This window comes from Ambystoma mexicanum, chromosome 6q (genome assembly GCF_040938575.1).
Source record: "Ambystoma mexicanum isolate Mex_15411 chromosome 6q, UKY_AmexF1_1, whole genome shotgun sequence".
In the NCBI taxonomy this organism is placed as follows: Eukaryota; Metazoa; Chordata; class Amphibia; order Caudata; family Ambystomatidae; genus Ambystoma; species Ambystoma mexicanum.
The window spans coordinates 204,675,049-204,747,137 of record NC_090937.1 but is presented as its reverse complement, the minus strand read 5'-3'; positions in this window follow the sequence as shown (position 1 = coordinate 204,747,137).

Sequence of the window (72,089 nt, the reverse complement as noted above, 5' to 3'; positions counted from 1 at the left end):
GATGTTGGGGTAGGGTATGGGAGGGAGAAGGGATGTGTGGGGGGGTGGGGTTGTGCAATAAATCATAATGATTGTCCATGTCCATGCTAAGCAGGCATGATATGTGGTATTAGTAGCTAGAGAGGCATTTTGGTGCAGTCAGTCTAGTTATTCCTCAGTTTGGTATGACTTTCTTTAACTGGGCATTTCTGATAAAGCAGTCCTGCTAAGTGTAATTACCTGGCTAGAATGGCATTTGGGTTCTGCCAGTCTAGCCGTTTCTTACTGCGGCACTGTATATTTTTATGGGCATCTGTGATAAAATTATATGATATGATAAGTCATATATAACGCACCTGTACACAAGTGTTTTTAGGCACTACAAGACAAGAGAAGGAAAACAGAGGGAGGACAAGACAAATGATCTTACTAAGCCTTGTGTCATTCAGATCGTGCAAGTGTGAGAACGAGAAGTGCAAGGGGAAAGGGAGGGGGGAAGTGCAAGGGAGAGGGGAGGGGAAACAGGGCAGCAATGCTCTGACTAAGTGCCACCAGGGCAGTGTGGCTCTGGGTAGTGCAAGGAGAACAAGGGACTGTAGGGTTACAGTTACAGCACCTAACTGCCTGGTAGTCCTGGAGGCAGTGCAAGGGTGACTGATCAAGAGCCTGGACTCAGTGAGACAGAGGGTAGCCAAGCAACCAGTTGGTACAGCGGACAGATAGGTCAGGTTGGATCAGCAGGGGAGTGAGAGATAAAGCAGTGGAGAAGAGGAACGTTATGAGCTGCTTCTGTAACTTCAGGTGGTCCGGCTCAAGTTTGGGAGGGTCAGGGAGGCCATTTTAGAGGGAGGCACCTGCAGGGGAGAAGGATCTACCCCGCCCCACTCTCTGCCTGTAGAAGCATGTAACCCTTAGGGCTCGAGAAGGAGAGAAGGAAGGTATTTCGAAGAGAGCGTTGGATGTAGAGCAGATCCCATCCCCAGAAAGCCTTCTGGACAATGAAAAGGGTCTTTAACTTGATCCTTGCAGCCACCGAGAGCCAGTGGAGAGATTTCATGGCTGGAGAGATACAGTCCCTGGGCTTGAGGCCAAGGATAAGTCTCGCAGTCCGGCTATGGATTAGTTGCAGAGGGCGGAGACTAGAGGAAGGCAGATTGAGAAAGTGGCTGTTGCAGTAGTCCAGTATAGAGAGAACCAGAGCTCTGGAGACAGTGAGCTTCTGGGGGAAAGTGAGAAATGGAAGAGTCCCTTTGAGGAGGTGCAGCTGGTAGTGGGACTTCTTGGCGACGTCCAAGATGTGAGGAGAGAAAGAAAGAGTGGAGTTGAAGATGACACCAGGAATGAGCGAGAGAGGAAAGTAGGCTGAGAGGAGCCTGAAGGAAAGCTGAGTGTCATCCGCATAACACTGTAAGTTAGAGGAGAAGGTAGACATCAGGTGGCTCAAAGGGGCCAAGTAGAGATTGAAAAACCAGGGTGAGAGGATAGAGCCCTGGAGAATGCCACATGTAGACAAAGGTGGTGGAGTGAAAGGGAGGTCCAAGAGGAAGGAGGTCAGCCACTCCAGGGCCTGATCCATGATGCTCAGGTTCTCACAAAGTCAATTGATGAGGATGGTGTGGCTGGCCATGTCAAAAGCAGAGGAAAGTTCCAGGACAGAAGGAATGCTGTAATCAAGGTTAGAGATCAGATCTTCACAGGTGTTCAGGTGAGCAGTTTCTGTGCCTCTGGATGCTCTTAAACCAGACTGATGGTCATGGAGAAAACCAACAGATTCAGTGTGGAGAGTAAGCTGGCAGTTGGCCATCTTTTCCAAGAGTTTGGGAGAGGGGAAAGTTCCAGTGGCAAAAGAATGATTACAGAAATCGGCCAAGGCTGGATCAAGGCTGTCAATGTGATCCTTGATGGCTCTGGAGGAGCAGGTGAGCACCTGTTTCAATGACACTTCCATAGATGGGACTTGTCTAGAACCCTTCTCAGGTGTTAGAGAGAAAGAGGAGAAAGGAGGAGGAGAGGGAGAGATGGCCAAAGGGGGATGAGAGAGGGAGAGGGAGAGGAAGAGGAGATAGTGGACAGGATGTCCTGAGTTTTAGCAGAGAAGCGAGAGGACAAAGCCATAGAGAGGGCCTGTTGAGGGAACAGGAGAGGTAGAAACTGCAACAGGATTGGCCAGTTCCTTGCAGATTTTAAAGAGTTTGGCTGTGCTGTTAGAGGCCGCAAAGGCACAGGCTTGAATGTGTGCTCTCTTCTTGATGAGTGTTATTGCTTCGACTGGCATTTTGGTGCAACCAGTCTAGGTATGTCTTAATGTGGCCTGGCACGCTTTACTGTAATGTTATTATGTGTCTACACTGGTCTACATTGTGCAGCCAGTTGGACATGTTTTCATTGTGGCATGGCATTTTTAATAGTAAAGCATTAATGTTCATGTTCACTGTTGGTGACTTGCATGTATTGGATTGGTGTTACCCTACACAACAAGAGCAAACACTATGGCTTTTTATCCAATTTTTCTCAGAAAGTGTGCTGTATATTGCATTAAAACACATATTTATATCTTTCTCCTAGTGCAGTGTGTGGCATACCCCTTCAGCAACATGTTTGTGAATATTGTGCAAGCGTGATAATCTAGGGCGGCCCATAGTGTTGCGCGACTTGTGATTTGTTGCTGAGTAAGGGGGGGCCCTCAGCATGGCTCGCAGGGGGGCCCCCAGATTTTGTGTTACGCCACTGCAAATACGTTGAATAACAACGGGTGCTTGCTATCTTCCAATGGCTTCAGTGTGATCTCCACTGCTTGCACATTTCCATTGCTGTCCTTTGTTACAATTGCAGTGGAGCATAAATCCTGCTTTATCCCCACAACCAGCCCGCCCTATGGTCGTCCTTTTGGGCCTTTTTCTGCCAAGACTTGATGTAGATGATGGCCATCAATATATATTGGGGAAGTCAACCAGGTTCCCTGTAGCATGGAGAGGTAGTGTGTCCAAAAATATGGAGTAACAGCCCTTTCTGGACAGCACATAGGAACGGCCACTAGTGTTAGAACTTGCCAACTTAATCAATCATTTGGTTTCTGCGCTTTGTATGTGAAGGCAACTTTTTCAGCACTTCCACCCTGGTGCATTCTCTATTGGATTAAGAGAGGAAATGGTGGCCATTCTTTGCTCCTTGGAACTCTCCTCTGCTCCCCATTTCATCTCTCCCAACAAGCTGTTATGGGGATAGCATTTACTTCTCTGTCCGACACCTAAGCTAGGGTGCCGGATATTCTAGTGCGAGCAAATAAATGAGGCCTTTCCATCCAAGAAGCAGTGAATGGGTGTAAGATTGCCTGTTCCCTCGTCTAAGGGTTCCACAAAATCGAAATTGCTACTATTTAATACTCTCATGGTGGGGATTTTAAAGAGCAATTTTTAAAACTTTGAGCGATTTATGGTCTTTTTTTCATGGTTGTATTATTCTGGACTGATTGTAAATACTTTCGAGTCCACAGGTTCCCCTTCCTGTACCCTCCTGTTTTGGATCTGTTTCTTTGACTGTAGACACACTTGAAGGCCTTCTGGTTTTCCCTTATTTTTTAATCAAGTTGCGGGAAGGGAAATGATTGCTGGGTTGTCTTGGGTAATGCAGTAGTGCCTCCTCCCAGAAGCATTCACAATTTCTGCACCATTCTCTTTCACTCGCCATCTTGTTAGGCTAACAGCATTCTTTTGCAACCTCTTTTTTCGACGATTTCCCCTCCTTTACATTTGTTGGGACTTTTGCAACAATGTTGGTGCAACAGTGGAATTTAGCGGCTCAATTAACGGCTTGTTTGAGGAGGAGTGTGTTGTGGGCACCAGCTTTCCTGCATTCTTACATTTCACCTGGCGCCTCTCCTTCCGTGTTGGAAAGTCTTTTGGAATGGTCACATTCTCCTCCGCCTCTGCTGGCCGGCTGGTTTTCATAAGTCCATCATTAATTAATGCATTCGCAGCCTCTTCCAATTCGATTTGTAGACCATTGCTTTTGCTGCTTACTGCTTTCTGTTCTAATAAGGCGGTTAAAAGCTGTATAGAACTCCCCTGCTGTTGCACATGCTCATGGACCCGTCCACATAGCTTCAGAGGGTGTTTACCCCCAATTGCAGCACTCCAATGCTTGTGTTTGCATTTGTACTTGCACTGCTGACATTGCTAGATTCTGAATGACTTGAATTAGTAGCAGCCCCATGTGTACTTCCTCGTCATGCTCGGGGTACAAGATTGGGGATGCTGACATTCTTTGGGATTTTTCTTGCACGTGGGGGGCGGGGCAAAGGAAGAGAGGGGGAGAGTGAAGGCGGGGGCGGGGGGTAGTTTGAAGATCTAAAGCAGGCTTGTCACTGAGGCAAATATTCACCGTTTGTCCCCGTATAGCACCCTATAGAGAGTAGCAGAGTTCCAACAACGAATTGCTGTCTATATCAAAGAGTGACGATTCGAGCTTTCTTGAAGCACCGCCCCCTTTGCAGCATTTACCAATTCCTCCGTTTTATTTAAATCTCCCCCTGTATTTCCATTTGCTCCAAGTAAAAAGAAAGCAGTTATTTTGCCACGCAATGAATTTTCAGACTGGGCTGCATCCTCAGGTCTCCTTCCCTCTAATTCTGTTGACGCTTGTGTTCCCAGGTAAATTAACTCTGGTCTTATATGTGCCAACTGTTTTCTATATGACTTAGCTTTTCTAAGGTTATACGTTTTTGACCAGTTAAGTTTTATACCAGGCATTCTGGAAAATGTAGTCTTTATGTTGCACTATAATTCAACGTGGACACCCTAACGAGGAACTATACAAACTGTGTCATTAGGTGAAGGTAATTGCTTACCTTTATCAATTAGGGTGTCAGAAGCTGCTATGTAGGAACCTTTTGAAAGAAGATTTTGGTGCAGGGGATGTATGTCCCTCCAACCACTGTTGGACCACAACAAACCAGTAGCTCACTGCGATGGCTTAAAGCAGAAATACCCACTCTGCCTCCTGCTCTCCGCTCTCAATTAAAGTTAAAATGAAGTAAATTGACTTCTGCCCTGAAGGAGTACCAGGATTATGTGATGAATCCGATGAACTCATCACAGTTTTCCAGGTGGTGACCTCCTCCCATGTGGTCAGGGGACGGCAGTTGCTACCTGACCCTGGGAGCGGCTGTATGAGGGATGATCATATGGAGGGAGACAACCTCCGGGGAGATATCCTGACTCAATTGGGTGAGACGCAATATTCCCCTTTCCCCTTTCAGAATGAATCACCCATTTACAACATTCTAATGGCCCATTGTGGTGTCTTCCCTCTTTTCCCCCATGGAGAGTAGGTGAAAGCTTTGGTCACATCCCAAAAGCCAACTCTCAACTAATCAGCCTTGTAAAATTATGAAATCATGTATACAGTATTCTCAGGAAGGGACTAATGTTCCCACAATCCCCACAACACTAGGATGAGGAAGAGATGAGGAGTAATGATGATCACTTCCCACTGTCAGAAGTGTAGTCCACCCCTAAATCCTATTGCCCAGAGCGAATATAAAAAGGAGCAAAGACTCATAAAGTGTGAGACAGGTCTCTTGAGGACGTGGCTGCAGGAATCTTGTGCTGGAGAATGATGGGATGAAAATTGCTGTGCCAAGAGAAGAACGGGGGATCCCTTGCCTCCTAACTACCCGTGGGGAGCTGGAAAGCACTGTGGAGGTGTCAAAGAAGCTAGTGTACCCCCTCCAGGAGGAAGAGGAACCCCTGGGCATCAGCAGAGTTCCCCAGCCCTGAAGAAACTGCAGTATCCCTCACTCAGGGGGAGACCAGGGAATGTTTATTGCCTTACCCAGCTGGGGTGAGACCCATTTAAGTTGATGTTAGCAAGACTAAAGACCATTGCTGGCTAGAGAGGGCTTTGCCTCTCTTTTTCAGAGGCAGAGGCTGCTCAGGGGAAGATGTGGCATCTCCCTTGGAGGTGTGCGGAAGTTGGAGGCATGAGCCGGTGTGGCAGCGCCAAAGGACTCACAAGCAAAGTGGCAAAGAATCAGTGCGATAACAAGAAGGGATGCAGAAATGCCAGGAACCATGAAACTATTCCTGGGCATTCACTAACTGGAGGAAGCAGTGTTAGCCTCACCCGGACTTGGAGGCCACCATTCGTGCCGAGCGGAACCGCGGGAGAATGCAAAGAGATGTCACAGCAGTCCAGATTGGATGGCAAGCAGCAGAGCTGTGCCGCATATGCACGATTTGGACCGAAGACACCACACAGAGTGGGTGAGTCAGCTCAAGCAAAGTGGGGACCCCAGGGTATTTTGGCTACCGCGCCAAACACAATTTGAACTATGTAATGCCACAGAGACAGAAGCGATAAAAAGATTGTTTGTGAGTCAAATGCAACCCCTAACCAAATATGAGTGCATGGAATGCTGATATGGGGAAAACTGAAAGTGTACATGGAAAGCACTAAAAATACTGAATCGAGGAAAAGATGTACAATTGTGAATGCAAAGTGAGGCTCTTACACATATATGGCAATAAGAAGTCCTGGCAGGTGAGTAAACCAGGCAGCTATAAGTATATGAGAAGTCCTGGAAGGAAAATATACCAGGCAAATTGCAAACCTACAGTGAAGTCCCAAGAAAGGACAGTGTTTGATTGAACAAAGAAGGGATTTTATTTTAAAGAAGGAAACCTCAAGGCTGACCAGCTTTGTACCTAAGAGGATTGTTGTGGACCAAGGACGTGTTTTTGTTTGAATCTAGTCAGCCGTAGATGGGGGTCGGCCCTTCTGGGGAAGCCCTGGATCTCGCGGCAGTACGGGGGACATCAAGGAATATCACATCGGATGGTCATCAAATGAAGGCGCCTATTCCCTGACACAATATCCAAAACCTCAAATAATGGACACACCCCACTAGGGAATGAGACCAGGAGATAGACTGCAAGTAGAGCAAAGTTTTACATAAGATAAAATGTGCATGCAAAGAACTCTGCTGCCTGGAGAGCACTCTGCCAAACATTACAAGGGCAGCACATTATAAGATGGCGATACGTCATTGATGACTACAAGTGCAAAATGCTACGATACAATTGGCTCATTAGTACATTATAAATGTTTAGGCAATGACCACGATGGATTGGGTGTCACTCCCGCAGCATGTGGGTCAGCTGGGCTCATCTCCGTGGGGTGAAGGTTGTGTTAGAAAAGTTATACACTCCCTGACTGGCTAATCGACAATAACTGGACCTGAGAGCATGAGACAAATGACAACCATAAAAGTCTGAAAGGAATGAGGGTGGTTCTCAGAGTTCAATAACAAGTATAGGGAGGCATTCTACCCTCTGAACCCTGGTACCCATAAACCCCCAGTCACTGACCCAGGTGTACATCTTGGGGGTTTTTATGCCTTATGATGCTGATAGATGCATGTTAGTTTTAGGAAGAATATATTGGTGTATGGGATTAGGGCTATGGTGGGTGTTCTCCTCTGGTCACTGTGAGGGGTCAGACGTGTATCTGTATCAAAGAGCAGAGGGGCATGGGCTCAGCAGGTTATGGCAGAGCGGGGTGGGGTCGAAGGAGCTTGGGCAGGTTAGTGGAGACAGATGTTCACAAGGGCAGGGGCCTGCTCTGGTCTCACACAGTGCAGTGAGCTCATCTTCCTTCTGGGCGATACTAATTATTGCAACAAAAAATGGCTGTACTTCAGTGAGAACAGAGTTTGTGCAGAGATGGCAGGAGGCAGTGGGGTGGGGGCCCGGGCTGGCAGTGTGAGGCACAGGGCAGAGGGAGAGACAGTTTTTTTAAAGATCATTTTTGGGCCCAGTAAGAAATGGTGCCTGGTGTGTTACAAAGATGGAGTCTTTGGGCTTCAATAAGGCTGGGTTACATGATTCTTTCGTTAGTTATGACAGGGTAATAATGCAGTTCACGCATAGGTGGGAAGTGGGATATCCCCCCCCTCCAGCATAGGCAAGATCCATCCATGCGGGCATGGTGAGAGGGGCGGAAGAACAACCACCTCTTCCCTAACACCAGGCAAAGGGAACCACCCCCTGGAACCAAGGTCCTGTTACCTTGGATAACTTTTATGCTTGAGCTATTATATTTTCTTTAATGAACACTTTTTGCAAATACCACGTTAAAGACATTTCCCTTCTCATCTTATTATTTAGTTTGTAGTGTGAGGATTAGGATAGAACGTTTGGACACAAGGACCTCTCTTGATTTCTGACATGCTGACAAAGACAGATCCTTAGTTTGGGGTTTGAGTTAGGGAAATTCCTCTTAGAGCTGGGTCAGAGAGGCATTTTCCCAAACCATTTATGTTAATAAAAGTCTATAACAAAAAACATGACAACGTTGTGTCCGGCTTTCATTTCTGACCACTCACAATGAGTAGAAGCTAAAGTCTCCACTCAATCCTCAAACTTCTAAAAATCAAGAGCCAATGCAATCATAAAGGTAAAACAGGCACAGTTAACAGATGTACCTTCTTCATCCTTTGTGGTAACGTGGGCCGAGGGAAGGTTATACTCTCAAGTGGGTTATGAATGTCGTTCAGTAGCAACCCAAACAGCGAAGTGTAACAGTCCAAAAAAAGGAATGTGCCATCAAGGTTGTATACAAATATATAATTTAATCAAACATACCATGCACAATAAAGACTAACTACAAAACAATGCAACAACCCACCCATGTAGAAACAACACAGAATATGCAAATAGAGAATAGATGCAGCACTCTGGGTATGAAGAAAGGGGGACAAAAGCCAATTAAAAGATACAGGGCCTCATTACATCTCAGGCGTTAAGGGTTAACGCCGTCGTTAACCCTTAACGCCTGATTCTGATTTTAACGGCTGCTTTTAGCAGCCGTTAAAATCCATGGCGCTAACCTGCCATGATGCTAATTACGCCACCGTAATTTACGGTGGCGTAATTAGCGCCTTCCCCACTCCCATTATGCCCTATGGGGCAAAAATGGGAATGGGGAAGGGAAAATGGGAAATGGGGATTTACCGCCCCACTCACCTTGGAAACGTAGTTTAAACCATGGTGGTAATGTTGGCGCAATTAGCGCCTGGGTTGTAATGACCCCCACAATGTTCAAAAAGGTTTTTTTCTGAGGTTGCAAAAGGGATTAAAATGATCTTGCCAATCACTAGGAAAAAATGATGGACCAGAGGCAGGGGCAGATAATACCTTTGAAAATGTCTTGGTGGTTTTACAAAGTTGAACCAGGATTCTCTGCTTCTTATGTGGGTTCTTTTTTGGTTTCAGAATGCGGCAGTCGTGATGGTCCAGCAGCAAGCTGCCATTGAGTGAGGATTAATGAAATGTATCTGCGGTCTCGAAGCATATAGTCAAGTTGAGTGGATCGGGCAGTCACCATGTTTGATCAGTGGTTGAGGTTAGACAGTCATTGAGCTGGTACCAGGATATGCAGCCAAGTCTACTTCATGTGGAGGTTTGGAGGTCGCTGTTTCGGGGACACCATGGCCAGGTTGATCGATTTACAAGAGAGGCAACGAAGAAGCTGTTGCTTCAAAGATTGACTCAATGAATGTAAGGTGGATCAAGCGAGACAATGACATGCTTTCGCTGGCATAGTGTGATGCCAAAAGGAGTCGAACAGCAAACAGCGGTTCAGAGAGCGATGAACGCAGAAGGCAGCTTCGAAGGTTCCTGGAGGTTAGCTCGACATCGAACACACTTGAATCATGGCTTGCAGTTGGTAGGCATCGAATTTACAGAGATCTGGTTGTTCGGGTGTTCAGGTTGATGTGACTTTCACTCCAAGGTCGCAAGAGCCAAGGTTAGTCCTTTTTTTGGGCTCCAATACACGGGGCAGGCTGTCACACACAATCAGGGCTCCTGCAAGAGAAGGAGCTTCCAGGCAACATGATGACTGGCAGAGATGTGGTCTTGATCCAGAAGCAGAGTTCAGGCCCAATGTTTCCTGGGGATGGTTAGGGGACAGAGCTCACCTCTGCCTTGCAACTCCTGCATTCAACTCACAACTGGAGGACTTTAGAAAGGACTGCTCTCTTAGAAGGGTCCAGCGAAATCTTCATTTAGGGTTGGATTCCAGAGATGATTCAAAAAGTGGTGAGAAACCCCTTCTTTTAAAATTAGAAGCTCACAGGTGATTGGACTAAAGCTAGTCTGCTTGAAGGGTCCAATCCATGCTCTTGAAATGAGTGGACTTTGCCCATTTTGCATCACACACAATGCTCTTTGTGCTACAGGAAGTGGAGGGATCAGGGAAGAGAGAGAGAGACCGGAAGAGAGAAACAAGATGGCAGAATCTTCCTCATACTCTACAGATGTCTCCTTTAATATACTAATCCTGCCCCCTTCTCTTCTCAATACAATCTAATGGGCTCATGTGAGATCTAGCCCTTTGTGAATTGGTATTCCTGTTCCCAGTCCAACTTCCTGTGGGGTGGCTGTCCCTGGGGAAAGGGTGTCTCCTGCCATTACAAAGGAATAAAGAGATGCAGGGCCTCATTACAAACCTGGCGTTGGACCATTGTGCTATTGGCACCATGGTCCATGCCGGATCCGCCATGGTGGATGGCGGATATACCACCCCATTCCAAGGTTGGTGGGGCGGTAAATCCCCATTCACCATGGCCCCTTCCCCATTCCCATTTTTGGCCCATAGGGCTCAATGGTAATGGGGAAGGCGCTAATTACTGCACCATAAATTACGGTGCCGTAATTAGCACCAAGGTCCCTTAGCGGGATGGACTTTAACGCCTGCAAAAAGCAGGCGTTAAAGTGTGAATCTGGCGTTAAGGGTTTAACGGCGCCGCAGCCTTTTACGGTGCCGTTAACCCCTTAACGCCAGGGTTGTATTGAGGCCCGCAATCTCCCATGGCTACAGTCCTGTCACTGGGCAGGGGAGCCTTGTTGGGGACAAATACACATAACCCTTCATAGCTGAACTGGGCCCACAGGGTTGACACATGTGTGATATCAATTTAATGTGGCTGGGATAACTATGAGGGATGCTGGCTATCATACCCTAAGTCATGTATGGCTAATATTTACAGTCTACTGTGCCACCAGTACAGGATCCACTAAGTTATGCAGTTTTTTTTTTTTTTAACAGGGGTGCATATTTAAAATGCATCCCCTGTTCTGCAGAGACTTGGCTGTTACAGCAGCCATTAAGAGGGCACCTGTGACCTCTGAACCTGCTCTTTGCCACTGGTAAAGCAGGTGCTGAAAATCAGGATTCTGATGTTGCGGGGCACAAGTGCACATTATGCTTTTGGCATGGAACTTATGGAAGGAGAATCTGATCAGCAGATTTCACTTTCAGAGATGGAGTTACATGCATCATTGGATTAATTCATAAAAATAAAAAAGCCAGAGCTTCTACTCCCGTGCAAGATAGAAATTCCTCATGAATGCACACAATGTGTTTATGGGCCACACCACACTCAGTGCCTCGTTTTCAATAACTGAACATTTAAATTCTGCTCCACTCAAGGTTCGAGACATAAATGCCACATCCATCTCAACCCCACATTGTTTTTGAAGCCGTACTGCCCCTATTTCCATTTGACTAGCATCCATCATAATCCACATAGCACAGTGCATTCCAAACTCATTGATAGTAGTAGAACTCACTACAGCTCTCATGATACCTTTAATTTCTTTCCCACACTATTCACCACACTCTTCAGTCCATTGAAATTCCACCCCTTTCTCAGAAAGCACTGCATATTCTTGAACCTTTCAGCAAACTGTTAGTCAAACCTTACATAGTACTTAACTACTCCTAAGAAAGATATCACTCCCTGCCAGTCTCTGGGATTGTTAAGTCCCATAATAGCTTCTCCCAAGTCCTTTTTGGAATCGACCGCCACTGCGCAAAGCTTGTGACCCAAATATTAAATGGATGACAATCTGACCCAATGCATCTCCCAGCACATGGTTAGTACTGCTTCCTTAATGATCACATACACACTCAGCACTCAATGATTGTGTGTGCTGTCTTTCACTTCCCTCATTCACAAGAATGTCATCTTGAAAGCACATAAAACCCCTGCTATCCATGAAGAGAGCATGCTTAACCCTCTGGAAAAAAAAGCTGCTGCAGAGACTAGATTAAACTGCTTTGTTTTACTGTGATAGATATCCTCTGGCGTTATACATGTTGAATATTCTCTCTAATTGGGGAGAAAAATTATTTTGTCAATGCCGAGGTAAGGTCAAGGACAAGGATGCTGAACACTCTGCCCCTCCACTATCTCTCCTATGTTCTGCAAGGACAACCACACAATGGTTCAGTGTCCTGAAATCTACACACAGACTGATCTGCCCATCGACCCTAGGTGCGACCACTAAGGGCATCACCCATCTCTTCAGGCTCTATGATCCCTTGCTCCTGCAGCCTGTGCAGTTCAGCCATCACCTCCTCCCGTAAACATATGGGAATCCTCAAATCTTACACTGCCGAGATTTCCTCAGAATTGAGTCTGATCTTGTGTTAATATCCTTTTAGACATCCTATTTCCTCAAGGAAATCCCCCTTCACATCTGGCTTTCTTACCCTTACTTTTATCAATCACTGAAGCCATGCCTGGAACAATTGATCCAGCACAATCCCCATCTCACTCTTTCATACCAGGCCATTAGGAACCCGCTGGCTCTTGACACATACACATTTGCAATAGCACAGCTCCCTTTGTTCTCCAGTTTAGCTTGGAACTCCCCCACAATATCTATTTCCACCCTTCTTAGGCTTTGGTTGGAACTCCTGGCCTTTGGAGCTTTACCTTTGAACCTCTAAACAGTAGTTCTCATGCTGTGCAGTCAAGAATGTTATAGTTCGAACCAGAGTCTATAAGCACAGCAACATCATCTCCATTGACATGATTTCTTACAAAGCTTCCTCTTTATCACTTAAACATGCCCCACTTACATTACAGAAAAGCTCACTCCTTTACTCTGCGGCCACTACTCTTCATCTCACCTATGTCTCCCTTTACTTTCCAGTTCTTTGTGAAATGTTTTTACAACAGCGGGCAAAGTGCCCTTTCTGCCCACATTTTCTGAATTCAGCATGTAGACCCGAGCAAATAATGGAATTAGTTATTTGAAAGGTGTTCCCACATATAAAACATGATACTCCTTTTACTTGCTACACATTTCATAGCCCCATGCCTGCAGCCCTTTCTATTGTCCTTCTCCTCCCTTGAATGCAACTCCTTCAGTGGCTGGTTGGCTTCTCCTATCTCTTTTGTCCTCCTCTTTGACCATCATACATGCCATGCTACCCTTCTTACTGTCCTTCCTGTCCAACCTGTTCATGGACTGAATCATGTGTTCAACCCTTTCTGCTACATCTAGTACCTCATCCAAACTGAAGTCACCCATTTCCCCAAATCTCTTCCCATATGAAATGTTCTGTAACCCTCAACATGAACTGTTCTCTCACAAATTAGACTTGTTGACAAGCTCCCTCAGCCCAGCAACCAAATCTTCACTGGATACTACATCAGGGTGCTCTCGCATATCAAAGTAATAACCTTCTAGAATGGGGACAGTCTTCTTCTCAAGTAGACATCCACTGTTTTAAGGATGATCTTATAAGAAATGCATTACAAGTTCACTTCTTCCTCCTGTTAATAACCTTCTTCCTGCTGTCAGCTCTGGAAGAGATGTTGGTGCTCTCCTTCCCTCAAACCCTAGACAATGCATCAGAGGCACCCTCTTACTTTCTACTTTCTATGCATCCCACCAAATGGAGGTTCCCGTTGACTTGGAAGAATTTGTGGTGGCAGATTACTCATCTTTCCTCTGCAGTTTATGTCCCACCTGCTTCACTTGCATGTTCTGTTTTTAATTGTCCCCAAAAACTGTCCTAGATTTCCTCTATGATATTCTTTCTCTGGTACACTGTAAGACTGATGCAGTTGTTGCTACTGGTTAGCCTTTCCTCTTTTTTCACTATGGTTGTCAAGTTTAAGACACTTCCTGCTTAGTTCCTTCTCCTTGTCTACTGTCTGTCAGGACAGTGTCATCTCCATTCCACTATTCGCAAGAACTACTCCAGCACACTCAGCTTCTAACGAACAGTGTTTGGCTGTGTTTCTTTGGTTGTCATATTTCCACCAATCTGTTCAAAGCCATTTACTGAGGAAGAGAAGCCCTCAGATTATGTTCCGTGCTCATCTCCTGTAAAGTTTTCTTTTTGTGCAGCACTTGCACATGGATTGGGGAAACTGTTGTAACAGTTCCTCTGTGCGCTGACCCCAGACTGCTTGGGTATCTCCGGGATGTTGCTGCAGTGCCCGGCTCACTGTACCACTGTGTGTACTCCCAGCCTGCTACCTCAGGGAAAGGACCTCCGATGGTTTGATTCAGTGGTCTTCACAGAAACTCTTCCCGATATCCAAATGCTCCCCGGGGACCTGGCGGCTTGTCACCAGTGTTGTAGTCAAGATTATACCAGGACAGGCAGGTATTTTTTTTAATGACTTTTGTCAATATAAAGTATAATCATCAATAATGTTTTTCGTCCAAAAGGCCATGAAAGTATTTGAAACACAAAATAGCACATGCAAACATTCAACAGTTTTGGCGAATAAATCACAAAATAAATTGTATTCAACACAACCTCCCATCAAGGGGGAATCACAGTTACCTTTGGCCCAAAATCCCCAAACCCAATCACAATCCCACCAGTGGCAGTTTCCATCACTCTTACATATTTCTTACTCCCCTATTCTGTTGCAACTCCTCTGGGGCCATCTCCCCAATTTCAACACATTTGCCCTGGATAACACAGAATTATGGGGCCTAACTACAGTCTAATAATTTATTTTGAGATCAAAAGGGGGGCTGATTCGAATTCAGCAGTGAATTGGTGGAGCACTTTTCATATTGATACGCAGGATATCACACACTATGCCACGGTCCCAGAAATCTACACGGATGAAATCATAATCATCCTCCCGCTCCTAGTACAGTCTGGTGCAGTTTGAGATACTCTCCCGGGATAAAAAAATAGCCACGGACAGTGCACAACGAATGCAGACATTTATTTCTCAGCGCATCCCTGGATTCTTGTTGGTTACTGTGAGTTTTGGGAACTTGATGCAAGTACACCTTGTCTCTTATTAGTACCTGTCCAGAGTATTTTCTCCGGGCACTGAGGCGAGACACATGTATGGTATTGTTTTGTGCCAAAGGGTCAGCCCCAACTCATGGCTTGTTGATTAGTGCTTTGATTCTGGGGGCCTGGGCAGTTTCCCTGAGCATATGCTTCTCGGGCCTTTGTGCCTCTTTACTCAGTGTTGGTAAAGCCAATCCAGGGGACTCAATCTTGTGTGGGTCCAAAAGCACCTGCTGAGTCATAGCTTCCACAGTCCCATTGAGTTCACTACCTGCCCAGAATGTCCCAATCGCCATCCCATTCAAGTTCATATCGCTTTTAGCAATGACCGGGTTAGGCAATGAAAGCACCCCCAGAGGGCAGTTAGTACCCATACCGCTCCAGCCACCTTCTTTTCCCGTTAATGACCCCTACAAGGTTACCCCTCTCTCCTGGGCCTGAATAAGGACCAATAATAGCCTTTTTACTTCACAAAGTTCTAACAGGACAGTTCGACAAGCACAAGAATTACATAAGCCTTCATCAGCTGGATCATTGCTGGGCAATGTAGATTAATCTAATATCATTGGGGTGCATGAATGGCTGGGGGCTGTGTACAGAATATTTTCAAGGATGTTTTGGGGATAATTCCTGCTTTGGCCAAAATCTATGAGTTTGGGAATTGATCTTGGAGCATAGCACTTTTTGGTCTTGACAATTTGTGGAATATCAGAGAAAAGATACTCATTCATTTTGGGGTGCATGTTCCGTAGGTCCGATAGATCCAGCAAGTTCATATTTAGGCTCTGTCTCCTTGTGAAAAGAATCATGGTATCTTTATCCTTTGGAGTCTTTTGGTCGTTTAAGTCAGTTGGGCCACCATACCTGGGTGATAAATAATCCCTCCCCCAAAATGATATCCAAATTGAGGTAGTTATACAGGTGGTGACACAGGTCAGAACTAGAATCCCTGGTTCTACTCCGTTCACTGGTTCGGTCTCGGGTACCAGCTATGTCCTTAGTTGATTTCCCCCCAAGAGTTCTGTGATTCACAGGATTCATGGCCAAGAATTGGTTAATTTCCTTAATCAAGGAATAGCCTTGATTCCACGTGATTTTCATAGAGCCCGGAAGATGTTTCTTTCTGGTACACCGCTCGTGGGCCACCATCAACTTGTGCTTAACTATCAGTATCTTCTTCTTGTGGACTGCTTAGTCTTCCCCTATGATAGTGCTGCTGCATGGGAATTAAAGTTAGCAATCATTCTGCACGGGTTGGGACTTCTCACCTGTAAATCCGTTTCTCCTGGTACAGCTTCCATTATTAGGCACAAACCCAAACTTGAGTAAAATAGCCTCCTCCTTGGGCCGCTGAACTCCCTTTGGGATGCCAAACTCCTGCACCCTTTCCCCCGCAGGCTTCACCCTGTGGGGGGAGGCCGGGATAGCTATGGAGTAGTGGGGCGTTGTCCAGGATAAGTTTCTGCTTGTGGTAGGTGGAGAACACCAAGCTCCCACACCCGTTTTCCCCCATGGGCAATGTATAGTATGTGGGTTACAGGCCCCCAGGAGCTGTTGGCATCCTCCTTCCTATGCTTCAACCACTTTTCACATCCCAATTCTGGAATCCACAACCTTTCAGAAGTAAACACTCCTGGCATTCCACCCCAGACACCCATCATGCAACAGACTGAATTTTGCCATGGGAAAGTCCTCTCACAACACCGGAATTTGTTTAATGGCCATAATGGATCTTGACATTCGCACAGCGCAAATCTTGAAAGCACGTGAGTTGCATGAGCTGTGTCAAGACAGGGGACGCTTGTTTACTATTATCTACTGTTAGAGTGTCATATTTGTGGGTAGCTGTGACACACACACAGTTTGTCAGTCTTTGCATTCAAAGTTTTTACTTTTGTTTTCAATGCACATTTTACCATGCACTTTGTGCTAGGGCTGCACTGTTGGTTCTCTGTGCTGCACATTGCCACACTGACAAATGCAGCCTTATGTCCTCTTTGAAGTTTGAATTCAACACCATACCTGCAATATTGTTAAGCGTTGATAAAGTATCTTCCACAACGACAGAAATGACCCCGAATATTTTGATGTGAAAGGACTGATTGGAGAACATATGTCTTCTGATAGTGGTCAAAGCAGTGGAATATCCTTTATTATTATTATATTGGAAATATCTGGTTGTTTTTGCTTTATTTGACAAGGGAAATGGCCCAGGGGTGGGTAGTGCACTTGCTGTATTGAAATACTCTGTATTGGTTTTAGGCAGACGTGACAAACAAGTCATTCTATTACTGACACTGAATATCCATGTATGTGAAAAATAATTACATATGTAGGTCCGCCAACACCATAAATTCCAATTTAACAAAAGCTTTATCAAGGCAATATAATATTTCACTTCATAAATTCTGAAACTTGACATTTGTTGTGGAATTAACAACTGACCAAAGATAGTTGCATAATATGTGTGACCAACATGTGAGTAGTATTAAATCATATACACAATGGAGAAACATACACTAGTAGTGCAAATAATAACAGGTATTCAAATAGACGAATCAATTAGAAGAATTAGTCAAATGGGAACAAATAATGAGAACATAAATAAAAAGAAGCATTAGTAAATAAAAACACATATCTAAAGTGTTAGCAGTCACTAAAAGTGTACATACATGCCTAGACAGCACCCTGAGACATCATATAGAGGTGCATCTAATTCTCATTATATACACTCAAGTTATCGCTAAAGTAGTTCAGTATGCAGTTAGATTCGACTAGTTGACATCATTATATATATATTTGTTTTAATAAAGTTCAAGCTAATCAAACCAGGTTGAAAGGTCATTGTGTTAAACCAGTTTGAACAAATGTTTATGCCACTGGTTCTGAAAGCTCAATGGCACATATTTGGAAGTGTGTGCAGATCATGAGAAATGTCTGTTTGTAATGAGATGAAGCCACCTACTTAACGTTGTGTACAACAGTAGGGTGGGCAGAGAAGGCTGTTGGCTTTCTAGCTATTGGGTACTGGACCCAGACGGTGTATATGCAACATCCCCAGACCACCCCAACTGTGTCCCTGTGCTAAGGCATGGGCCAGTCTCTTCATGTAGATAAGGGTCTAATTAGACATTGGCTGTTATGCCATTTGGGGACATATAGACTGCCCCATGACTAAGAAACCCCATGCCAAGGACCGAATAGCTTTGTAGCTTGTCCGTAGCAGGTGGGTTTGGAATGTGAGAAATGGCACTCACGGAGGGTCACCCATGAATACCATGCTGCCTTTCTCTTTCTCTATTTTGACAGCGATCGCTCAACTGGGATCGTAGTGCTCGACAGTCATGCAGAGCTAATGCACTGTTATTTACAGCAGTATGCATAAGGACACCTTGTTTAAAGGTTAGTGCACTCACGTGTTTCTTTCCTTTGTCTTGCTTGTCAGTTTCTCCTCCCTCCACCTCTACTGTGGCCTTGGGTGCTAACAATAGGGGAGCAAGTAACTACTCCCCTAAGGGGAGACTTACCAAACTGGGAGATTGACATGGTGTGTATTATTCCCCTGACAAGATGGAGATTTCCATCTTTCACCTGCTATATGACCAATAGAGAATTAAACAATGGGTGGTCCATCTGTCCTCATTGGCAATCCATACAGAATTAAGAATGGCAACAATTGACCATCTCCCTCTAGATAATGTGGTAGCACTGCCAGTAGTTTTGCATTCATGAATAACATGGAATAATGTGTTTTTCATAGCCAATTGATTTGAAGTTATCATCCCTGTGGTAATTATGGTGTATTTTCTTTTTGCCCATAGCTTCCCTCCTAGACTGATCCCGTTCTTTTGGCACCACTACGAGGTGGCAAAGTATTTATACTCCCATCTGTCGTACATTTGTGCCTTCAATGTGGTCAGTACTTGTTTGACTGATCCAGTTGATGGAAATTGAAGACTGTGCTGATGAAAGTGGCTACACTGACATCCTTGCCACTGAAACTGGTCGATGGTAGTTGCTACATACAAGAGGCATAAGTTTGGACTAACTTGTAGTTTGAGCATACCTTTTATTCTAAATCCCACACCCCGCCAAATTACACTACTGACAGATGGAGAGTGGGACTTTAGTGTCTTCTTTTTCAAATGTTTATCTTTTAACATTGTTTGTCTTTGTGCCATTGTGTTTCCTTAAAACCACAGTTCCCCAGGGTCAACGAGACAATGTGTAGGTTAATAAAATAGGAAATACCCTACCAGATGTCTATACCATTGACTCCTGGCACACTGTTTTAAAACTACTCTTCTATTCCATATATGCATGCGCAAAGTAGAGGAGAGTGGTGAAGGACCAACCAGGCTGAAAGCATTACAACATCTAGAAGTTGTTAGTTTCGCTCTTATCTTATCCCTGTTAGATAAGCGGCAGATCATCTCAACCTATTTTAGGCTTCGGGTTGAGGTAGGGATATTCAGACATTCGCTCTATCCTTTCTGTCCCTCGTCACAGCCTTGTATCTCTTTCTTGGAAATCGAATATTGGTCCTCTCCACTTAGGTTTTAGTATCTGGATCCTAATTGGCTATAACGCAATTACGAGACAGTTGGGTTTTGCCTAGGTTTTGTGTTAAAATGTGTATAAAGTAAGGGCAATATCCTGTTTACTTTACCTTTTGCCCCCCCTGTTTGGTCAAAACCAGTCACTGAAATATTCACCCCCTTCCAATCCTGCTGATTTTGTGAACATGCAGAAGCACTAAATCGATAGTCAAGGTGGTCTCACAACCCCAACTCCTGCCCTACCCCTACTATGGACCAACAGAGGGAAAGGAGATGGCATATGACTCTAGAACAAACTCCTTTCCTTACGATGAATAGTTCCAGAGAGCCATTCAATCTGCCTAGTCAGACCAAGTACTTTCCATTCAGAGGAACAATGTTACAGCCCTTCACAATCCCTGACAAGCTGGGAAATGCATTCCTTTGTAGTGTGCTACCATAGTGGGGTAGGATTTGGCCCGTAGTAGGGGTAGGGATGGAGCTGGGGTTGCAAGGCCCTCTTTTGAAATCTCTTTGGGGGCTCTGCATGTTTGCATTTCAATTGTGACTCATACTCACATTGCCTGCAGGAGTCCAACAGATTCAAAGTCAAATCTGAACAATGGGAAAATAAATCAAGAGGAACGGGCAAACCAATAAGTAAACACACATTCTCTCCACATGGCAAGGGTTACGAACTGGAGGATGGTTAAATGTAACACAACATTTCCTAGGCTTGCCATAAGGATTTCCCTTTATAGATTCACATGATTGGAAAAAATAGGGACCCATAACTCTATCAGGAATTAATAGCAGGTCTTTCAATGGAGCTAGAGGGATCCACACCTGCCCATAGCCCTTTATCAATCTCAGGCTAGCTCCCTTTCAAGCCACATGACCCTGAGAACATGGCTCAACCAAAGAGCAACCCAGCCCATTCAGCACAAATGTATCACTATCTCAAGGATCCACCCAAGGGGGGGGAGAGACCAGCCATTTAAAAGCAGGCAGACAAGCCACTCTGCCACTCTGAAACATAAGTGCAGGGTGGCTGAGAGGAAGCAGAGGGCTTGTACGCATCCACTGACAAACTGGCCTGCTGCCTGCTCTTAAGGCAATACAGACTCTCTATCTGTCCAAGAAGAGAGCCCACATCCAAGCCTGTGTCTCTGCAGCCTCTAACAACATGGCCAAATTCATTAAAATCTGCAAGGAGCTGGACATTCATTCTGCAGTCTCCACCTCTCCTGTTCCCTCCGAGGCACTATGTACGGCTCTGGCTTCTCCCTTCACCAGCAAAACTCAGGACATACTGTCCTCACTCTCCTATTCATCCCGCTGTATCTCTCTCAGCCTCCCTTTGGTCTCCTCTTCCTTTCTCCTCTTTCTTGCTAACAACATCCAACGATGTTTCTAGACAAGTCCAATCTATAAAGTGTCATCCAAACAAGTGCTTCCCTGCTCCTCCAGAACCATCAAGGACCACATTGACACCCTTGCTCTAGCGTTGGCCAATTTCTGCAATCACTCCTTTGCCATTGGATTTTTCTGCTCTCCTCTCAAGCACTCCTTGTGCACCACCTCCTTAATATGCCTTCTGCCGATCCTACCTGCCGGCAAACATTTGCCCTACCTCTATCACTCTTTTCAATGGCAAACTCCTGGAAAAGATGCCCATCTCCCAGCTTACTCCTCACACTGAATCTGTTGGTTGCCTCCGTGATCATCAGGCTGGCTTCAGAGCAGCCAGAGGCACAGAAACTGCTCTCATGATCACCAGTGAAGATCTGCTCTTTAATCTTGACTCCAGCCTTCCTTGTGTCCTCATCGTCCTTGAACTTTCCTCTGCTTTGGACACAGTCAATCACGCCATCCTGATCAATCGACTCTGTGAGAACCTGGGCATCACAGATCAGGCCCTGGAGTGGTTGACCTCTTCCTTCTGGACCGACCCTCCTAGGTCCAAATTGGGCCCTTTCTCTCCACCACCTCCCTCTCCATATGTGGTGTTCCCCAGGGCTCTATCCGCTCACCCTGGCTTTTTAATGTTTATTTGGCCCCTTTGGCCTGCCTGATCTCTACCTTCTCTTCTAACTTTCAGTGTTATGCAGATGACACTCAGCTCTCTATCAGGCTCCCCTCAGCTGCCTCTCCTCTCGTGCTCATTCCTAACTATTTAGCCAGGATTCATGATCTGTGCGCTTCCAACAATCTCTGCCTTAATGCCAGTAAGACGGAGATCTTTCTCATAGGGGACCCAGCTGCCATTTTCCCTCTCTCACTCTGGCCACCCTCCTTGGACCCTCTTCCACCACCTTCCTGTGAGGTAAAAAACCTTGGTGTCATCTTTCACTCCACTCTCTCCCCCTCTCCTCACATCACAGACCTTCCCAAGAAGGCCCACTTCCAGCTACACCTCCTCAGCATGATTCTTCCTTTTTTCACCTTCCCCCTAAAGCTCACTGTCTACAGAGCCCTGGTTCTCTCTAGGCTGGACTATTGCAACAGAGTTTTCCTCAATCCGCCTTCCTCTATGCTCCGCCTTCTGCAACTAATCCAGAAAAGGACCTCAAGCCCAGGGACCATATCTCTCTAGCCCAGATATCTCTCCACTGGCTCCTGGTGGCTGCAAGGATCAAGTTCAAGACCCTCTGCATCGTCCACAAGGCTTTCTGGGGCAGGAGCCTGCACTACATCCAACCCTCTTCCAAAATAACATCCTTATTGAGCCCTTTGCTCAGCTACCTCCAACTCTCTGAGGGTCAGCCACATCTCCAGGAAGAGAGTGGGGGGTAGATCTCTCTTCTCGGCCAGTGCCTGCCTCTGGAATGGCCTCCTTGCCCCTATCAAACTTGAGCTGGTCCACCTGAAGTTCCAAAAGCAGCTTAATACCTTCCTTTTCTCCTCTGCTTTCTCTCTCTCCCTCCCCTAATGTCCTACCTGTCTGCCACGCCAATTGGTTGCTTGGTACCCCCAGAGTCTTATAGTGTGACAGGATCCTCCATCATCAGTCTCCCCTGCACTGCCTCTAGGCCTATCACACACTTAGGGGCTGTAACTGTAACCCCACAGCCCCCTGCTTCCTTGCACTTACCCAGAGCTGCACTGTCCTGACTGCACTTACTCCGAGCAATTGCACTTCCCTCTCATTCACCCTGGCACTTCCCACTCTCCCTCCCCCTGCACATTGCGTATCACACTTGCACAATCTGAATGGCAGAAGGCCTAGTAAGATCATTTGTCTTGTCCTCCTGTAAGAATGTTTTGTATTTTCCCTTGTTCCCTCCTTTGCCGTGAAACACTTTGAAACACATTGTGTATAGGCGCAATATAAATAAACCATCATATCATATAATATCATATCCTTCTGTCTTCATTCCCTTGTCTTGACACGTCTAGAAACACTTGATTACATGTGTGTTATAAATTACATATAATATCATATCAATCCTTTGAAAGCTGAAAGGAGGAGAACAACAGACATTGGAAGACTCCTATTGTGGAGACCTGAAGTGCTAAGCGCTTGGAGATTGTGGCTTGGAAGGAGATACTACATAATGAGGTGTGATAATCATGGGGAAATTATAGTAGTAAGGAGGTAGATTTGTCTGGGCTAAAGGAGGGGATATTTGTTGATGAAGGGACATATCTTATTTGGGAGATAAAATAAATACATATTATTGGCACAAGGGAGATAAGAGTTACAATCTTGGATAGGGAGGATGAATACATTGAGTTGGAGCAGAAAGAGAGAAATATCATCTTGGGCAGGGCATAGAGAAATAACATCTATAAAAGAAGTAGAAGGGAACAATCTGTCTGGAATTCTTCAGTAAGGAGAAGGTGGCAAGTCAAAAGCAAAGAAGAGTGTATGGTTTTGAGAAGGTGAAAGTAGGCTTGAAGTAAGAAAAGGGCAGTGGAGAGAAGGAGAGATGCCAGCAGGGGACAGAAAGGGAGAACAATTTGCAAGACACGTGTGTAGAGCCTGACCCCTGCAAGAGGGAGGCAGAAAAACTAACTAGCCTCACATACAGAGAGATCAGTGATGTTCTGGAGGGCCATGTTGATCCAGAGGAGAGTGTAGAGGTGATAAGAAGTTTGAGTTGACAACACTACATTGTTGGATAGAGAGGAGAGTAGGAGAAGGGACCTGGAGAGAGCAGCACAAGGAAGGGTGGCTGAAAGGTGAGAGTATGGCCACATTCCTTTGCCAAGACCCACCAGAGTGCACTACACCTTCTTGCATATTCCAACTGTATAATCCAGCTGTTTGGAAACACCTGCCACTCTTCCAGAAGAGAATTCAAACAAGAAGACCTAACAGGCAGGATACAAGATGACACCAGCAAAATCAATCTGCCCGGGAGCAATGTATCTTTAGCCTATTAACCCTGAAGATCCAGGAGTGTGTCAGAGTACAGTATGACCCTTTCCTTTGAAACCCCCAAGAGGACAGGAAATGCCTTCCTTGAAGAGTGAATGTTTTCTGAATACTTGGTTTCCCCTCAGGAAGACCTTTAAACTTTGTGTTTGCACCTGACACTGGACTGTTCGATTTCTATAGAATTTTGGAGAACTTAATTGGTCAAACTCTTTGCAGAAAGTGGGGACAACTACTCAATTGCTCTTTTGAGACCAGGGATGATGTCCTTGTGTTAGCCCCTGATGCAAGGATCAATTATACTGCTTCCTATTTTGTTGAGTTTGGTAAGCATCATAAAACATGTTATTAGTACTCATGTAATAACACACATATGCATATATACTGTGTTTCTGGGACTCAGTTCTGAAATCATGAAGAAAGGCAATTATTCCAGTGTTTAATCACACCACCTTGCACTGACCATGCATGTGTACTGTATTTGGGGAGTTGAAACCCTAATACTCCCCTATGAGATAAGAAGTGATGTGGTAAATTGTCCAGACATGTGTGCCCCTTGATGGGAGTTCTAGCACATGGACTACCCATTGTGGAGACCATTTTAAGTAGTAGATTGACAAGACAAGTGGGTCGCTTCATGGCAGTGTTATTCATGCAACTCTCCAACATGTGTGACAATGGAAGTGGTTTTATGAACAGACTAGCGCACTGCTTGATTAGAGTTGTGAACCAAGACTGCCCATTGTGTTTGCTAAAATAAGTGGTTCATTAACCTGACAAGGGAATTGTATAGGAGGTGCCAACCTCATCCCCCTCAACTGAGTACAGATAAAATGATAGGCAGATCAAATGGTTCTATGATTGCAGAAATCAGGATTATAGTGCCTTTGTTTAAGGTAGAAAGTGCACATGGCACTGCACATATTTGGGTTAGAATGATCCAGTAGGTGAATGGTGCTTTAAATATCACACACATACCATGAGTATATAGACATATAATGAATAAGGGATACAAAGTGAGAGATGCTTAAATAAATAATAGTTCCCTGAAGGATTAATACAGTTTCAGACAGAGATATATTTCAAAATGGATGACTAAAGTACAAAATTGTGTCTAGTTTTAATACAGGTGTGGAAAACCATGACTCATGCTGACAAGCAACAGAGGCTGATACCTTAGAGAATCTTTGACTGCATCTTGCAGTGAGATAATTGGGGTTGTTAGCCAAAAATGGAACTTGGCAGGAAAAGCAGTCAAAGTTAATGATGAAACTTTGATACATTTATATGTGTTGTTAATAAGAAGGGCATACTGTGCTTTATGTAGACCAATTTGCAGGACCAGCTGCAGTATTTGGCATCATATAATAGATGTTATTCATTTCTCCATGGTATAAGCAACTAACTAACTTGGTAGGACCTCGGAAAGTAGATAAAGAGTTGACAGTGATGTGATACTGATGTTTTTGGCAGAAATTGAGAAATGTCATAAATGTGTCAAGCCAGGTCTAAAATAAGCTTATCAGTTTTGTGCGTCAGAGAAAAGTATGGGTTCCAGCTATTCTAAAGTGGGCGTGGTGTACACCAGATAAGCCACCGAATCATGTCAAAGTGAGTTTTTTTCCCTGACTAAGAGGACCTATCAAAAGCATACTCTGACAAAAGTAGTCATTTGCATAAGGATGTTGCATCATGCAAACAGCCTGTATAAGCAAGTTGAAGCCAAAATGTTGCTTAGTGCTTTACTATAGCGTGTCTTGTAACTACAACTATTAAAGTCTGCTGAGAAAATCTCCCAGGCACCTGGTTTTATCCTGTCTCTGCCTCTGTCTCGGAGAAGTGGTCAGAGATGCCAGATGCCTGATGAAATGGGTAGAGGACCTCCACTACAACACTACTTGTAGTATGTAGATGTTCCTATGTGTGTGCCAAAGGAAGTACTACACTGACGAGACAAGTACACTGCTAAAGGAAGTTGTAGTCCTGAGAATCCACAACATGTAAACTGAAGGAAGTCATTAATTCATTAAATGTCAGGAGGTATCACGTTTTGCTATTTGAATGAACCCCAAAATAGCTATCCACTACTACCTTTATCAGCTTTTTTGTTGCCTTCATACCAGGAGAAATATTTCACTGTCTTACCAAAATTCAAGATTTTGATATCTTAGGGTCAATAAGCAAGTCAATATCCTGACAATTGCATTCATGGTGGGAAATGCAAGTTTCAATCATCTGATCTAAAATAATTGAAATACCTGCTTGTTAAATGATATCGACATTCCACATTCCCACTGGTAATGCTCTAAAGTTCAGAGTGAAGTAGCCATCTCTGAAATATGCAGATTTAAAAGCACAGACATCAAAGCATATCCTTGCTTTCAAGCAACCTTAATAGAAAATCCCAATTTTCTATTCAATCATATCTGAACCATGCTTTAGGGTAAATGTTCTGCCATATTTCTGTTTGACTTTTTAGACAGAAGTAGTAATATTCCTTCTTCTCATGAATGTCTGTGCTGTGCTGCAAACTTTGGAAAAAAGATGGAAATAATGCTACAACTTGAATAGGATATGCTTTAAGAGACATATTTGAAACCCCTGATTGGTCTTAGGACCACAATCTTTTAAAACCTATAAATATTTTAACTATATGTGATTCCTAAACATCTATTTTCATGGTCTTCGTTATATGGGCTTCTTTCTTACCATTTTTAAGACACACACATGTAATGTAATTATATGATAAACAACCCTGAGGCACTATCACTGATTCCTATGATGATGTAACAGCACAGCGATGAACAACAATCACAGACTAGGGTGTCAGTATCCAGAGCCACCAGGAGACCGAAACAGATAAGCTGGTTGAACGAGGTTGATTCCTCACCATGTTGACATTATCTGCACATGCAAAACTGGGGCAATGGAGATCTCTTCTTTGAAGATTGTGCCAAATGTGTCACCATACCAACAGGGTACATATTTATCACATCAGTGTAGTGCACATGGGAGACAATGTGGCATCTTTCACATATCAAACATGCAGCGTGCTGTGGGGTTAGTTAGTGAAGCATCAGCGATGTGAGGAATAATAGTGGTCTGATCATTTGAGAACTGCCTTGCTGAATGACTTGATGTGTAAGGCACAGAGATGCTGTTTGGGTGGCGAAGACATGGCACAGGCCCCAGATGGTTAAACAGTGTTCGTAGTGGGCAGGAGCGGTGTTGCTCTATTTTTCTTTTTTTAAGTTTCATTGTTCCTATAATTTTATTTGAAAAAGAAATCATTACAGAATGGTTACGTTTTAAAATACAAGTGCACGAAGACGTTGAAACGTGCCCTTCCATTCCCTAAAACAGCACGTGTGTTTGTTTGGGGATTTTGCTTGCACTTGGGTGGGCGCGTTGCGATGGCGTTTGTGGGGACTGGGGGGGGCAGCAGAGAACATAGTTCCACTATTTCTTATTGTGCACTTCGACCACTGTGGTTACATGATGAAAAGACACCTCTTGATTTAATGTTACAAAACAAAAATAACACATGTCATGATAGTGTATAGTGCACAGCTGAGGCTCTGGCAGTGCTGCATGGCTTCTGTTGATAACTAACGTTTGACTAAATTAATTAATCATGTAGTGTGTTCTGTATTCACCAGAGTGCATACTGTTTGTTTGTTCAATGCACAACCTGTACAGTGTTTCATCTGTCTTTGTGTAATGTATTGACTTTGCACAATAACCACTGTTAGAATGTATATCACTAAGTTTCAGTGCCACTATAGTTGGAAAGCTAGTTGTATGTGTTAAGTTCTTGTTTCAGATATCTGTATACACTTACCCTATCACAGTATCTAATCGAAACATGGATGTCTCAGTCTTTCCTCTCTCTAAGATAGATACACTTTGGTGATAGTAACCCATAGTGTGTTAGAATAATATGTACCTTTACTATGAAATGCAATCATACAAACTACCATTGCACAAAAGGGTCTCCTTTGTAACTATACAAGCGAACATAATGTACCATCAGTATGCTGCGGGTCTGGAACATGCTCCCTCTAAGCAAGGTTTGCAAAGCGTGCCCAGCATGGTAATATGTTTCCCATTCCAATGAAGAGTCTTATGCATCCATTTGTAGATGTTTTTAGGTATCTAAATTACAGACACTGGAGCCAAGTGTCCAGGCTTATAGCCCAGCTTTGCCATTGAATAATAATGTAAATATGGACAGATTCTCCTATCTCACTGTTTTTGTTGATAAGTAAAACATTTATATTCTCATCTTGTAGCATCTTTTGTCCATCACTTTCTTTTTATGCAGAGCTTTTGAGTGACAGGGGCCCTGCGACAGGCTTCTAGCAAGCGTTTCAGGTCTTCCTCTTTCAGCAAAGTATTTTTTTCTAGAATTTCAAATATTTTCCATTACTCCCTTTCTTGGCAAACTCCTGGAAAAGTTGGCCATCTCCCAGCTTAACCTTCATTCCAATTCTATTGGCTGTCTCCATGACCACCAGTCTGGCTTCAGAGCTGCCAGAAGCACAGAAACTGCTCTCCTGAACATTCGTGAAGATCTGCTCTCCAACCTTGACTCTAACATTCCCTCTGTCCTCATCCTCCTCGATCTCTCTTCTGCCTTTGACACGGTCAACCATACCATCCTGCTCAACCGTCTCCGTGAAAACCTGGGTATCATTTATTTATTTATTTATTAATTTATTCACATTTGTTAAGCGCACATCAGACCGAAGGCATCGTGGCGCTGGTTACAGTGTTTCTTAAACTTAGTTACACGCAGTTGTACCCTTGGTTACATTGGGCAATGGTTATGCTTAAGTACATGTATATAGAGAACACAGAGGTGGTCAGGTGCACAAGTTAGTTGAAGAGAGCAGTTTTAAGTTGTTTCCGAAAGGAGAGGAGGGATGATTCTGCTCTGAGGTTGGTGAGCAGTGCGTTCCAAAGCTTAGGTGCCAGGTATGGGAAGCCTACACCTCCTGCCTTGGATCTATTGATGCGTGGTATGGTGAGACGGTTGGAGTATGTGGATCTGGTTGGTCTTGTGGATTGGGATCTAGACAGTGTGTCAGCTAGGTAGGATGGTGCTGTGAGGTTGATGCATTTATGCGTTGTGGTGAGGATTTTGAAAGCAATCCTATCCTTGACTGGGAGCCAATGGACGGCTTTCCTGGCTAGGGTGATGCGCTCTCTTTTAGGTATGCTGAGTGCTGCTCTGAGAGCATTATTTTGGGTGGTTTGGAGCCTTGCTAGGTTGTTCTTGGATGTGCCGGCTAGGAGCGCATTGCAGTAGTCCAGTTTGGCCCCGATTGTGGCTCTTGCGATGAACAAGCAGTTTTCTTTTGTTAGGAACAGTTTTATAGCATTGATGAGTTTAGTGCTCAATGCCGATGCTGAGATGATTGCGCTTACTTGTTTATCCATAGATAGGGTGGCATCTATGTGAACTCCTAGTGTTTTAACTGATGATAGGACTGGGATAGTGCAGTTGTCTATGCTAAAGTTAGTGTAAAGTGGGTTGAGGTTGGCAACGGTGGGCTTCTGGCCTAAGACGAGGATTTCAGTTTTGTCCCCATTCAAGCAGAGTCCGTTGGTGGCCATCCAGGCTTGTATGGTGCAGTAGATTAGTTGGAGGGAGGTGGAGTCTTGATGATAGTTACCAGTCAGGGGCAGGAGTATCTGCGTATCATCAGTGTAGTTCGTGTAAGTGATCCCCATAGCATCCAGTTTGTCGAATAGGGGCTTAGTAAAGAGGTTGTATAGCGTAGGGGCCGTGCAGGAGCCTTGAGGAACCCCACAGTGGATGATGGATGGTGCAGCATGAGCTGTGTTGGAGAAGACTTTCATAGCTCTGCCTTGTAGGAAGGAAGTTACCCATGAGGCCGCGTCCTTAGAAAAGTGTGTGGTGAGAGTGTCATGATCTACTAGGTCAAATGCTGCTGATAGGACGAGGAGGAGGAGGTGGGCAGGCTTGCCCTTGTCGAGGATGTTAGTGATTTCATTTTTTAGTTCTAGAAGGGCGGTTTCAGTTCCGTGTCCCTTACGGAATCCAGATTGCCTTTTGCCTAGAATTGCGTTGGATTGTAGGTAGTGTTGGATCTGTATATGTGCGGCTTTGTCAAGTAATTTTAGAAGGAATGGGACTGTGGTTATGGGGCGATAGTTGTTAGGGCTCGCGGGGTCAAGTGTGTTTTTTTTTAGGAGGGGGCGCACCAGGCCTCTTTGAGGGTGTCTGGGACTATGCCTGACCTGAATGATGCGTTGATGAACGCAGTGAGGAGAGGAGTGAGCTGCTCTGCACATTCTTTGATGATTTTTGGGGGGCATATGTCACCCTTACAGAGTGAGGGTTTGAGATGTTTCAGGATGTTGATGACCTCAGTTTTGGTGATTTCAGTGAAAGTCAACTTGGGTATGTTATGTTGTTGGCTTTGACACTATGTTTCATGTGTGCGTGTGAACTTTGCTTAGGTAAGGAGTTGTAGTGGTGTGATATCTTTTTTTGGAGGAGGTTTATTTTTTCTAGCATGGCTGTTTGTATGCCTGTGCACCAGGCCTCGTCCTTGATGATCTCGCCTGGGCAAGTGGGCGGTATGGTTAGTTCTTTAAAGATACAGAATAGCTCTTTAGATTGAGAGTTGGCCGCTGTGATGCGTTGGTTGTAGGCTTTGGATTTGGCTCGGAAGATGGCCTCTTTGTATTTTTTGGCTATGGTTTTGAATATATTTTTTGTGTTGTCGCAGGGATTAAGATGCCAGTTCTTGAGCGATTGGCGTTTGTCTGTGCGCATTGCTTGGAGATCCTCTGAGAACCAAGAGTTGGAGTGGAAGGATTTTTTCTCTTTTTTGCTTTCTAAGGGGGCGGCAGTGTTGACTGCCCTTGTGATAGAGTCTTTAAATATTTCAGCGAGTGTATTAGGGTCTGATGAGAAAGGGGGCTTTAGACAGGGCACGTTGAGTAGTGCACTGATATTAGCTGCTGTGAGTTCTTTGGCACTTCTGGCTAGAGTAGCCGCAGCTTTGGTGGGCACTCTAATGCTTACAGTGCAGGGGATATCGAATAGGATGAGGTTATGGTCTGTCCACGGGAGGCTGGTGTTGGCGGTGATTACTATGTCGCAGTTGTGGTCAGAGATCCAGTCTAGGGTGCGCCCTTTGGCGTGAGTGGGCGCTATGCTTTTTTGGGAGAATCCTAGGTTGTGGAGGTCCTTGGCTAGAGATAGGGCAGCTTTGTCCTTGAGGTCGTTGAGTCCTAAGTTCAAGTCTCCTAAGAGGAGTGACTTCGTGGATTTCTTAATGTTGTTTCCTACGGGGTGGTTAATTTGGCCTTGGAAGTTGGTGGAGGGGCCAGGTGGACGGTAGATAGTATGGATATTAATAGTACAGTTAGGTGATGATGCTAGTTGATAAAAAGGATGTCAACATTTCCGACCTCTTGATGAGGTATGGTTCTAATGGGTAGGGTTTCCTTGTGTATAAGGGCAACCCCCCCCTCCTGTTTTGGTCATTCTATCTTGTCTGATGATGGCATACCCTGTAGGTAGGGCTAGAGCGATGGCAGGGCCGGACGCTTGGTGAAGCCATGTCTCGGTAATGGCCAGTATGTCTAAGTCATTGGAGGTAAGTAGGTCATGTACTTCTATGGCGTGGGCATTGAGGGATCTAACATTGAGGAGAGCGCACTTGTATGGAGTATGGCCGGAGTTCTGAGGTCGCATGGTACGAAGATTTGGTGTGGTGGTATCGTTAATAGGGGCGGAGGGATTACTGCTGGGTATATTGATTGTAGACTTTCTCCTGTGGTATGAGGTAGAGTTCCTTTGATAGTGTGGTGTACTAACTTTCGTGGTACGTGAGCTGAGTCTGTAATTTCTGAGTGTTATGTGTGCAGTATTGGCCTGATGTATGAAGGGAGCTGTGCAGGCTCTGAGTCTGCCTAATCTGAGGTTAGCGTCTGGTGTTAGTGCCGTGAGTTGTGGTAGAGGTGTGGGCGTGCGCATACGGTCCATTATAGTTGGGTGTCTCTGTGAATGTTGGGTGAGAGTGTGGTCTCTGTTGTGGCTGAGTAGTGTGATCATGAGGGTTAGTAGCGCACATAATAGACGGGTGTGGAGGAGCGAGGAGAACATAATGGGCGTGAGTTAGATACACAGGGCAAATTAACGCAGTGGATGCAGGCTATCATAATGGAGGCAGGCAGTCACAATGGAGGCAGGCTAACACAGTGAAGGCAGGCAGTCACAATGGAGGCAGGCTAACACAGTGGAGGCAGGCTATCTCGGTGCTGGCTAAGGCGATTCTATGCATTAACATTTGCAGCAGCGGTGGTGACTTACGATTGCTCTGTCTTCCGTGTGGTAAGACTGTGCGCATTGTAGTCCATAGTTCTTAGCTCGATGGATTGCAGGGCAGCGTCTCGCCTCGTAGCGCAGTGGCGGACAGGGTCAGACAGGAGGGGCCTTTGGCTCACGGGCCTTAGGCAGCTGAGGGCTGGCTTCCGCCTCCGGTCCTCTGCACCGGGGAATATTCAGATCTGGTTGCTAGGCAACCATGGGGAATGCTCCTGGTGCGTTTGCGATGGCGGCCATCTTGCCTCAGCATCGCTCGTCGGGTTTCCTTGCGGGGATGTGTGTACGGTGCGGGCACAGGGGAGCAGGCCCTGTTATGGTGGGGGCTGGCTGGCTCCTGGATGTTGCGGCGGATGCCGAAAAGAAAGGATGTCGGGCGGGTGAGCGGCCTGCTAGTGTGCCTCGCGATCAGCTGCTCCTGCAGCCTGATCCAGCGTTGGCACACAGAGCTGCCTGGGAGAGGGTGCAGCAGGGCTCCTGCCCATGGAGATAGTGGGCTGAGGGGAAGACAGGAGGGCTCTGGCCTGGCTGACCTCTTTACTCTCAGATCGACCCTCCCAGGTCCAACTTTGGTCCTTCCTTTCATCTATCTTCCTCTCTACCTGTGGTGTTCCCCAGGGTTCTAACCTCTCGCCCTGGCTTTTAAACCAATACCTGGCAACTCTCGCCCACTGCATTGCCATTTTCTGCTCAAAATTCCAGTGCTACGCTGACGACACTCAACTCATTTTCAGGCTGCCCTCTGCCACCTCTTCTCCCTCTCTCATCTCTGATTGCCTAACTGCCATTCAAGATTGATGTGCCACCAATGATCTTTGTCTGAATGCCAGCAATACGGAGATCCTCCTCATCGGCACACCTTCACCATCCTTTCCCCTCACTCTCTGGCCGGCCTCCCTTGGCCCTCCTCCTACCCCCACCTGCGAGGCTAAGAACCTCGGGGTCATCTTTGACTCCCCCCTTTCCTTCTCCGCCCACATCTCTGAGGTCTCTAAAAAGTCAAATTTCCGACTGCACCTCATCAGAGGTACTCTGCCTTTCCTCTCCTTCCCCCAGAAGCTCATGGTATCCCAAGCTCTGGTTCTCTCTAGCTTGGACTATTGTAACAGCCTCTTTCTAAATCTACCTGCCTCTACTCTCCGCCCTCTGTAACTAATCCAGAACAGGACTGCGAGACTTGTCCTTGGCCTCAAGCCCTGGGATCGTATCTCTCCAGCTTTGAAATCTCTCCACTGGCTCTCAGTGGATGCAAGGATTACATTCAAAACCCTCTGCATTGTCCACAAGGCTTTCTGGGGCCTGGGTCCAAAATACCTTCAGCTTTCCCTCCGCAAATATCTCCCCTCTCGAGCTCTTCGCTCCTCTACCTCCAACTCCCTCAGGGTCAGTCGTTTTTCTAAGAAACGAGCTGGGGGTAGATCTCTGTCTTTGGCTTCATGCCTCCCTCTGGAACAGCCTCCCTGCCACTCTAAAACTTGAGGAGAACCATCTCCGGTTCCGGAAGCACCTCAAGACCTTCCTCTTTTCTTCTGCCTTCGATCCCCCTCTCCCCTGCTGATCGGTTCTCTCTTGGCACCATGCACCTGGCCACTCTCTATCCTTTGGGCCCAGGTACCTGCTCATCCTGCCACCCTCCCGCACTGCCTCTGGGCCACCCCTTGCACTGGGGTCTGTATCTGTACCCATACAGCCCCCCTTTTTCTTCCTGCACTTATCAGACCTACCCTGTCTGCTGCCTTAAACCTAGCAATTGCAAATTGCTGGCTGCATTACCACTGTTTGTTGCCTTTATTATTTATTTATTGTTATTTATCTGTTTCTCCTCTGCTTCGCACTTTCCACCTCTCCCCCTTCCATGCACTTTTCTCCGCCCCACTCTCCCATGCACTTGCGCGTTCTCAATGTCACTGGGCCTAGTAAGATCGCTGTTTTGTTCTCCCCTGCTCCCCTCCCTTGCCTTGTCGTGCTCTGAAACACTTGTGTACTAGCGTGATAGAAATAAAATATCAATCAATCAATCAATACCACTAATAGTTATCTTGAATTCTGTGGCAAACAATGACCATAAGCAAACGCCTTATCACACATTATATTATTTGGGTGTATTTAAATCATTATGATACTGTAGTAAAACATAAATTATATTTTTTTCTACTCAAATCATTTAGGTTTTTGCACTTAGAGTGGTTAATTTGTGATGGAGAAAATTAATCTATAATCAAATCATGTTGCTTATGCATAACATGTTTGTGTGTGTGTGTCCATGTGTGATTTAAAAACAAATATTGTCATGTTGCTTTATTATATCATCTGTGACTTTCAATTCTGATCTACAAAATAAGGTATTGTGTGCATTTTAGCGGCAAAATTGCAAGCAAGGCTCCAATGTTAGCTTCATTTCTTAATCAAAGTGTGTGTTTCTGGGCAACACATTATATACTATTGTCTCTAAGCTGTCAAGATTCCTGATCTCAGTATATTTCAAAATTGTAGGTCCCTAAGGGTTATTTGGGTCTCGTTGTATTCTATTAAAATAATAAATCACTTGCAGTTTAAATGGCAATCATTTTGCTTCCTTTCATAATGACCGTTGATATGTTGCACAACACAAAGTCATTTGTTCCTTGGCTCACTCATGGAAACACCACTGGAAAACCATACCCCTCTTCGGTTATAATTGCTGTCTACGTACGATATGCCCATCTTTTCTGTAACCTTTAGTCCACATCCTCTAGCTGTACTAAGCTATGAGTAGCTTCCTAGCTGCTTCCACTCGGTCTCCTGTATCCAAGCTTGAACACTTGTACATTGTCTGCTATCGTTACAATGCGTCATGTACTTATGATGCTAGAACATGAATACCCTCGTCATGATTTGCTGATGTTCCCTTAACAGTTCCCCGTGTTCTTTTTTCTGCTTCCAGCATGGATGATGGAGGGCAGGGGACTTCAAGGATCTTCCTGTTATGTTGATTATTGCCAGGCCAACATATGAAGCTACAGGTTGTGGATGGGGTGAATAGGGTGAGGTTGGTGAAGAGAGATGTTTGCATCCTTCACTTATTTGATTTGGTGCAAATGTGTCTGTTCCCAATCACACAAAAAACGTGAGATGCCCATACTTGCTAGAGAAGAATCCTTTCCATTCTGTATCTAAGCCTGCAAGATTTAGGGGAGAATTTAGTGATTAGGGAGAAGGGCAAATTAAAACAAATTAGCATTAGTAATTTGAAGTTCCCAGTTAGTGAATGTCAGCAGTGACCAGGCACACTTGACAAAGAAGTTACAGTGACATACACTTTAAGAGGGTAAATCAGTTTAAAAAGTACGTTTCTCTAAGTAGCTGTGACTTAGATATGATTTACGCCTGACTTACAAAATAAAGTCAGGAGCAAGTCAAAGTTACTCCAAGTAATTCCCCTTGTGAATCCAGTAGTCATCTCCAGATGTAAGTCAGGGGAAAATCAGACCTACTGATGATAACCTCTTTGGGAATTGGGCCCTCTATCTTCAGCCCCTTTTAGAAGTAGACATATAGAGGTGGGTACAGGACTGCTCAACCCACTATGTAATCTTTGGTAAGGGCACTAGATCCAGTTGATTAACCTATATAAGTCTGTCTGTAGTATTTTTCTCTTGTCAAGGTCTGTATATGCTACGCCGACAACAAATGGTATACTCTCATTCAGACATCTATGTGATTTGGTTGAGGTTTTTTTGTCAATTTTGATTTAGTCAAATTCTTTTCTTCTTTTTTTACATTTGGCCACTGTGAGTAAACGGAGGGTATTCTCACTCCTACTCCCCCTGGGATCCTCTGTTCAGGTGGCCAGGGAAATTCCATCACTCTTGGATTCTGACCATGGGAGTGGAGAAGCGAGGGAGGATCACCTGGGTGGAGGGCCCTCAGGGATTGGGAGTGGGGTGCCCACAGGTGAGATATGGTGTCCCACTTTCTCTATTGACAACCAACCTAACCCTTCCCGACCTTTATGGGCTACTGCAAAGCCTTCTCCTCATTTTCCCACAATTTACCTATGAAACTACTGGGATGAGAAAGAGGCGACTAGGAATAGTGAACACTAGTTACTCATTTCACCACTCTGGTACTGAGACAAGGGAGAGGTCTGCAGAGTGCTGTGAAGGTCTGGCATATCCCTCTAAATGGTATTACCCAAATTGAAGGGTCACAATTGACCTTTTCACAATTGACCTATATATATATTTATATATATATATATATATATATATATATATATATATATATATATATATATATATATATATATATATATATATATATATATATATATATATATATAGGGGTTTTGGGGGGTTTGGTGTTGGGTGGGGGGTTGTGGGGGGTTTCCCCCCACATATATGTTACAATTGACCTTCACAATTCGGTCAATTGTGAAAAGGTCAATTGTAATTCGAACAGTTGTAAAACGAACAATTTGTATACAACCCTCTAAATACAGTCAGGCAAGTCCAATTCAGGATACACACCTGCAACCTATCAAGGGGTTTCCGGTGTATAAGAAGAGAGTATATTTGAAGCGGAGAAGAAGGAGGCGTGGTTGGAATAGAAGCTGTAGCCGACCGCTACCTGAAGCAGAGGATGGTAAGAACACGACCCCTATGCAGCTGGAGTCGGTTCTCGAGCCTAGTCTAATAGCGAGGCCTCTTTGCTGCAGTAGTGAAGTGGTGCCGGGTCGGGCCGTTTCCAAGCAAGTAAAGACTCTTATAGTCGCTCGTCGGCTCCCAGTATTGCTCAAACACCGGAGTATCATATGGGGAGAGAGATCCCTTTTCGGAGCAGTTGGAGTCGCAGCAAGCCTGCCACTTACCTGTCGTATGAACAGAGAAGACTGCATAAGAACCGGCGAGTTTCTGTATGCAGGGAAACCCTGGGGGCTCTCTGTATGTGATCGCAAGTTCAGAATCATTTTTTAGCGAGTGAACTTTTACGCTAACAAAGTCCTTGTCATTGTAGCGCCAATCCTTCAAGGAAGCAAACCAGTGTGATAAGGTACAAAGTGTCTATCCTTTGTTGAACCAATTAACATGCTAAGGACTTTTGTTTTCCCTACGGAAGTTTCTTTGTATCTGAAGCTAAATTAAAGTGAACAGCCTAAAGGGGGGAGTGAGGGGCAAAACTAACATTGCCAAAGCCAAGAGACAATAATTAAGGAAAGGCTTCAGAAAGGAACTAAGACTGGCAAAGTAAAAAGGGAAAGCAAATAATATCAATGGAAGCTGTTGTACCCATGAACTGTTTATCATATGAGAACATGGTTTGGACATATATTGCCATGGTCAGAAGGGATCTCCCTGTGCATTTAGAGGGAAGTACATGAGAACAAATATGTGGTTAACACATCCACTGGAATGAATGTTCAGTAAAAACAAATGGAAACCCCTGGGACTTCCTGCATCATCTGTCTCATTTCTGATCGAAATGACTTAACTATTGTTCAGCAAATAATCATGCAAGCAAGTCAGTTTGCATCTGTGTGAGGCATTAGAGATGACCATGCACTTGTATGAAACCCACTATCCATAAAACAAATGAGCCCAAGAGGCATCAATCCCAGCCATGACCAAAGGTACATCTAAACCTTAAGATAAAAAGGTGACTAGAGGTACTTCAAGAGTAATAATGAACTGGAGGCACCTCTTACCACTGCTGTATGTCTTCTTGTTTCAGGCAACATCACCAACTTGCACGCTTCACTGCTATCTGAGATGCAATGCCATGTTTGTGATGCAACAGGCAGCCCACCTGATACATTCGATACATTCTGAAATCAATGGGCATTATTGCCTCTTGCAATTCGACCTCTCCCACACTATCATGAAGTTTGCAAGCGCTCACTTTTCATTTTCTATAGCAAGGCACAGTAAAAGAAGGACGCATGTGTGGGCATCTTGATGAAAAATAAGAACATTAATACTTTCTGGATGGGCCACACATGTTGAAAAACCACTTGGAGTGAAACAAAGAGCCTACTTTGTCTGCAGGATACAATATTCATTATCTATCAGTAATTTGTTTGGTTAATCGGACGGGCTCAATAAAACATAATTAAATTGTATGTAAGAAAGCAAAGAATTGCGTGATTATATTGTGTGATTAAACCCATAGACACGGGTGGTAATTTCATTTCATTATGTTTTATATAATTCATTTTACCGACTCTCATAATCCATTTGTGATCAAAATGATGAAGATGTCTCATTAAATTACATAAGTGATAGCATTTAGTAATATCGGCGTTTAAGATTCCCCATGGCATTAGGATTTCCACTTAATCTGTGAACAATAATGTAATTTCGTTTGCATGATTAATTATCTCATATTGCTAAATTAATCTGCACATGGCAATTCTTCTATTGAGAACAGCTGCTATTATAAAAGCAAATACTCTACGATAAACGACTCCCTGAATTGTTTCGGTATCACAAAGTATGACATTAAACGTTTTTGAACAAATCTTACTCAATGGAGTGCTAGACAGTCAGATAGTTCCGTCTGTTAAGAGCTCACTGCTGGGATCTGTGTTCAAAATCCTTTTCTATGTTCTATTCCTGGCAGGGACGACAAGTTATTTTGTGTAAATAGTACCTCAAAAACATTTCCAAAAGCAGAAACATGATTATTATCTATTTCATAATGGCATGATTAACACCTCAGTTGCCCCCTCTGCAAAGGTTTGGGCTCATTATTGACAGCCATCTCTCCTTCCAACAGCATAATCACAAAAACCTTAAACCTCCTTGTATCAACCATTGCTCATCCGCAAGATAAAACTCTTCCCCCTGCCTGAGGATTTCTTTACCATGGTCCGGGCCCTGGTGATCTCACACCTCCTTGGAGGCAACATCATCCTCACTTGCATCACAACCATACACCCGGCCCGATTTCAGCACTTCAGGCTTTTCAATGTTCCGTTCCATGCCTTATAAGCGAGCCTTGGACATTGGACCACATCTCCCCCATCCTAAGCGAAAACACTGTTTACCAGTCCAAACCGGGACACTCTTCAAAACTGCATGTATCATCACATATAAGTCAACTACTGCCAAACACCAGACTGGCCAGTCACAACAATTACAGGCTCTAGTGGGTCACACTCATCTAGGAGTTAGACCATTGAATGCATGGAGACTATACTGGCACGCAAAGAGAACACAATAAAATAGGCCTTCTTTTGCTATCCCCCAGCATACTGGAACAACATACCAGTCACAATCAGGACCACTGCAATGCTCCTTAATTTCATTAAAGAACTCAAGGCCCTGCTCCTCATGGAATGCCCAACGGTCACCTAGGGATTCCCACTCTACAGCTGTAAAATGGAATATCCAAACTACTGTAATCTCCCCATCCATGGATCTCTGTCAACCTCAAATTACTTGCTTTGTTACTCCATAGCTAGGTTTAGACTACATAGACCTTGTTAGGTAAGATTTTCACAGAGCAGGTAAATCTTCCTTTCCTGGTTCAACCCCAGAACTTTTTGCTTTTCTAGTGGGATATTTTTCATTAATACCTCAGTGAGTAGGAACCTTTTTCCACACTCACCTAATCGTTAACTCTTTTTATGGGAGTCATTTTTAAGACTCTCCATAGTGTCTTTTTAAAGTTATCATGTTTAACAATTTATTGGCAATAAGTGCCTATTGTTGCTGGTATAACTGTGTGTTATGACAAAAGTAGTTATAGGTTTTTACTGCACCTAGGATAAGTGTTTCACTATTCAACAAAAGTATATTGCCCAGTTGACTGTTTATGTGATTTGTTCCAAGAGTCACTGTACAACTGGAAGGGCCTACTGCCCTTGTATTACTGAATGTAATCTGAAAGTAACCATTGGTCTTTTACTCCCAAAGAATAGGCTTGACCTATACTAAATGTGTATAACAAGGTTTTGACTTCCCTAGAACTACTGTTAGGTGTTCCAAATAGGGTTTATACTTGGGTCTGTGTGCCTTCAAGTATAGTGTTGTGTTTTATATTGTGATTTCATATAATGTGTCAGTATTTACTTAACTCCTAGATTTATCTGGGCCTACCTGTATTTAAATAAATCCTTTACTTTTACAATACATAGTGTTTCATTGTTTCCTTGGATCATTTGTATTACAAATTCACTTGTACTGTGTCTACTGCCTCTCTCCCTCCTAAGATAAGTCTGGCTGCTCTGTCTACACTACCCTGAAATCAGGTGCTACAGCCTTATACTAAGAGTGGAGTCTTGTACTGCTCAGTTGAATGGTTTTTCCAAGCCCTTAGTTGGACTTCAGAAAAAACTGTCCTAACACTGTGGGATAAAGGTAGATTGCATTACATTGATTATTGATATACTTTGTGTCCAAAGGAAACCATCCAGTAGGTTTGGTTTAGCCAAGGTAAAGTGTACTTATTGTATTTAACACAAGAACCAACACCATGGCCTGCTTTAGGCCTGAGGACTACTCTTATGCTGCAATGGAAAATGTGGTCACAATGTGTATAGAGAAGGGCCTCAATTGTGAAGGAAGTAAACTTGACTTACTACAAAGGTTATGGGACCATATGCATGGTTTCAGTGAACCTGTATCTAACAATATTGCTGGAAGTGAGGATGGTGAGGGTTCAGACAGCTGTCCAAACTCCTCAGAGGAGGAAAATGAGGGTTCTTATGAGGAGGATGTTAGTTCACCCCCTCTCCTTCTCTTGCCTATACCTTACTGTCTACCATGAGCTCTGAGATATCTAAGGAACTGGATATAAGAAAATACCTGTGGAAAAACAATTTGGAAATGTGGGAATATGGGAAAGAGTATAACAGGTCTGAAGAAGACAGTTTTCTGGACCCCTCTTCTTTTTGCAGGTCTTCTGTGTCTGCAGCTTCCAGGTTCCCAGAATCGGTGAGTCGGTATGATATGAAGTATGACATTGTTGTATGGATGAAAGCTTTTGACCTCACTTGTAAAAGACTACCAAGTACTCTTGGGTTTACATGAAGTAGAAAGAGGTAACTGGGATAGGGTAAAAACAGCTCTCATAGTTAGAAATGAGAAGAAAGCTTCTCCATATCTAAACCCCTTAAGGGACTCTGAGAATAGAGGTAGGTCAAAAAAGTGTGGTCTTAGACTCAGCTCAGCCCCCTTGTAAAAAGGCTGAGGCTCTTAACCTTTGAAGTAAGAGAGGTCCCCTTAGGAGACCCCTCCTTAGAGATAAAATTCATTAACTGCCACTCTGAAGGGCACTTGGGTGTAGCACCCATAAATTCAAATAGGGACAAAGCCCCTAGGCCCACAAAGCTAGAGGTCACTCCTGTGACCCCACCTTTAGCTGCTGCTAAGGTGATAAAGCCTCTTGAAAAACCACATGTAGTGGAAGTGGTTCAACTAGTTCCCAGAAACTTAAACACTTCTGCCATAGTACCAATATGGTGTAATACCATTAACCAGGTCATTGTTGTGACCCCACCTTCAGTTAACACTGAGGTGAAAGAACCTCTTGAAAACCCACCTAGAGTGGAAGTGCTTCACCCTATGGATAGAAACTTATATATTGCTGTCCAATCTATAACACTGTGTAAAAACCTTGTTGAAACTGACAAGAACCTTAGTGTTCATGTCACACACCCTGTGTGTTGTATGTCCTTTAGAATAAAGGCCCCTTCAGTTAAGCCTGTAGTGGCTGAACCATTTCAAAACCCACTTACAGTGGAAGTGGTTCCTAAAACTCTAAACATGGATACACCTGAAATCCCACTTACAGTGGAGGTGATCCAGATGGATGTACAAAGCTTAGGTGTTTTTAACAACCCTAAGAGGGCAAGGATTTTCTTTGACCCCAAGGTATGAATTGAGTTTTCTCCTTTAGTCCAGAGTGCTCAGAATGTTAATTCCAGGCCTGAAAATCTGAAAACCAACAAGAGTTTTAAGAAACCTGTTTTACACCTTGCTAGGCCTTCTAATAAAAAGCCTGTGACTCCAACTACTCCTACAGGAGAGATGGATAGGTGTTCCGACAAGGCTAGGGTCTCTGTTTCAAGAGACCACTTTAAACCTGTGGGATCCTGTATAGAGAATCCTACTGAAAGTCCTAATGTTAGAAGGGAAACCTCTAACAAAGGCAAATCAAAATCTAGAATATTAGGGAAATTGGAGCCCAAACCATGCTCTACCATTTCAGTTCCAATTCTAAAGTCTTTGACCCACACTGCTTCTGAGGAAGGTCTGGATATACAAGTTGGAAACCTAACTAGGCCTATGAGGACTGATAAACCTCAAAGCTGGCGGAAATCCAGAAAATACATGTCTAAGGCTAAACCCACATTATGTGTTCTTCTGCTGAAGACCCCCTTGTAAATCCTAGTGTTAGAAGGGAAACCCCTAACCAAAGTAAAAACAGATCTAAGAGGAAGTGGAAGGATGTACAATGCTTTGCCACAACCCCTCCAAATAGGATACCTGAGACCAAACCTGCTCATGTGAGAGAGGTGGTGAGGAATCATGGAGACCCTTCTAGGTCTAAGGGATTTCTTTATAATAACCCTTTTAAAAAGCCTACTGTTGGTTCAAAGGTTGTCACAACTTCTGAGGGACTGTTGAATCAGATCCCCTATACCTTAGACAAGAGTAAAGTGCCCAACACTACTTGTAGGTCATATAGTTTGCAAATGATAACTAATGTAAGAAAAAGTATCACAGCAAGGGTTACAAAAAGATTGCTAGTTGACTCAGCAAACAGTTTAACTGACTTGAAACAAGAGATCCATCCAGGTGAGGATTAGCTTTGCCTGTTCCTTAGTCTGGGGGGGGGACGAGTGTTAGGTAAGATTTCCACAGAGCTGGTAAATCTTCCTTTCCTGGTTCAATCCCACAACTTTTTGCTTTTCTAGTGGGATATTTTTCATTAATACCTCAGTGAGTGGGAACCTTTTTCCACACTCACCTAATCTTTAACTCTTTTTATGGATGTCATTTTTAAGACTCTCCATAGTGTCTTTTTAAAGTTATCATGTTTAACAACTTATTGCCAATAAGTGCCTGTTGTTTCTGGATTGCCCTAGGGGCTCCCCTTTTAACTTTCTTGTGCTAACCTTGAGTGAACTACAGTTCCCAAGGGTAGAAAGGATCTTTGGATCCTTTTTACACTTTATTCTGTGAAAACAGCACACCCCACCTTATGTGGAGTGCTGGGGAGATACAATGTATCCCCTTTCACATTTAAACTGTAACAATTCTGTTACAGTGACAAGCTTACCTTTAATGGATGGTGGCAGTGATACCTTTTACTAATTTCGTGCACCTTTACAGCAGGCTGTGACCACAGCTACAGTAAAGGCACCTAAGTGTGCTCATTTTACCAAAATGGCCCCTGTCTTCCTTTTCTGCCAATTTAGTGTTTTTTATTGTTTCTTGTTCCTTCCCCTGACATCCAGGATGGGAAATTCTTTTGTGTGAATTTTGTCTTCGGCGGGAGTCCTCTGGACACCCCGCCCAGGCTCCAGTAAGTCTGTAAGCACAGGAAGTGGGGGAGGAGTCCAACACTTCCCCATCCTTTGTCTTACGCCTTGCTTCAACTGGGACAAATCCCAGTTGGGGGCTGGCTGTCCTGATTGGACAACCAGACACCCCTTTCTTGTAAATTGCAGGGAGAGAATGCAGAGATTGTGCTGTAGTTCCTGATAAATACTGGAAACCTGGAAGCTAAAGTCATGTCGACCACTGGAATAGAAAACTGAAGAGGATGACGAAGGAAAAGCAGCAGAGATGATTTCCAACGACCGGAGAGCCTGCTGTGTAACCAGAGCCTGCTGCAGCCCTTCCTTCCAATCGACCTGGGCTTCTGAAAACGAGGACCCAAACCCAGAGCCTGGAGAAACCCACTAGACTCAAGAAGTCCAGCATTTTGAGCCATCCCATGGGTTGCTGCAACCTTGCGTTCTTGCAATACTCTAACACCCTCGGACCTCCAGCTACTGTGCGGTGCACGGTCTTCAGAATTCTGAATCTCGCTGAAACTTTGTGGGCATCTTGGTGTATCTCCAGAGACACGAATCGAGTCTGAAAAGTCCCCTCAAAAGAGTGCTGGACCTTTTAAATGACAAGAATTCAACCACAATTTACTGTCTTCTTCTGTTCTCCTTGGAAAGGCACCAAATCTGCAGAACCACATTCAGCCACAAGTGAAATCTTGCTTAGAGCCTTCTTCATCGATCCCTGCTCAAAAGTCCCTTCTCAGGTCTTGTGTTCAGTCTCCAGGACAAGGAATCCACTGACCGGGTATTTGGCTGAAGTCCCTGAAGTTCTCCTGCTGCAATCTCTTCTTCATTGCTGAGGTACTGTGTTGGCTTGGGTATATACTTATTTTAAGCCTGTTGGGATTTCTGTGTAGCTTTGGGGTGTTTTCTGTGATTGGGAGGTCCCTCGTCCAGTGCACCCAGTCCCACTGCTAGAATCCTGCTGGGGTGTCTTCTGTGAAGCCCCTGGAGCCTCTTCTAACTCTAAAAGTAAAGTGCTCACCTGTTTTCCCAGTTTTCCTAAGGAACTCTGACTTTTGCTACTTATTCTCACACTGCCTGTTGGTCACTAGACCTAGCGACCTCCCTTCTGCCACTGAGAACACCATGCTCCAAGAATAAGGAAAATTCTTTGAAGGGATTGGGACTTCTGCCTAGAAAAGAAATCAAGTGTTTTACTTACTTGTAAAGAGTTGGTTGGTAACTGTAATTCTAAGAGTGAAAAGTTACAAAAGTTCTTACTGATCATGAATGTGTGATGCACTATTCTTAAAAGTATGGTTAACATGTTTTTCTCCCTTAGCCACTGTTTTGCCAGTCTAATAGAAAGTAGATGTGAAGGTATTTTAGCCTCCTGCGATTAGGTTTTGCCTCTTTACAAAAGTAATGTGTTGATTTCATCAGATTATTCCTGTAGGGTAATTGTATGAGTGTCCTCCAACTGTTGGTATCACCAGGTTAGTCCTGTTAGGATAACTGTATGAGTGTCCCCCAACTGGGTCTTGCTTCCCCTGACTTGCTGCTAGCCTGTCCTTAATAAGTCTACATTAGGTTGTTGCCTACCTCTAATAACTATTCAGTAAAGTGTGACATTGGGTTTTACTTTCCCCTTCATTGTGAAGTTAAAGTATGTGGGTTTTACTTACCTTGTGTTAGCTTTGTGCCATCCCAAATAAGTTACCAGAGTTATTGCTTACCTCAATCTGGGGTTCCCTGATTTCAGAAGCATCTGTAATCGTATATTACATCCTTAGGTTTTACTCACCTGGTATAACTGTGTGTTATGAAAAAAGTAGTTATAGGTTTTTACTGCACGTAGGATAAGTGTTTCACTATTCAACAAAAGTATATTGTCCAGTTGACTGTTTATGTTATTTGTTCCAAGAGCCACTGTACAACTCGAAGGGCCTACTGCCCTTGTATTACTGAATGTAATCTGAAAGTAACCATTGGTCTTTTACTCCCAAAGAATAGGCTTGACCTAAATGTGTATAACAAGGTTTTGACTTCCCTAGAACTACTGTTAGGTGTTCCAAATAAGGCTTATACTTGGGTCTGTGTGCTTTCAAGTATAGTGTTGTGTTTTATATTGTGATTTCATATAATGTGTTAGTACTTACTTAACCCCTAGATTTATCTGGGCCTACCTGTATTTAAATAAATCTTTTATTTTTTACAATAAATAGTGTTTCAGTGTTTCTTTCGATCATTTGTATTACAATTTCACTTGTACTGTGTCTACTGCCCTCTCTCCCTCCAGCGATAAGCCTGGCTGCTCTGTCTATGCTACCCGGTAGAGCCTTATACTAAGAGTGGAGTCTTGTACTGCCTCAGTTGAATGGTTTTTCCAAGCCCTTAGTTGGACTTCAGAAAAACTGTCCTAACAGACCTAAATACAAATACATATACAAATACAAAAGAAGTCATTTTTGGCCAATGCCCCCCTTTCCTTGTCTATTTTTCTTTTTACATTGATCTATCCATGTCCTGTGCCCTGAAGACATTCATTGCATAAGGTACAGTCAATATTCCTCAGGCCTTGTGCGTAATATACACTAAACTGTCTGGCAATCGGTCACTAGTTGACAACCCTCAAGCAGCTGAAACTATTTGTGTGGGCATATATGTTGATACCTAACAGGGAAATGCAAATATCACTTTAAAATCATCTCTGCATCATTCTTCTAAATTATTTCATGTCCTCCAAAATGGGAAGATGCATATTCAAATAAAGTAGTCTGTATTAAACAAAATGGGTACCCGCCAAGCGTCAATGAGCTTGTTAAATGCAAGCTCATTGGCCCTCGCATGGTCCTTACCTGCTCGACAAGGCTCCGACGCTGTGGAGTCCTGGTGTTCTTTCCCAAGAGTGGCCGCCATGATAAGGGAGAAGGTACAACGTGTAGTCTCTTTGCCAGTTCCATGGTGGGCATTTTCTTTTGTTTCATCCATTTTAATACCCGCCATGGAAAGGGAGAAGGGACCACATGTAGTCTCTTCTGACCCGATCACTGGCGGCCATTTGATTTCTTGTTTTTTTTCTAGAGTCGAAAAACAGTTGCAGTGCAATTTCTCAACTTGAGAGAAATTGCTCCTAGTACCATGGTACGATGTGCCATGATACTACTGGCACTATAACCCGCAGGGGTGTAGGGAGGGTTAGTGGGAGGGTAATGCCCCTGGGGATTGTTTAAAGCCCTGAATTCGCTCAGGCTTCTAACTATGGCCCCGGGGGCATTACCCTACCCGTAATGCAACCCCTCCTCTGGTTATATTGCCTAAGTAGTGCCCTGCAAAAGTGTGTGAACATAATTACTGCAATTACAGCAATAATCTGCAATGCAACTGCCACTTCAGCACCTGCTGAAAGTGCTCACGACACTTTCACTTAGTAGTGGTCTATCAAGGCATTCTATCAGGCAGTGATAGGTCTTACAAAGATAGTGACATCAATCAGTCTGGCATAGGTCATCAAGCCTTCCTTGAGAGGCCTGAGACGGTTTGAATATGGTTGAATGTTGGCAATGCTGCCCTGATTACATAGCTGACATCTTCATCGGCAACCCATGGTTTACTAGTGCAGTAGACGCCTTCCCCACTTGACGACATCCATCTTTATTGGTGCTGCCAATCAATGGCTGAATGCTTAAGCTACTAGTAATGGCATTTCCTTTTTTCTGGGCCTAGGAATGACTTTTCAGAGGAGGCTTGCCCTACTCGATCTGCTGAATAATGGTATCCACTTCCATGGGGTGAGCCAAACGAGCCAATGGGGACCCTTTATATACTAGCTCTCTCTCTCTAGGGTGCTCTACGTGTTAGTTTTGACTTTCTGTGGTACCCGAGTAGCAATTGGATGGCAATGGCATATGGAGTAGATTGTAATTTCTAGACCCAGTTCCAAAAGCATGCAAATGAGGGATCTCTTCCATCTTCATTCCTCTGCATGTGGCACTGTGCACCCTATTTGCATAGAGGCTCCTGTTGACATTGTAGGCGTTTCATCAGTCCAGCCCCCTGGCTCCCAAACCAGAGTTGCTGGCGGGAGCTGCTGCAGACACGCATGTCACCATCAGCCTCTGGCAGACTGCTACCTTCACTCTATATGAAATATTGATTGCATCCATAGAAGAGTGTTGCCCATATTTTGCGCTCAGCTGAGAATTGCCTGCACTGTGTGCTCGGCACCATCAAACAGTGTGTTGTTACATTTGCCTATGGCATTGTCTCATTCGCTGTGTGCACTAGAGCTGTCAGGGATGGAGTGAGGCTTGACGCCTCTTGCTCGTCCTACTCTTTGATCGTGATCATATAAGACAGTAGAGTATAAGGGCCTGATTCATGGAACTTTTACTGCGGTGCAAACAGACTTTCCACTGCCATCAAACTCCCTGATTCACAGAGCGGTGCAAAGTGTATTTTCTGCAGTGCAAAGGGACTTCACACCACTTCTACACCAGTGCAAAGTCACGTTGTACTGCAAAAATACACTTTGCACCACTCTGTGAATCAGGGTGTTTGTTGGCTGTCCAAAGTCACTTTGCACTGCGCTAAAAGTTCCATGAATGGACCCATTAGGTTTCAGAAGCATTGGTTCTCAGGGGCTTAAATGGTTTAATGCCATACATTTTTGGAAGCCAGAATTCCCGCCAGCACAGGGGTGCTGCTAGGTCTGGAAAATATCTGGAGCTACGCCAATATCAGAACTGACAGGACTCGGGGCTAGCTAGCCTTTTGGGTGTAGCCCCTGAGCTTTTATATGGGGCTACAAACAAAAGACCCAGGGCTACAGCCCCCTCAGCCGCCCCTCCCACCCCCCCAAGCAACGCCACTCACTGACAGCTTAAACTCCCTTGGCATTCAGAGCTACAAAGCGACTTTAATATGATTAATTGCATGCAATTACACACGCTAGCTAGAGGAGTGCTCTTTTGCTCACATTGAAATTGACATCTTGGTGCAATGGAGGAGGCAGACCGCAATCTTAAGTGGTTCTACTCCAGGAACAATTTCTTCTTGGCAGGACTAGCTACTCTTCTGATTGGGGATGTCCTGTCACAACATGCACTGCCGTCTGAGTAGCAGCATGGGACCAGCCGGGCAAAGGTGCATTTAGTTTTCACAACCAAATTCGCATACCTAACCCATGCCATGTCACCCCTGGATATCTCCCTGTCTGTCATTTGTTTTTTGTTCCTATTGTAGTGCCTTTTATTTCCCTTGCTTGATACTTGTATAGGATATCACTACATATTATCCCCACCAAAAATATAGCCGTATATATGGTCGTCTGGGGGGGGATCATTTTTTGGGGTTTTAGGAGCAGGGGTTGTGGGGGTGTCCACCGTTCCTTTAAACATAATGCAGGGGTTGCATGCCTTAATTTCGCAGCAAAAATAGGGCGATATTTTTGTATGGCAATATTTTTGCAGGGATATTAACACATGGAACTCTTTTATAGTTGTTAGTATTTTTGTTTTCAATTTGTCCCGCGGAGAGACCTACACCACGGTGAGAGCAGAATCACAGCTATTACAAGACAGTGATGCAATAACTACAGCCATGTTTAGGGAGGGTGCTCGCTGAGAGATTTGATTGGCTGGCATGCACACAAGCACCCCTGAGGCTGTGCAGTATTAATCTATGCAACTGTCCAGGTCACAAGCATGCTCAGAAGTCTGCCCTATGTCCTCACATGAAGGTGTGCTTTGCTACCTGAGAACACTGAATTATGTGTATTAGAAAGAACTACTAGCAGCAGTGATTTATGTCATGTGTTGTTTGCCGAGCGGAAATGTACAGATGTCGAATTGTGCTGTAAAGCCTTATCCTGCAAGGCCAGAGGATGCTCTCCTAGGACGTTGATTGTTAATGTAACCAACTAAGGGCCCAGTTCATGGAATTATTTGCAAGGGCCAAAGTGACTTTTAACTGGTGCAAAGTGACTTTACATTGCCAACAAACACCCTGATTCATGGAGCTGTGCAAACTGTATTTTTGCAGTGCAAAGTATTTTGCACTGCAAAAATACACTTTGCAAGTCTTTTGCACTGCAAAAATACACTTTGCACAGCTCCATGAACCAGGGTGTTTGTTGGCAGTGAAAAGTCATTTTGCACCAGTGAAAAGTCACTTTTCAAAGAATGTGCAAAGTGCAAAGAATTCCATTAATGTATCATGTTGATCCTTTCCATTGACCAGCGTCAGAGTTCCCGGCTGATGCTAAGGGCACTCTGAAAAGAGTGACAGCTGACTTGTTGTGGCAGTCTACATCTGTAGTTTCCCAGTAGCAGACGCAACCATTCCCACACTTCTCTCCAAAATTTCTTGTCCCTTCTACAGTCTGACAACGTATGTTTCGAGATAACCATTTTGAATACAAGGGGAGGGTACTGGTCAGCTGTAAAACCCTCTGCACAGTTTACTCACAGTGGCAAAAGTGCCATGGAGATGGTGATAAGAGAGGTAAGGGAATGGTTAGTCATCTAAACCAATGGGATTTAAAAATGCTGAATGGTAGAACTGTGGATGATGTCCCGGGACAATTTACTTGGAAGGGTCATAATGCGAGGGCAACCATGGACTATATGTACGGGAATCAATCACCATTGACGTCAGCCCTTGAGCTCCGAGCAGTACCTTGTGAGTTTAGTGATCACAAACCGCTGGTATTAACAATAGGGGTTGAAGACTCTAAGGGAAAAGAATGTGGCAATAAGACCCGAGGCAGCGGGCCAATACCGCCCCAGGTAATGCCCGGGGCTGTAGTTATGTTCGCCTTAACGAAGCCCCGGGCATTACCGTGGGCGGTATTGGCCCGCCGCTGAGGGTCTTATTGCCATTAGTACCCCGGCCCGTTAGACCGGGGTACTAATTGCCTTTTTTTTCTGTTCCCAAAAAAAAAAATGACCAAGAAAATGGCTGCTGCCGTGGAAAGGGAAAACGAAATCCGTTTTCCCTTTCCATGGTGGCCATCGGGAGCGGACGCGCTGGGAACACTCCCGAAAAAGGATTTAAAAAAAAGGTAAGTGGGGTTCGGAGGGCGGGAGAGGGGAAAAAAAAAACGTACCTGCGTCCCCGGCGGGGGACGAGGGAATCCCCCAGCCGTGTGGAGGCGCAGAGCGGGGATGGCCCCGCTCTGAGTCTCCACACGGTTGGAGGCTTCCCTCGTCCCCCGTTGGGGACGCAGGAACAAGAAGGTAAGTTGGGGGGGCGGTGGGAGGGAAGGGAATAAAAAAAAAGACTTACCCGAGTCCCCAGCGGTGGGCGAAGGCAGCCTCTCAGCTGCGGGGAGGCTCGGAGCGGGGATGGCCCCGTTTCGAGCCTCCTCATTGGCTGAGAGGCTACCACGCCCCTCGCCGGGAACAGAGTAGCCGGCACGCACGGCGTAACTGGGAATACCGTGTGGCATGGCTCACAAATAAGCCAATCACCACACAGTATTCCCTTTGCACCGAGTTGCCGGGTACTAATGTAAAATGATGGCCTGCTCAGGATTGTTAAGTAATGATGCGCTGGTAGTGTCATTAAATGGACTAAGAGGAATCTTTGTAAGATTGGGAAAATTGTGGATACTATGGAGTTGACAGAGATTGATTCACTCTGTATCAAGAATGGGAATGAAATTGAAAAATGGTTTAAAGACCTTGCTATTACCACTGGAAAATGCCCAGGTAATATGTTTATATGTAGTGACAAAACTAAGAAGAAGTAGGATGGGGTTGTTAGAGATGCCAAACGCAGAATGAGAAAGGAAAGGATCGGGTCTAAGGAAAAGATATACACCAAGATCAGACATATTAAGGATTGCAATAGAGGATGGCAAAAGCGGTGGAAACACTCAGTGAAAAATAGACAGTGGCAGGATATGCTACTGGTATTGAGGAAAGAGAACACAAAAGATGTTTGGTCTTATTTAAGCAAAGCTAACACGGGGGAGAGAACATATTAAACCCTATACAAGAAGTGGTATGGTTTGAACATCTTAAAAGTGGACAGCCATCATACAGGTGTAATTTGCCCCCAAGATATCTGATTGATGGATGGCAGTTGGATGTGGGAATTCCTGAGATAGAGAATAGAATTATCAAATTGAATGGTTCCAGGGCACTAGGTCCTAATGGACTAGTGAATGCTGTCCTTAAACTTAATCCTGGATGGCGGGGTCAGATATTGAAAATTCTATTTGACGAGGTCTGCAGATCTCAGAGAAATATCATCCTCATGGCAATAGGCGGTGTTGGTGCCTGTCTTTAAGAAAGGTGACCATAGTCTAGTAAATAACTATAGGTTACTTTCTTTGTTGGACACATCTGGAAAATTGTTTGCATCCTTTGTCTTAGATGCTCTGCAATGCTGGGTTGATGATGCAAAGATGCTGAGTTATGCACAGACAGGATTTAGAGCCGGGTGTGGCACCACCCACAACATACGACTGGTGGATAAGCTCTATAGGGATGCTACTGCACGGGGGGCAGCCCTGTATACCATATTTGTGGATTCCAGGGCAGCCTTTGATGGGGTGTCCTGTGGAAAGCTTTGGGCAAAACTGGAGCTGTGGGGTTGACATGTGTGGTTGCTGTGCATACTCAAGGCTCTCCATCATGAAACCACTTTGCAGATTCGATTGGAAGATAGTGACAGACACTCAGCTCCAACACAAATTTACAAGGGGGTTCAGCAGGGATGCATATTGACACCACTGCTATGCAGCTTGTATATGGATGATCTTCCACTCCTTTTTAGTGAGACTGTAGGTTGTTGCCCAAAAGTAGGTGGCTGCACTGTACCATGAATCCTCTATGTGGATGACCTAGCTCTGTTCAATTTTACACTGAGCAGAGCCAAGGATATATTTGAAAAATTGGTGGAGTATGCTAAAAATAAATTAGCTTGGTATTATAGAAAGGGTGGAAAAATACCCATATTTGGGCTTAGAGATGAGCTCCTCTTGTTCGTACTATCATATAAAAGAAAGTAAGGGCATTACGGCCAAGAGATTAACTAATCTGCTATATGGGTTTGCAAGACAGACTGCTGGATTTTCTCTGGAATGAGTGTTGATGCTATATAACCAATGCCTATGCACAATGGTGCTATATGGCTTGGATGCCCTGGCTATGGTGGACCTTCGATGGTTGGATAGCATAGAGAGTTATTTCTGGAGAAGGATCCTGGGACTTGCTCAGTCTACATCGATAGAGTATATTAGGCTGGATCTGGGTTTGGTGTCATTGAAAAGTCGGGTAAGAATAAACCAGGGTATGTTGTTTTTGAGATGTCAGCTCCTTGCATTCATGGCTACCTATGACAAACTAACAAGGGGGGGTCCTGGGAGACTCTCTACCAGACATTAGTCTTGGTTACGAGAGCCTTACCCAGTCTTTAGCTCATTAGCTTTCACAGAGGAAAAATATCCAAAACATATCAGTCTTGGTCCTGCCCTGGGGCAGTGTAGCACTGAAATGCTAGGGACTTCTCCTCTAAACAAGAGAACCAACAGCAACCCCAGACACTTATTTCCATCTGGTTGGACCTCATCAGTATGGTGGAGCTGTGCCTCTCTAAGAATAGTGAGCAAGGGGTCCACGACTGGATTCCCCTAGTAACTTAGGGTGAGACCCAAAGTTACTTAAATATTCAAATTAACAAGGGGGGTCCTGGGAGACTCTCTGCCAGACATTAGTCTTGGTTACGAGAGCCTTACCCAGAGTCTTTAGCTCACTATCTTTCACAGAGGATAAATATCCAAAACATATCAGTCTTTGTCCTGACCTCGGGCAGTCCAGCACCGAAATGCTAGGCAATTCTCCTCTGAACAAGAGTACCAACAGCAACCCCAGACATGTGTTTCGGTCTGGTTGGACCTCATCAGTAGGATGGAGCTGTGCCTCTTTAAGAATAGTGAGCAAGGGGTCCACTTGTCTGGCACAGAGTCTCCCAGGATCCCCCTTGTTATTTGCATATTTTAAGTACCTTTGGGTCTCATGAAAGAGATGAAGAGGTTTGAGAATATTGGCTGGGCACCGGAATTTGATTGGGTACCAGTATTATAACCCTGAAAAGTATGTTGAAAAATAAAATATGTCTATGGGATTGGATCAAGAATTATGAAAATCTCAGTATTCTAAGATCCCATATTGACGTGGTTAATGTTACCATCGATATCTTAAAGCACAGAGGTATTTGTTAATATGTCCAAGTATTGTTGCTATGAATTTTCGATTGAAACTAAGGTTAAATCAACTGCCCATGTGGGTAATCCTTGGTGCTAGGTATAACATACCTCGTCAGGCACGCACATGTCGAATTTGTAAGAGTGGGATGCTACTGGAGACTGCTCAACATCTATTCACTGAATGTTCTGGATTGGGCCATGCGATAATGGCCACATTTGGTAGCCTCGTGCATAGTTATGGGACCATCAAAAGAACTCATTCTGGACCTACTGTTTAAATAGGTCCTGTGAAATAATGCACCTTACTTTATTTAGACTTTGGGGGACAATAAGTAAACTGCTTTCGAAGCTTACATCTACTGGGGGATAATAATGAATTGTATTCTTGAAGAATGGCCCTTTGTGCTTCCCAGATATTGTGTATAAATGTGTTTTAATATGCTGGAAAGAAATCCAGCATCCAGCAAATCCAGTTTTACTATTTATTATTTTAGATATAGTAGTAATATGAATTGTAATTTTAAAGTTCCTCAAGATTGTATAATGTATGCGTGCAGCCCTATTGCTATGAATGTACAATATGAATAATGTTTTATATGATGGATGATGAAAGGGTTAGAAGCTGTCTTTGAATTGTGTTTTATGGCATTTGAATTTTGTAAAAGTGTTATAACTGATTACAAATACATATAAATAAATAAATAAATAAATAATTTTTAAAAAAGTTCCATGTGTGCAACATGCATTGAAGTCATCAATGGTTGCATTGCCACCAGCAATTCCAGTGATATTTCAAAAGTAAAATATAGCTTTAAATGATGGCGTAAGCTCTGCCCTGGTCTTAAACAGCATGACACCTAGAAGCAGCTGACACGCGGGGGAGGAAAGCGTAATGATATATTGCACATTTTAAGACATACCCTCATTTGAAAAAAGTTCAAGTGCATGCAGTTTTTTATGCATGATATCACATTTGATTATTCCACCTAAAAACTCCCCATGTAGTAAATAACTTTAGATTACGAATCTGCTACCACCAACTTTCCTGCACAGAAATGGGGCATCAGTTGAAGCGACATGATAGGTGTGTGACTTAACTGGCTCCAGGCACTCTCTTTAATGTCCAAAGACCTCTTGAGTCAGTTCACACCTTTATTTACCGGGTATGTCAAATGCACCTTGTTAGCTATAACAAATTACTGTACGAAAATAGAGAAATGGTACGTGATTGTTATGTTATGATAGATAATTTATACAGCGCCAAAGCCCTTAGGCGTCTAGGCACTATCCCTACAGAGAATGATTTACCTGATATGGGGAATCTCCTCAACAGGGTCATGTTGCAGAATGGTTTGGCTGTGTAATTTATGGGGGGTATAAAATAAATGTACCCCTAAACCGGACCTCTCCTAAAAAAATATATTAAAAAAACAGCGGCAAAAGAACTGTTTGACCAAATGCAGTGAAACGGCTGAGACCAAGTGGGTGGGAGTATTTGGCTCAATCTTGGTTAGTTAACCCACTTCACATGTGGTGAAACAGTACCTGACCGACATGAAGCGGCAAAGAGTTTCACCTCATAACTCTTGGCAAGTTTCTGTTATCTGCTGTCAGATGCCACTCAAGAGATAATGGGTGTCTTTTTTACACTGGGTATTTTTTCCTGAAATGTACTTATATAAAAGCCCGAAGTATTACTTACCAAGCCGGGTACATTTTTACCACTGTTTTGCTGCCAAAAGACAGGTATTCTACAGTGTAAAGAAACGCATATGTACAGTTGCGATATAAATATCATATTATATATCATATATCATACCAGTGGTAATTTTACCACCCGTCGTAATTGCCACTGAAGGGACTTAGCAATGGCGCAATCGACTAATGTCAAGACTAAAACAAATTCACCATAGTGCTATGTTGTCGCAAAGTGGAGTGGTTAACGATGGCAGAATGGTAGTTCATCACCAGTCATACTTTTTTTTAAAATATTGGGGCCAGAATAATCGATTTTGTCAGGGGGGTGGCCCAGAAGAAAAGGGAGGCCAGAGCATCAGGAAATGAAATTCTGGCAGAAAAACTGTTGTCTTTTGATAGGCGGTGAGTTTGGTGGCATTTACAGGAAATTAATGCTCACAGAGAGGAGTTACTCAAGAAGGCAACTCCAGTAAAAGATGGGACGGGGCAGATGTGTTCCATATGAAACTTGGTGAATTCCCCGACTGCCAATTTCTGCACAACCACATCCATTGCATGGAATAACTGTGATACAACGTTTCAATTGTAACTGCTATTTTATAAATGTAGTTCTTACTCATGTAATGACAAATTGAATAAACAATAGCGCTACTTATTTTCAGAATTATGAATAGAACTTCCCTAAATGTGTTATATGAGAATGTTGCTCAGAAATGATCAGATCACCCCATACGGGTTCACACATTTGTGCATTTGTGCGTGTACATTGCGAATCAGTTCCTTGGATTGTATAAAGGTGACCATTATACCAACCGTGCAAGTGATCAGGAATAAGGACCTAGTCCTTAAGCTGAGGCAACCTAAAGAGAGCAGTAAACACCTTCCAGAAAAGTGGCAACAAGGCCAACAAGAACGCATTGTAATATAGGTCAGGTGTATAGACTAAAGGCTTGATTCGCAGAGCGTTTTCCTATGGGTTTGCACCATTATAATACGTGTTGTGAATCAGACGCTAATCCTCACAGAGAGGTCCTTCATGTGAAAGTCTTTTACACAGCGCAAGGCCAGTTATGAGGCTGACTGGTAGAGGTTTTCGGGGAGCTCTCTGTTTCTTCTCACAGAGGATTTCGAGTACACTTAGGGCCTGGTTTACAGGAATGTTTTAACATCGGAAAGTCCCATTAAAAACATGTCTGTAAATCAGTCCTTTAGAATCAGGTACAGCAAAATACATTGTTGGAATGATCCTAACCTCCTCTTGAGACATCCAGTAACATCTATCCTAACCTCCTCTTGTGACATCCAGTAACAGCTATCCTAACCTCCTCTTGAGACATCCAGTAACAGCTATCCTAACCTCCTCTTGAGACATCCAGTAACAGCTATCAGTCTAATTTGATTGCCAAGCGCAGCAGCTCCTGGTGGCAGAAAGGACCATTAGCACCCAGGGACTGGGGAAATGTCACTGCCAAATCAGGAGGAAAGAAACGAGGAATATATTTGCTGAAATAAGTCCACATGTCATTGTCTATCATGTGCCTTTGCAATGTCTGTCAGCTACCTGACCCCCCCTTTCCCTCTATCACCTACATGCTTTCCTCTCTTCACACCTCATTCTGCCAACCACCCACCCAACCCCTGTGTAGTCCTAGGGTGGTAGAATTAGGAAAGCGTAGATTCTTATGCTACTTATGTCATGCTTTCATAGTTTATAACAAAAAGAAAATTGATCTTATTCAACACATGGGGATCCCATTCCCTATAAACAATAAAAAACGATTGGCACCCTGGAGGAAGGATCTGAGGTGCTGCCAGTGAAAATGGCCTTCCTAGTGGGTCGACCCATATGCACACAACTCACCCACCCTCTGTAAGGCCTTTGAATTACTCAGCCCGATTAACTGGGGACAGCAGGTTCTTGTCCGGTTGCCATTAAGCATTAATTATCATGTTGGCATGCCGTTCACCCAATGTAAATGATGAGTAAATGGAGGGCCTTAAGCATTGTTGAGAAGCTCAATGTCTCTCCCCCAACATTCTGCCTTAATTCTCAGTCTATGACGTATGCAACATTCTCTGAGGACAATGCCCAGTACAAGCATCTAAGAATCTTCTCCTTGTGTGTTCTTTTGTTAGCAGCCCAATTCTAACCTGCTTGAGTGATTTTGCTATAGTCTGCTGGCATTACTATGGTCTATAACATTCACCATGTCTGGGTTTCATTCTTTTCGCTCTACAATACAGAAACAGCGGTTGTATTTGCATCCTTCTTTATTTGTCAGTAACTTCCTATACCGTTCACCACCCAAAATTCGTTCTACCCTCTTCTCCCCTACACTTCTTTTTACACTAGACTTTTCTGGTTCTGTTCTTCGATGGTTTCAGTCCTGTTTTTCTGCTTGCTCTGTTTCCTACTATCTGCTTGCTCCGTTTCCAAACTATCTGCTACCTTTCCTTTACATAATGGTGTTCCACAAGGCATTGTCCTTGGTCCCCTTCTTTTTTCCTTATACACATCACCTCTTTCTTAATTGTTAATTCCTTCAGTCTCTCGTGACACTTACGCAGATGACTCCCAGATTTTCGCTTCCTTTTCATTATCATCATAACAAGCTGTATTTGGATAACATGAATCCTTCAAAGCACAGTGTGATCATCATAATAAATCAATTACAACAGCACAGGTAAAGCTTAGAAAACATTTCGAGCTGTCATACTAGCTGACAGATTTCATCATAAACTTCCTTCTTAAAAAATTTAGCAAATGCACAAACAACTTCTAGAACGGCAGGCACTTTAATAAAGACTCAAGCAGAACGTCTGAAACAATTTAAAGTATTAAACATGTCCATCTTAAATCATCATAAATAGGACATACATATGAAAAATGATAAATCGTTTCCTTAAGATTTTTACACAGACGACAGATCTGTGATTTTGTAATGTCCCGTCTTGCCAGCAAATGTACGAGGGGTAAGAGGATAGGCTTCATTTAGTAAACAATACACACTTTCTTGGCCAGTTGTTCAATTCTAAATATTATTCACAGCGCCAAGTATTTTTCAAGCATAACTATTCTATTGACACAGATCCCAAATTTGGGATAGCTAGGAAGAGGCGGAAGGACCATTGCTCATACATTGTCTTCCTCTGACCCTTCATGTGACACTCACCGCTTGTCTGTTGGCCATCCAGTCCTGGATGCATTCTCACTTTCTCTATCTTAATGACTCTAAAACTGAAATCCTACATTTCCCTGCTCCAACCATGTTTTATGTTCTCTCTCTCCCCTCCATCTCTTTCCCCCTCCACTGTTCCTTTTCCACAGTCTCCCACAATCTTGGGGTCACTCAACTATATCTGCTTTGCAGATCATATCTAGAACATCTCTCGTTCATGCTGATTTCAATTCTCCAAGAGTCCAAAATCTTGCCCATTTCTCTCCTTCCAAGGCACTAACCTTCTTATTTCCTCACTGATTGTTCCACCCTATTATTTGGCATACCGACCTATCAACGTACCCCTTTGCATTCCATCTTCTACTCAGCTGTCCGTATGCATTTTTGTATTTTCTCTCCCACTCTATCTCTTCTACAAGCGCAACATCTACGAGTAACAATAAATTCCAACATAGCCGACGAACCAATGGTACTGAAAATACAGAGAAAATGCAGGATGTTGGGGGCACAAGCGGCAGCAATAAAAAGAAAATATGGAAAATTCAGTTTAAAGCCAGCAATGGAAATTTACAGAGCCAAAGCAATTCCAGCATTGATATTTAGTACAGAAACTATGCTGGGTTGTTCATTCAGTACCTGGACGTGGTGTGAGAACATCTTTTGGTCTAGGACCCTCCAACTGCCAAAAGGAGACCCAGTTGTTTGCGTTACGAACTGGGCCTATTATCAATCAACGCTAGGGTTCAGTGGAACACTCTAACTCTGTACAGAAATATCTTGGGGGCTGACAATCTACCCCAATTTAAAATATGAAGTACTCCAAACAATACAACAGCGGACTCTATTTTCACACAGTGGAAGGCAAACTGGGAAAAAATGCTAGGCCAAATTGGAACAGACGCCGAAACCTTGATAAAAAACCCAAACAAAGTATAGAAGAAGTTATGGGAATTCGATTGGTGCGAAACTGCAGACCTGAGAACGACCTACAGGCGCATGAAAGACACTCCTACTGAGGCAAGGATGCTTAATACATTGCCGAAATATCTCGACCGATTCCCATGCTCTATCAGAAGGAAAATCTTCATAAAATTTGGTCTGAATCTCTTTAGGACCAAAAAAGTAATAAATATCTGGAAAAGAAGAGACATAAAAGAAGATCTCTGCCGATTCTGTGGACAACAAAAGAAACCCTAAAACACTTGGTCCTGAATTGCACACATTTGCAGCAGCTAAGAGAAAGCCATCTAAAAAAAGAAAACTTAGTGAACGCATGCCAAAACACGGACTATGTGTGGGCTCGAATGCATGAAGAATCAAACAGACAAATAATGTTCGCGTTAACTAAATATTTAGGGGAGTTCGCAAAAAAACTGGACAAGAAAGACTCTAAAGTATGATGTTGTCCAACATATAAAAGACTAAACAGTGGACAAAGTAGAGAGGTAGAATAGGAACGGAGGAAGAGGAAGTAATGGACTTACCTTCGGTTTTGATCTGCTTAATTTCTTTCTGTCTTGGGATTTGCTTTCTTTTTAAAAGTTTGTAACAAACTAATAAAAAATAAAAAAATACAATTTCATTTTTGTTCCTTCTCATGACTTGCACCTAAACATTGGAACTCTTTGTCGCTTTCTATTGTATTCTCCCTTACTCTTTCCATATTTCGCTCCACCCTTAAAGATTACAAGCTTTTGTTACATCAATAATAATTATTAATAATAATGATGTATACCACTTTTTATTGTACAGCACTGTGGCAAACGCATTTTATCAATCAATAAAATGCAAGATAGAACCATTTGTTATCATCACTTTTCTGTGGCATGCGCTCTTTGCTTTGCCTTTGGCCAAAGATGTATTTGTGAGCCGATAACATAAGTTACAGCCCTCCTACTCTGGACTGTAATGCCTCTTTAGAGAGTAGGTCATCATTGATATACCCTCGATTTGGTAGTTGGTATATCCTATTCCTCAAACACCAGTGTGCTTAAAGTGATCAGTCAGTCCCATCGAGGTCCCCAGCCATCATGAAAAAATATATATATTTGATAAATGACACACTATTTTTTTATTAAGTATCGTCAGCTTAAAGTATTTATTGATTTTCACTACATTGCACCATTTCTCATAGTACATGTCATGTACATTTCATGCATGCTAAATCTTCCTTGTGAGCATGGAATTTTAGGAGTAACTAAATAATGTCCTTATCCCTTCATTGGTAGGTGTGAATATGTGTGCTCTGAATTTCCATAATGTATCATGGTAGTCCGCCCCAACCCGCTGCAACTTTAATGGATATAGAATACATAGGTGCTAAGCGCTAATTTGTGGTGAAGTTGATTCTCTGTCAGATGGAGATATACGGAGGAGGAGAGCCATTCAAAGCTGATTCCCCAACTTCTCACGTCGAAATCTGGGCACGTATGTGGTGGTAATAGGACAACATGTAAAAAATCCTGAACATGTTTAGGAAGTGTCCTGCCCTTTAGATTTCCTGGGTGTTATACCTGATCTTTGTGCTGGTTATCATTGGGATCTGAGGGGGCAATTCACAATGAAGTGAACATTGAGTAGGCTGCTGGTCACGTGACCAGGCCCTGCCACGCTGTTTCTCCTTCCACCACCAATTTTTACCTTCCAAACCTAGAACTTCTATCCTGCCAGGCAGCACGTAAACCTGCAAAGTGTCTTGTAATCGCATCTTGAGGACAGAGTGTTAATGCCTTCATAAAGATATGTTGCCTAGCGATTTTTTTGTAGCTAATGCTGTAATATATACTCCATCGGTGTGGAAAATCAGACTTTGCGTGCCAAACTGCAAGTAAAATCCCATTTGTCAGCACTTTTTCATACTTTGCGGAGACTTGGCGCAGGCTCAGTGTATCAATGTGAGACGCCAAATGCCAAATGCCTTGTGTGAGACACCACACAGAGCGTGGGTATGGCTTATGCACAGGGCAGGGTAGGGGCGGAACTCAGAAAACGAGGAAGAACAAGGGAAAATGTGGGCATTATGAGGGACGGGCCGCAGGCAGTCCATCGCACACCCACTATTGCGTGGAGCGATACGTATTCATGGATCCGATCATGTAACCTCTCGACGGGGAAATGGCCATGCAAAGCCCTCATACTATCAGCCATCCGAAGGCAGGATACAGACACTTGGGCATAGGATTCACTGCGCAGAGATAAGATCGGGTGTTGGATTTAGGGGTGCGTGTATGCAGCTGGGGTTCCGATCAGACTTAGGGGTGCGCATACGCAGTGTAGCAGGGTACAGGAACGGTTTACAGGGGTTTGCACACATATCTGAGTTTTACCCGAGTTACGATAAATCGTACGTTTGTTGTCGGGGTGCCGGTAACAGTTACGGGGATCCCACGCAGGATCCAGGAGATGCAGACCTGCTTGCGGGGGATCCCACACACTGTTTTCGAACGGTGCATGTATTTGAACCCGGGTGAGCATGCAAAGGTAGCTGTTCTGCCTGTTTTTGCTCTGTGTGGGGGCATGTCTGGGGCTTTCCAGCCGCGACTTTCGTTATGCACTCAGAAAAACGTTTGGGGGCAGGCTTGTGCAGAGTCATTCTTGGCACGCTGGCTTTGCAGGATCTCTGTGCACTTTTCCATGAATCGGGCCCCATGTGTTTGACACAGCACTCTATCTATACATACATGAGTGCGCAATAATAGAGAACTGCATTTTCAATATCAATATATCTATATAAAATTCTTTATAAAAGTATGTTTAATGCATGGTGTCATATGTGTGTACTTTTGGTGCAGTTAGAATGTTTAATGTAATGCTCATGAAACAACTCCCGCATAATATATTTAGTTTTTTCCTATCACGCTACATAGTCACTGGCAACATTTGGTTTCTTGATTATATGACTTTTCATTTACGTACAGCAATTTATCATTGTAACCTTAATGAGATTTTTGTTTTTGTTGCTTAAAAACTCCCAATCCTTTTCACTTTAGACAAGCGAGATTGAGCCCCCGCAAAAATCATTCGTTCCTTTATCTACAAGAGAAAATTACCAATTCCAGGAGCAATAAAAAATGTAACATGACAAGGAATGTGGTTCCAGCTCACGCACCACAAGCGATTCATGCGTGTGTCATAATATGAAACATAAACGCTGGGACAACAACCCTCCAGATCTGTGGGCATTCAATTAAATATTCTGCGAGATGTTTTTTAACAGCATGCCCCATTGCTCAGACGCGCGAAACCCCATCGTTAAGGGGGAATTAATGATGCTAGGCCTGTCATGAGTATATTCCAGAGGACGGGGGATGACTCAATCAGTTGTGATCCTCGTTTTTGTAGAGTTTGTGTCGATTTCAATTAACCTTCTCTTTATTAATCCCGTATCTGTGCTATGCGATTCCTTCATCAGTCAGTCAAGCCCAAACTTTCTATTAGCATCCAATAATGTCATCACATGAGAATTTTCAATGTGCTACCTTTACATACACATAGATGAAAAAGACAATGGAATGTTTTCATTGAATACATTGTGATGTCAAAATTCATAAAAACTGTTCCCTAATCCAATGCCTCTTGAGAGAAGCATATCAGGTGAGGCCCAAGTCTCTCAGGGTTAGCAGTGACACCCGGTCCCATCTGGGGGTAAACTTGGCAGGGTGCGCTGGCACCATTGGCCGGTTGCAGAGATTTTCCTTACGGGGAACAGCTTGCTGTATTTAAGTGGTTAAGCTAAATTAGTACCCGGCGAGAGCCAACCAGAATGTAAAAATGCAATGTGAGTTCACCAGTTAAGCAGTGTTCCCTTTCTATGACAGGAAAGGGATCTATGTGATTTCCTTGCAGCCATTTCCTCAACAATTTGTTGCCACATTCTAGTGCAGAAAATGTAGGGGGAGTCCCCTCACTGCCCGACCCCACTTTCCCCACCTTTTTAAATACCTAAACCCAACCCCAGCGATATTTTGCCATAAAATGTGTCAAAATACATATGAGTAAAAGGGCTGTCAGCAAATTGACTGGAAAGCAGATGGGGTCTTCCTGGAGTGGTTGCTGCCAACTGTCTAGTTCCAAAAAAACACTTACAAACGTGATGAGGAGGAAGGGGCAAAGCTTAGAAAAATCTGGGTGGTGCCTGCCAGGTGCTGCCTGGGAAAGACTTCTGGCAGTAAAGGAGGTGGATGGTCACCCCGCACTCTAACAAGGTAAGGAGTGGAGGGCAGGTGATTTCCCTTGCCTGTGGTGCGTCTGTCAGGTGTGGCCCAGATGAGGAGAGCGGTGTTGTCAGGGGGGCCTCCTCCCCCACCCTAAACAGGTAAGGAACTGGAGGAGGGGGATTTTCATGCTTGGGCCACATTTGTCAGTCAAGGAGAAGATCCACGCTGAAAACATGGGTGAAGAGAGCGAGCACCGTGCAGAAAGCCATGGCTACATGGGTGACAGCACGGCACACCCCGGAAGGATAGCTCTGGGGCAACGCGTTTCTCTTGGAATCAAGGCAGCGCGGCGCAACACAGGTTCGAATCCTGATCCCGCTCTTAGAACCCACTCACTGCTATTATAGGGCGTTATAAATGAACAATGACATTTTTTAAAAAATACATTGAAAAAAATGTTGTTAGGGACAGCCGTGCAGAGAGCGGTGCTGCCAGCACAGCAAGCCCCGGGGAATGGTAAGGCTTCCATCATTGGCTAATTTTCAGTCAATTCAGTTTTTCCGAAACATGCTGGTTCATATAAACTGAAAGTCGACCACTGGGTGTGTGCCACGTCACTACACCAGGACAAAATGTGACATAACTTTGTGAGGACAGAAAAGCCTGGGCTCCTTTGATTTGTATTGAAAAAATGATGCCGATTGATCTGTCAATGAAAGTGAGGTCTACTAATCAGACCCCCACTTCCTTTCATAATGCTGCATGCTGAAAACCATAATGCAAGCATATAATTATGCTGAGCCTATCTACCGACACTTCTCAACAACTGCCTCGTAGTTTGGAATCAGAGCATTACAAAGTGACGTATGCATTCCTGACAAGATGCTGATGGGGTACAAATCATCAGTAGCTAGGATCTGCCTTCAGCTCTGGTTACTCCTGATCCAAATTAAATGATGTAATTGTGTGTTCTATGAACCTGGAGGCAGTTGTTTATTACCAAATATTAGGCATGTATGTGTATGAAATGGTGGTCCACTTATAGTGGACAAAATCTGTTGTTGTAGTTTTATTGTCAGCTTCAATTCTAGTGACCATCCTGTCGGGCTCTCCTATGTATTCACTGTCTGGGACTGAGTTTCACCTAAAACAGACGACTTGCGCTCTTCTCCAGCAAAATACTTTGGGCCTCATTAAATGCACCGAAATACCACTAAACGGATTTACCATTACTGCCACTTTGTCAAGCGAAATTACATCCGGAATACAAGTGGCAGGATGGCAGTGTTAGTCAGTCCACAGGACTTCACATGGATTTTGACATAATTACCACCACCGGTAATTCTGCTGCCGGTAATTCTGCTGAAATGGCTATTTGTTGGTGGTAAGGTGCTGGAATTACTACCAGCATTTGCTGGAGGTTTTTCCTCCATCTTACCTCCGAACCCATCGTTCTGCTGAGTGTTAATGCAGTGGTAATGCAGTGGTATCTCTGTTACCACTGCATTACCACTGTTTTTGCCCACACTGCTAAACTAATGAGGCCCTTTGCCTTTCCGGGGAATAGTTTGTAACCATTCAAGGATACAAGAACTGTTCCCAGGGGGGCAGGAGGAAATCCAGTGCTTCAAGGACAGGCTACACCAGGCCAAAGGATCCCTCACAATGGTTGAAAATATCAGAGGATATTTGATGTAGGCAGAAAGAGGAAATGGGTGAAGTCAGAGTAGACAGAAGAGAAGCACTGTCCTGAGATTTATCAAATGATTTTGGATTCTCCCAGTGATTTCAAATGTCCTGTATATCCCAATCCTATTTCCTGCAAAGAAAACTCTCTGGGGATGTCATCTTCAGGTAGGAAGTTCTGAAATAGCACTTGGCATGCCCCAGATGGGAACCAGTCGGCTGTAGAAGATTGCCTATTTAAGGGGGTGAGACATCCTCCCCTGCTGAATCATCTTTGAACTACAAAAGAAGGATTACACCTGGAACTAAGTTAAGAGAATAGTCTGCTCCAAAGTCCTTCTCCAAAGAGCTGAAGACAATTAACTACAAGGCGGAATGGGGAATCCTTTTCTCCCAACCATCCCAGAGGAACATATGGGGTGATCGGCTGTATAGACAAGGCTTAGTTCAAGCTGACATCACTGGTCACCAGGAGTCTGATCACTGGAGGTGAAAGTGGCTGTAAGTCGCTATATAAAAGGCTTCCTGGCTAGGAAGTGCAAAGGAAAGAACTTATTTTGCTCTGGAAGTCCCAGGGGAGATCCTAAACCAACCAAAATTCCAAAAACATCCCTGGACCTTGTTTTCCAGTTTCAATCTATTTTTGAGCAGGTTCAACCATCTTGAGGTGCTTTCAAGCCACTGCAAGCACGCAGAATTGCCTTTGAGACTCATCATTTTTTGATCCACAAAGAAACCATGGAGCCACTGAATCAACCCCTTGCCTGCCAGCACTCACCCCATTATTTAGATGATTGCTGCTGAAAAACCACATCACATCATTGGATTGCTTTGAGCCAACTTGACCAATTCGAAAAACTGACTGTCATGCCTGCAAGGGGTCTCCCCGGTCACGTCCCGTCACCCAATCACATGACCACCCCCGTCCATTTACCTTTCTCCCGGGGCTCGCGCAGGCAACCCAGTTTGGCTCGCGCGCTGACAAGGCAATCACCACATGCCTGTCAGTCGCGCTTACGACCGTTTCTCCATTGGCAGTTGCCATGGAGATTAGGCAGCCGCTCGAGCGGTAGCCCACGCTCTCGCACCGTTGTGGCCCGGTCACGTGACTTGATTACGCGATCACGTGACCCTGATTTACGGTCACGTGACTCCGTTCAGTGTCACGTGACCAGGAAGTAATGATATTTAAACGGTGCAGTGCCTAGACACCACGCTTCACAGCTGTTTTCCTCGGAGACTCTGTCCGGCTGATTTACCTGTGCTACTCACCCGGCTTCCTCGAATCCTGCTCTTGTTTTTTGGACTCCTTGTGGATCACGTTTGGCTACGGCGACATTGGCTCTTCTATTCATCACGGCTCCTGACCTCGGACTGAATCACGGACTTCCTCTGCTCCTTGTTTCCCATTGATACGGACAGCTCTCTCTGGCTACAGACCTAATCTTGTTCAACGGATACCTCTTGGCTTTCCCGGATTGCCTCTCTGCACTAACTGGTCACACTCCTCCTGGTGGCTATCATCGGACTAATTGAGACCCTTCCTCCAATACTCTCTCCGGTTGGAGACGGATACTTTTGGGTCCAGAAGGGGTTCCTTGTCTGCGTGAGTCCCGGAACCTTTCCCCGCTTAGGTCCAACATCCATTACATCAAAGACCCCGGTAAGGCTTGAACTCTTCTCTGTTACATATACATGTAGTACCTGCCTGCTTGAATTATAACCATTGCCTTTTTTCACAGCTGCCTTGGGGTTCCTAGTACTTCGGTTCCGGCGTTGGATTCTTTCTCCACCTGTGGCCTCAAGGGTTGCACAGGGAGTGACAAGCGATTCTCCCTGTGCGGCACTTGGGGACGGAGGTCCCCTATATCTTCACGACTCTCAACACTTAACAGACTGTGAAGCCTGTCGTGTAAGATATGGAGGGTGCCGCTGAAGACCCCCTGGCCGCTGTCATTCAAGCACTCACGTCACTACGGGCTGACATGGTGGCTGCTAATACAGCAGTCCATCAACGCCTCGACCTGTTACAGAGCGCCCAACATCCCTTACCCGCGGATCCAGAGCTTGGTGACGCCATACCTGCATCCGTATCCCTAGCACACCCGCTCCCGACTCCCCCGGCTCCCGTTCCGTTGGTCTTGCCCTCTCCTTTTCCTTTGGCTGCCCCTGAAAAGTTCCATGGGGACCCTAGGAATTTTAGGACATTCCTCAATCAATGCAAATTGCACTTTTTGTGTCGACCCCTTGCCTTTCCTGACCCTACCACCAAGGCGGCATTCACTCTATCTCACCTCGCTGGCACGGCTGCTGCCTGGGCTAACCCATTGTTAGAGACCGACCATCCTGCCCTCTATGATTTTGACCAGTTGATGTCAGAAATGTCCAGAGTATTCGACACCCGATATAAAGCCCAATCCCATGATTTAGAATTGCTAGACCTGTCCCAGGGTAAGAGTTCCCTCATTGAGTACATCACACGATTCAATCAACTAACAGCTGAGACCTCATGGCCCGAGAGTAAGAAATCGGTTGTCTTCTATAGAGGGCTAAGCAATCCCATGAAGGACGCTTTAGCTGTGGTTCCATCCCTACCAGTCCAGTTCCCCGCGCTGGTGGATTTGGCTCTTCAAGTGGACGCACGACGCTCTGAACGCAGGGCTGAGGCTGGGTTTTCCCAGTCTACCAGTTCTGCCGCCTCATCGTCTTACACTGAGTCCACCAATGAGCCTATGCAAATCGGGGGTGTTAGGAGTCCCATCACTTCAAGGGAAAGGGAGCGCAGAAGGGCCGAAAACGCCTGTTTTTACTGCGGCTTGGGGGGCCATTTAGTAAAGGAATGTCCTCGAAAACCCAAATCTAGGAAACCGGATTTTCGTCCTGCTCGATCCTAGATACGGGGGTAGGATCGAGTTCTCCATGTTCTTCCCCGCATCTTGCTCCATCGTTTGGGCGAATCAGGCCGATTCAAGTAGAAGCCACCTTACAGCCTGCCCCTGGTATCGTTCATTCCGTACAGATCACTATTGATTCCGGGGCCTCCGGAAACTATATTGATATCATCCTGGCCCAAACACTGAACCTACCTCTGATCAACAAGCCCCGACCAGAACCGGTTCAAGCAGTCGATGGGACCGAGCTCGTGTCTGGTCCCATTAAGCAACAGACGGCTCCCCTTCTCCTAACCATCCATTCAGTCCATAAAGAAACCCTCCACTTTGACCTAATATCCATGCCCCAGTTTGGGATCATTGTCGGTATTCCCTGGTTAAGGGAACACAACCCGCATATCGATTGGGGTACGGGACATGTACACTTCGAATCCGAACTATGTCAGAACTTCTGCCTACCTGTGGATAGGGAGATTAACACCCCAGCATTGGCTCTTGGTGCGGTTGCCCAACTATCAATATTGGGTGACGTAGCACCCCCTGCCTCACACATAGTGGGTTTAGTCACCAATCGCATACCTGAGGTTTATCAAGATTACAGCATGTTATTTGATCAGGGCTCCTCCGAGGTACTCCCTCCTCACCGGCCATATGATTGCCCGATTGACTTGGTTCCCGGGGCCGTGGTACCGTTGGGCCGCATTTATTCTTTATCCCTGTCGGAGGAACAGACTCTTAAAGAGTACATTGATAAAGCACTGCGCCTGGGTCACATACGACCGTCTAAATCATCTGCAGCTAGCCCCATATTTTTTGTGCCTAAAAAAGAGGGCGATCTTCGACCCTGTGTTGATTATCGTCGGCTCAATGCAGTCACTATTAAGAATCGTTACCCTATTCCACTCATTTCTCCTCTTCTAGACCGCTTGATCCATGCCTCTATATACACCAAATTGGATTTACGGGGAGCCTATAACCTTGTTCGCATCCGAGAAGGAGATGAGTGGAAAACCGCCTTCTGTACGCGGTATGGTCTTTATGAGTATACGGTCATGCCCTTCGGTCTATGTAATGCCCCGGCTACTTTTCAACATTTCATGAATTACATCTTCTCGGGCATCCTAGACGTGTTTGTGGTGGTATACCTTGACGATATACTCATTTTTTCTCTCTCTTTGAAAGAACATATCCTACATGTACGAGAAGTGTTGTCTCGGTTGCAAAACCACTCGCTATTTGTGAAGCCCGAGAAATGCCTATTCCATGTATCTAACGTGGAGTTTTTGGGGTTTAGCATTACACCTGGTGGTCTGGCCATGAACCATACCAAAGTGCGGGCAATCCTCGAATGGCCAACACCAAAGAACCTAAAAACCTTACAATCCTTCTTGGGTTTCGCCAACTTTTACCGGCGTTTTATCTCTGGGTTCTCTTCTCTTGTGGCTCCTCTCACATCCCTCACCAGTCCCCTTGTGCCGTTCGAGTGGAAGGAGATACATCAGCAGGCTTTCGACGCATTAAAAACCGCCTTTACCACTGCCCCTGTGCTCCAGCATCCCGACCCTGACCAGCCATACGTTGTTGAGGCTGACGCCTCTTCCTTCGCGTTGGGGGCAATCCTGTCACAAGCCTGTCCCACTACAGGACGTCTTCATCCTGTAGCCTTTCATTCACGCAAGTTCAACCCTGCCGAGACCCATTACACCGTAACCGAAAAAGAGCTACTGGCGGTAATGGACGCCTTTCGAACCTGGCGTCATCACCTATTGGGGGCTAAACATAAGGTCACGGTATACACCGATCACAGAAATTTGCAAGACCTGGCGGCCCTAAAATGCATAAACAGCAGACAGGTTAGATGGCACCTATTCTTTGCTGCTTTTGATTTTCAGATCAAACATCGCTCTGGCTCTGAGCATAGCAAGGCCGACGCCTTGTCTCGCTCACCTGGGGGGGTTTCATTACCGGTATTTCCAGATACACTCTTACCCCTAGGTCAGGTTGTTTGCATTTGCACCCCTCCTTTGACGCTACTAGAGGAGATTCGCTCTTGGGTCAAAGAACACCCCGATCAACTGTCAGAATGGGATCCCACCTTTCACGACGGTCTCCCATACGTACAGGACCGCTTAGTTCTCCCTACCTCTGACACCAGAAATCTGGCCCTGGAGTGGTCTCATGACGCCCCGATTAATGGTCACCCAGGTCAGGCCCGTACTTTGGACCTCCTAAAACGCTGGTGTTGGTGGCCTTCCATGAGACGTGATGTGGGCTGTTACGTAGACTCATGCTCGGTCTGCGCTCAGGGAAAACATCGTAGGGGTCGTCCGTTGGGTCTTTTACGCCCCTTGCCCATGCCGCCAAGGCCCTGGCACACCCTGAGCATGGACTTCGTGACCGAATTACCCAGAATCCAGGGTTTTGACACCGTATGGGTGGTGGTCGATGTCTTCACCAAGATGGCCCGTTTCGTCCCTTGTCGCGGTATTCCTTCTGCCCCTGCCTTGGCCAAGCTCTTCTTTGATTCCGTGTTTTGTCTATACGGCCTTCCTTCTGTCCTGGTCTCCGACCGTGGCTCTCAGTTCACTTCCCGTTTCTGGCGTGCCTTGACCGCTCTGCTGGGTATCGATGCACGGTTTTCATCCGCCTACCATCCAGAGACCGATGGGCAAACGGAGAGGACGAATCAGTCCATGGAGCAGTATCTGTGTTGTTTGATACTCCAGCAGCAAACTACCTGGCTACAGAACATCCGATATGCTGAGTTTGCCTATAACAACGCTACACACTCTTCCACTGGTTTCTCTCCGTTCTATGCCATGTATGGTCAGCATCCCCGCTTCCTCCCTGTCCCCGACATGTCACCCTCCGAGAATCCTGCCGCAGCTACCTGCGTTCGGGATGTGTCTGCCCTCCATGCTCAGGTCTTGTTCATCTCCAGGAGGCACAGGCTTCCATGAAAGCCTCCTCGGACGCTAGGCGCACTGTGGCTCCTTTATATGCCGTTGGTTCCCGGGTTTGGTTGTCCTCCCGTCATCTCCGCCTGAAGGGGTGTCGCAAGCTCTTGCCCCGTTTTTTGAGTCCGTATGTTGTTTCCCGGGTCATCAATCCGGTGGCCTATCGCCTCGTCCTCCCTTCCTCTTGGCGGGTCCATCCTGTGTTTCATACCTCCCTCCTCAAGCCGTGTCCCTCCTCTACCCGTCTCCGCCCCTCTCCTGCCCCTGTTTCCCTGGAGTCACCTGATGTTTTCGAGGTCTCGGACATTCTGGGGTCCCGTTTCCTTAGGGGTCGCCTGCAATACCTGGTCCATTGGTTGGGTTATGGTCCGGAGGAACGTTCCTGGGTCTCTGCCTCGGATGTCCATGCCCCCCGGTTGGTTGCTCGGTTTC